At 44.7% G+C, this 69,058-nt stretch overlaps 6 protein-coding genes and 1 long non-coding RNA gene across 8 annotated transcripts; 1 reads left to right on the plus strand and 6 right to left on the minus strand.

The window, feature by feature from the left end:
• Window positions 1-19,852: 19,852 nt before the first annotated feature.
• LOC127307127 (temperature-induced lipocalin-1) lies at window positions 19,853-20,944 on the minus strand. The gene is made up of 2 exons (XM_051337832.1): window positions 20,382-20,944; window positions 19,853-20,276 (listed from the first exon to the last, which is right to left on the minus strand). The coding sequence occupies exons 1-2, from the start codon at window positions 20,769-20,771 to the stop codon at window positions 20,091-20,093; spliced, it is 576 nt and encodes a 191-aa protein (XP_051193792.1). The 5' UTR covers window positions 20,772-20,944; the 3' UTR covers window positions 19,853-20,090.
• A 1,138-nt stretch (window positions 20,945-22,082) lies between these two features.
• On the minus strand, window positions 22,083-24,692 carry LOC127307128 (small ribosomal subunit protein uS17). Its single transcript, XM_051337833.2, has 6 exons — window positions 24,536-24,692; window positions 23,952-23,992; window positions 23,762-23,865; window positions 22,762-22,906; window positions 22,597-22,686; window positions 22,083-22,373 (listed from the first exon to the last, which is right to left on the minus strand). The coding sequence occupies exons 1-6, from the start codon at window positions 24,545-24,547 to the stop codon at window positions 22,280-22,282; spliced, it is 486 nt and encodes a 161-aa protein (XP_051193793.1). The 5' UTR covers window positions 24,548-24,692; the 3' UTR covers window positions 22,083-22,279.
• Window positions 24,693-26,371: 1,679 nt separating this feature from the next.
• LOC127307125 (uncharacterized) lies at window positions 26,372-28,797 on the minus strand. The gene is made up of 3 exons (XR_007855176.2): window positions 28,255-28,797; window positions 27,948-28,022; window positions 26,372-27,103 (listed from the first exon to the last, which is right to left on the minus strand). It is a non-coding gene; the product is annotated as an uncharacterized lncRNA (long non-coding RNA).
• A 3,237-nt stretch (window positions 28,798-32,034) lies between these two features.
• On the minus strand, window positions 32,035-34,307 carry LOC127307126 (zinc finger BED domain-containing protein RICESLEEPER 2-like). Of its 2 annotated transcripts, none has more exons than XM_071822781.1 (3): window positions 33,151-34,307; window positions 33,002-33,051; window positions 32,035-32,336 (listed from the first exon to the last, which is right to left on the minus strand). In XM_071822781.1, the coding sequence occupies exons 1-2, from the start codon at window positions 34,271-34,273 to the stop codon at window positions 33,029-33,031; spliced, it is 1,146 nt and encodes a 381-aa protein (XP_071678882.1). In that variant the 5' UTR covers window positions 34,274-34,307; the 3' UTR covers window positions 32,035-32,336; window positions 33,002-33,028. The 2 variants fall into 2 exon arrangements, with proteins under 2 accessions (XP_071678882.1, XP_071678881.1); XM_071822780.1 differs by having other exon boundaries at window positions 32,035-32,339.
• A 447-nt stretch (window positions 34,308-34,754) lies between these two features.
• On the plus strand, window positions 34,755-39,838 carry LOC127307124 (calcium uptake protein, mitochondrial). The gene is made up of 9 exons (XM_051337831.2): window positions 34,755-35,184; window positions 35,847-35,914; window positions 36,003-36,226; window positions 36,574-36,657; window positions 37,705-37,918; window positions 38,521-38,697; window positions 38,787-38,906; window positions 39,238-39,513; window positions 39,623-39,838. The coding sequence occupies exons 1-8, from the start codon at window positions 34,905-34,907 to the stop codon at window positions 39,451-39,453; spliced, it is 1,383 nt and encodes a 460-aa protein (XP_051193791.1). The 5' UTR covers window positions 34,755-34,904; the 3' UTR covers window positions 39,454-39,513; window positions 39,623-39,838.
• Window positions 39,839-43,312: 3,474 nt separating this feature from the next.
• Window positions 43,313-45,038, minus strand: LOC127309494 (probable glycosyltransferase At5g20260). The gene is made up of 2 exons (XM_051340334.2): window positions 44,475-45,038; window positions 43,313-44,357 (listed from the first exon to the last, which is right to left on the minus strand). Exons 1-2 carry the CDS (start codon window positions 44,840-44,842, stop codon window positions 43,340-43,342), a joined length of 1,386 nt encoding a protein of 461 aa, XP_051196294.1. The 5' UTR covers window positions 44,843-45,038; the 3' UTR covers window positions 43,313-43,339.
• Window positions 45,039-56,881: 11,843 nt separating this feature from the next.
• On the minus strand, window positions 56,882-65,297 carry LOC127307123 (uncharacterized). The gene is made up of 16 exons (XM_051337830.2): window positions 65,139-65,297; window positions 64,204-64,587; window positions 63,992-64,120; window positions 63,359-63,566; window positions 62,925-63,071; window positions 62,653-62,727; window positions 62,411-62,482; window positions 62,149-62,220; window positions 60,933-61,004; window positions 60,348-60,419; window positions 59,696-59,767; window positions 59,345-59,416; window positions 58,924-59,067; window positions 57,787-57,858; window positions 57,434-57,580; window positions 56,882-57,360 (listed from the first exon to the last, which is right to left on the minus strand). Exons 2-16 carry the CDS (start codon window positions 64,411-64,413, stop codon window positions 57,176-57,178), a joined length of 1,749 nt encoding a protein of 582 aa, XP_051193790.1. The 5' UTR covers window positions 64,414-64,587; window positions 65,139-65,297; the 3' UTR covers window positions 56,882-57,175.
• Between the last annotated feature and the right edge of the window lie 3,761 nt (window positions 65,298-69,058).

Genomic DNA, 69,058 nt, shown 5'->3' on the forward strand with positions numbered 1-69,058 from the left:
TTCAAAACCAAAGCTCTAGCACAAATATAGCAATCGATGCTTTCATATTTGAAGGACCTTTCTTTTACTTTTATTGTTGAGTCAGTTCACCTATTTCTCTCCACCTCAAGAAGCAAACACTTGTGTGAACTGTGCATTGATTCCTACATACTTGCATATTGCACTTGTTATATTACTTTACATTGACAACTATCCATGAGATATACATGTTATAAGTTGAAAGCAACCGCTGAAACTTCATCTTACTTTGTGTTGCTTCAATGCCTTTACTATGAATTATTGCTTTATGAGTTAACTCTTATGCAAGACTTATTGATGCTTGTCTTGAAGTACTATTCATGAAAAGTCTTTGCTTTATGATTAATTTGTTTACTCATGTCATTTACATTGTTTTGATCGCTGCATTCATTACATATGCTTACAATAGTATGATCAAGGTTATGATGGCATGTCACTCCAGAAATTATCTTTGTTATCGTTTACCTGCTCGGGACGAGCAGAAACTAAGCTTGGGGATGCTGATACGTCTCCGATGTATCGATAATTTCTTATGTTCCATGCCACATTATTGATGATATCTACATGTTTTATGCATACTTTATGTCATATTTATGCATTTTCTGGAACTAACCTATTAATGAGATGCCGAAGAGCCAGTTGTTGTTTTCTGCTGTTTTTGGTTTCAGAAATCCTAGTAAGGAAATATTCTCAGAATTGGACGAAATCAACGCCCAGGGGCCTATTTTCACACGAAGCTTCCAGAAGACCGGAGAGCTAATGAAGTGGGGCCACGAGGCGGCCAGATGATAGGGCGGCGCGGCCCAAGCCCTGGCCGCGCCACCCTATGGTGTGGGCCCCTCGTGACGCCCCTTGACCTGCCCTTCCGCCTACAAATAGCCTTCATCACGAAACCACCAGTACCGAGAGCCACGATACGGAAAATCTTCCAGAGACGCCGCCGCCGCCAATCCCATCTCGGGGGATTCAGGAGATCGCCTCCGGCACCCTGCCGGAGAGGGGATTCATCTCCCGGAGGACTCTACACCGCCATGGTCGCCTCCGGAGTGATGAGTGAGTAGTCTACCCCTGGACTATGGGTCCATAGCAGTAGCTAGATGGTTGTCTTCTCCTTATGTGCTTCATTGTCGGATCTTGTGAGCTGCCTAACATGATCAAGATCATCTATATGTAATGCTATATGTTGTGTTTGTTGGGATCCGATGAATAGAGAATACTATGTTATGTTGATTATCAATTCATATCTATGTGTTGTTTATGATCTTGCATGCTCTCCGTTATTAGTAGAGGCTCTGGCCAAGTTGATGCTAGTAACTCCAAGAGGGAGTATTTATGCTCGATAGTGGGTTCATGTCTCCGTGAATCTGGGGGAGTGAGAGAAACCTCTAAGATTATGGATGTGCTGTTGCCACTAGGGATAAAACATTGATGCTATGTACGAGGATGTAGTTATTGATTACATTACGCACCATACTTAATGCAATTGTCTGTTGTTTGCAACTTAATACTGGAAGGGGTTCGGATGATAACCTGAAGGTGGACTTTTTAGGCATAGATGCATGCTGGATAGCGGTCTATGTACTTTGTCGTAATGCTCAATTAAATCTCACTATACTCATCATATCATGTATGTGCATGGTCATGCCCTCTCTATTTGTCAATTGCCCAACTGTAATTTGTTCACCCAACATGCTATTTATCTTATGGGAGAGACACCACTAGTGAACTGTGGACCCCGGTCCTATTCTTTACATCTGAAATACAATCTGCTGCAATTGTGCTACTGTTCTCTGCAAACAATCATCATCCATACTATACATCTAATCCTTTGTTACAGCAAGCCGGTGAGATTGACAACCTCACTGTTTCGTTGGGGCAAAGTACTTTGGTTGTGTTGTGCAGGTTCCACGTTGGCGCCGGAATCCCTGGTGTTGCGCCGCAATATATCTCGCCGCCATCAACCTTCAACGTGCTTCTTGGCTCCTACTGGTTCGATAAACCTTGGTTTCATACTGAGGGAAAACTTGCCGCTGTACGCATCACACCTTCCTCTTGGGGTTCCCAACGGTCGCGTGCTGTACGCGTATCAACCTCCTACTAATAATGGTAAAAGAATTGGTGTTGGCAATGTTTCCACTTCTAATGCAAAGCGTGAAAAACTGCCTGAAACTGCTAAAACTGCTGAAACTGCCTGTGATAAAACTGCTGAAATTTTTTCCAACATTGGGGATAATGATCCCATTGCTTTAGATTATAATAATTTGGATTTTGATGATCGCCATATCTCTGAAGTTATAAAGTTCTTACAAAAACTTGCTAAGAGTCCTAATGCTAGTGCTATAAATTTGGCTTTCACGAAACATATTACAAATGCTCTCATAAAAGCTAGAGAAGAGAAACTAGAACGCGAAACTTCTATTCCTAGGAAGCTAGAGGATGGTTGGGAGCCCATAATTAAGATGAAGGTCAATGACTTTGATTGTAATGCTTTATGTGATCTTGGTGCAAGTATTTCCGTTATGCCTAAGAAAATCTATAATATGCTTGACTTGCCACCATTGAAAAATTGTTATTTGGATGTTAATCTTGCTGATAACTCTACAAAGAGACCTTTGGGGAGAGTTGATAATGTTCGCATTACCGTTAACAATAACCTTGTCCCCGTTGATTTTGTTGTCTTGGATATTGAATGCAATGCATCTTGTCCCATTATATTGGGAAGACCTTTTCTTCGAACTGTTGGTGCTATCATTGATATGAAGGAAGGTAATATTAAATATCAATTTCCTCTCAAGAAAGGTATGGAACACTTCCCTAGAAAGAGATTGAAGTTACCTTTTGATTCTATTATTAGAACAAGTTATGATGTTGATGCTTCGTCTCTTGATAATACTTGATACACACTTTCTGCGCCTAACTGAAAGGCGTTAAAGAAAAGCGCTTATGGGAGACAACCCATGTTTTTACTACTGCACCTTTATTTTATTTTTGAGTCTTGGAAGTTGTTACTACTGTAGCAACCTCTCCTTATCTTAGTTTTGTGCATTGTTGCGCCAAGTAAAGTCATTGATAGTAAGGTTCATACTAGATTTGGATTACTGCGCAGAAACAGATTTCTTTGCTGTCACGAATCTGGGTCTAATTCTCTGTAGGTAACTCATAAAATTATGCCAATTTACGTGAGTGATCCTCAGATATGTACGCAACTTTCATTCAATTTGAGGATTTTCATTTGAGCAAGTATGGTGCCTCTTAGAAATTCGTCTTTACGAACTGTTCTGTTTTGACAGATTCTGCCTTTTATTTCGCATTGCCTGTTTTGCTATGCTTGATGGATTTTTCGATTCCATTGACTTTCAGTAGCTTTGTGCAATGTCCAGAAGTGTTAAGAATGATTGTGTCACCTCTGAACATGTAAATTTTAATTGTGCACTAACCCTCTAATGAGTTGTTTTGAGTTTGGTGTGGAGGAAGTTTTCAAGGATCAAGAGAGGGAGATGATACGATATGATCAAGGAGAGTAAAAGCTCTAAGCTTGGGGATGCCCCAGTGGTTCACCCCTGCATATTTCAAGAAGACTCAAGTGTCTAAGCTTGGGGATGCCCAAGGCATCCCCTTCTTCATCGACAACATTATCAGGTTCCTCTAGTGAAACTACATTTTTATTCCATCACATCTTATGCACTTTGCTTGGAGCGTCGGTTTGTTTTTGTTTTTGTTTTGTTTGAATAAAATGGATCCTAGCATTCATTGTGTGGGAGAGAGACACGCTCCGCTGTTGCATATGGACAAATATGTCCTTAGGCTTTACTCATAATATTCATGGCGAAGGTTGAATCTTCTTCGTTAAATTGTTATATGGTTGGAAACGGGAAATGCTACATGTAGTAATTGCTAAAATGTCTTGGATAATGTGATACTTGGCAATTGTTGTGCTCATGATTAAGCTCTTGCATCATATACTTTGCACCTATTAATGAAGAAATACATAGAGCTTGCTAAAATTTGGTTTGCATAATTGGTCTCTCTAAGGTCTAGATAATTTCTAGTAGAGTGTTTGAACAACAAGGAAGACGGTGTAGAGTCTTATAATGTTTACAATATGTCTTATATGTGAGTTTTGCTGCACCGGTTCATCCTTGTGTTTGTTTCAAATAGCCTTGCTAGCCTAAACCTTGTATCGAGAGGGAATACTTCTCATGCATCCAAAATCCTTGAGCCAACCACTATGCCATTTGTGTCCACCATACCTACCTACTACATGGTATTTCTCCGCCATTCCAAAGTAAATTGCTTGAGTGCTACCTTTAAATTTCTATCCTCTATCTTTGCAATATATAGCTCATGGGACAAATAGCCTAAAAACTATTGTGGTATTGAATATGTACTTATGCACTTTATCTCTTATTAAGTTGCTTGTTGTGCGATAACCATGTTCCTGGGGACGCCATCAACTACTCTTTGTTGAATATCATGTGAGTTGCTATGCATGTTCGTCTTGTCTGAAGTAAGGGAGATTTACCGCTAGAATGGTTAGAGCATGCACAATGTTAGAGAAGAACATTGGGCCGCTAACTAAAGCCATGATCCATGGTGGAAGTTTCAGTTTTGGACAAATATCCTCAATCTCATATGAGAAAATTGATAATTGTTGAATGCTTATGCATAAAAGAGGAGTCCATTATCTGTTGTCTATGTTGTCCCGGTATGGATGTCTAAGTTGAGAATAATCAATAGCGAGAAATCCAATGCGAGCTTTCTCCTTAGACCTTTGTACAGGCGGCATATAGGTACCCCTTTGTGACACTTGGTTAAAACATATGCATTGCGATGATAATCCAGGTAATCCGAGCTAATTAGGACAAGGTGCGGGCACTATTAGTATACTATGCATGAGGCTTGCAACTTGTAGGATATAATTTACATAACACATATGCTTTATTAATACCGTTGACAAAATTGTTTCTTGTTTTCAAAATCAAAGCTCTAGCACAAATATAGCAATCAATGCTTCCCTCTGCGAAGGGCCTTTGTTTTACTTTTATTGTTGAGTCAGTTCACCTATTTCTCTCCACCTCAAGAAGCAAACACTTGTGTGAACTGTGCATTGATTCCTACATACTTGCATATTGCACTTGTTATATTACTTTGCATTGTCAATTATCCATGAGATATACGTGTTACAAGTTGAAAGCAACCGCTGAAACTTAATCTTCCTTTGTGTTGCTTCAATACCTCTACTATGAAATTATTGCTTTATGAGTTAACTCTTATGCAAGACTTATTGATGCTTGTCTTGAAGTACTATCCATGAAAAGTCTTTTCTATATGATTCATTTGTTTACTCATGTCATTTACATTGTTTTGATCGCTGCATTCATTACATATGCTTACAATAGTATGATCAAGGTTATGATGGCATGTCACTCCAGAAATTATCTTTGTTATCGTTTACCGCTTGACGAGCAGAAACTAAGCTTGGGGATGCTGATACGTCTCCGACGTATCGATAATTTCTTATGTTCCATGCCACATTATTGATGATATCTACATGTTTTATGCACACTTTATGTCATATTTATGCATTTTTCGGCACTAACCTATTAACGAGATGCCGAAGAGCCAGTTGTTGTTTTCTGCTGTTTTTGGTTTCAGAAATCCTAGTAAGGAAATATTCTCGGAATTGGACGAAATCAACGCCCAGGGGCTTATTTTGCCACGAAGCTTCCATAAGACCGAAGGAGAGACGAAGTGGGGCCACGGGGCGCCGCCACACTAGGGCGGCGCGGCCCAGGGGGGCCGCGCGGCCCTAGCGTGTGGGGCCCCCGTGACGCCTCCTGACCTGCCCTTCCGCCTACATATAGTCTTCGTCGCGAAACCCCCGGCATCGAGAGCCACGATACGTAAAACCTTCCGGAGACGCCGCCGCCGCCAATCCCATCTCGGGGGATTCAGGAGATCGCCTCCGGCACCCTGCCGGAGAGGGGAATCATCTCCCGGAGGACTCTTCACCGCCATGGTCGCCTCCGGAGTGATGAGTGAGTAGTTCACCCCTGGACTATTGGTCCATAGCAGTAGCTAGATGGTCGTCTTCTCCTAATTGTGCTTCATTGTCGGGTCTTGTGAGCTGCCTAACATGATCAAGATCATCTATCTGTAATGCTATATGTTGTGTTTGTTGGGATCCGATGGATAGAGAATACTATGCTATGTTGATTATCAATCTATTATCTATGTGTTGTTTATGATCTTGCATGCTCTCCGTTATTAGTAGAGGCTCTGGCCAAGTTTTTACTCTTAACTCCAAGAGGGAGTATTTATGCTCGATAGTGGGTTCATGCCTCCATTAAATCTGGGACAGTGACAGAAAGTTCTAAGGTTGTGGATGTGCTGTTGCCACTAGGGATAAAACATTGATGCTATGTCCGAGGATGTAGTTATTGATTACATTACGCACCATACTTAATGCAATTGTCTGTTGTTTTCAACTTAATACTGGAAGGGATACGGATGATAACCTGAAGGTGGACTTTTTAGGCATAGATGCATGCTGGATAGCGGTCTATGTACTTTGTCGTAATGCCCAATTAAATCTCACTATACTCATCATATCATGTATGTGCATTGTCATGCCCTCTCTATTTGTCAATTGCCCAACTGTAATTTGTTCACCCAACATGCTATTTATCTTATGGGAGAGACACCTCTAGTGAACTGTGGACCCCGGTCCATTCTTTTACATCGATACAATCTACTGCAATACTTGTTCTACTGTTCTCTGCAAACAATCATCATCCACACTATACATCTAATCCTTTGTTACAGCAAGCCGGTGAGATTGACAACCTCACTGTTTCGTTGGGGCAAAGTACTTTGGTTGTGTTGTGCAGGTTCCACGTTGGCGCCGGAATCCCTGGTGTTGCGCCGCACTACATCTCGCCTCCATCAACCTTCAACGTGCTTCTTGGCTCCTACTGGTTCGATAAACCTTGGTTTCTTACTGAGGGAAAACTTGCCGCTGTACGCATCACACCTTCCTCTTGGGGTTCCCAACGGACGCGTGTTGTACGCGTATCAAGGGACAGTTCCTCATTGGCCTTTACGTGTTGATGGGTGAGTTTAGGAGACACGTCGGACCTGCCATACATCTCTCGCTTACGTGTGGGCACCTTTATTTCCCGATTGTGTAGCTGATGGCAAACAATGACAAATGGAGCTGCTTTGTGGGAGCCGTCGCTGCCAATGACCGATGGGGCCATGATGTGGGACCAGAGCAGCTACTCCCCAAACATTGACAGGTCGGGTTGTGTATAATAGGTGGGGTCATCCTCTCCCAGCACCTAGCCCCCAACCCCGAGCAGCTCATACCCCACCTGCGGACAGAGCAGCAATCACCGGCGCCTCATCGCATCGCTGGCTCCGTCCTCCGGCGGTGTCGAACGGACTGTGGCACTGCACCTCAACCACAGCTCCAGTACTTGTTTCGTCCGCACACATTGTACATCGAGGCAGTACCCACCCCACGTAGATCCTCCGCCCACGATGATATGTGCATTTTACATCATCAATATAGTGATTTATATGATCTTTTTTAAAAGATATTTGCCATGATCTATCATTATTTATGCCTTTTTAGTTGTTTTATGGGACTTTCCTACAAAGTCCATTTTGTTGATATTTATCTTCTGGGAGGCGGCAGAAACCCTCCTTTTTCGTATTTTGCTATTTCAGGGACCTTCTGGACGCCTAAAAATCAAAGGAAAAATACTTGATCAATTTTTCACCAAGAGATGGATCGTGGGACATAGAAGCACAAGAGGGGAGCCACGAGACCCGAAAGAGTCTAGGTGGCGCCCCTCCTCAACTAGGAGCGCCACCCAGGCCCATTTTAGCCTCGAGCGCCATTTAGGATCCTCCTTTTTACAAATGCCTCCGCCTCGCTAGAGAACCTACGCCATATTTTTCCCATGATTTGCAGAGTCGGCGGCGGAGGTGAAAGTCCTCTCCTACTTCGGGAGAGGGCAGATCCTGCAGCACCGGAGCCTCTGGTGACGGGGAAATTGATGCCATTGTCATCACCACTCCTCCTTGGCGTAGGGGGAGGCCTCTCTCCATCAACATCTCCATCAGCACCATCATCATCACCATCTCCATCTCCAAGATCCACCTCGTCCCCCAAATAGTTTGTGATTGATTGAACCCCGGATATTGTTTAAGTGTTATTTGCATGTGTGTGATAGGCAACTTGTCTTTATTTGGTGGAGATGTTATATTTTCAGATTGTGTTGTGACCCATATGCCACTGATCCATTTTATGTTTTACACTTGTGAGTAGATACACATGTTCTTGAGGGCATGGGATGAATTGGCTATGATTTACATGAAGGAGATATGCCCTAGAGGCAATAATAAAGTGGTTATTATATATCTTTATGTTTATGATAAATGTTTATATACCATGCTATAATTGTATTAACCGAAACATTGATACATGTGTGATATGTAAACAACAAAGAGTCCCTAGTATGCCTCTTAACTAGCTTGTTGATTAATGGATGATTAGTTTCATAATCATGAACATTGGATGTTATTAATAACAAGGTTATGTCATTATATGAATGATGTAATGGACACACCCAATTAAGCATAGCATAAGATCACGTCATTAAGTTATTTGCTATAAGCTTTCTATACATAGTTACCTAGTCCTTATGACCATGAGATCATGTAAATCACTTATACCGGAAATGTACTTTGATTACACCAAACGCCACTGCGTAAATGGGTGGTTATAAAGGTGGGATTAAGTATCCGGAAAGTATGAGTTGAGGCATATGGATCAACAGTGGGATTTGTCCATCCCGATGACGGATAGATATACTCTGGGCCCTCTCGGTGGAATGTCGTCTAATGTCTTGCAAGCATATGAATAAGTTCATAAGAGACCACATACCACGGTACGAGTAAAGAGTACTTGTCAGAAGACGAGGTTGAACAAGGTATGAAGTGATACCGATGATCAAACCTCGGACAAGTAAAATATCGCGTGACAAAGGGAATTGGTATCGTATGTGAATGGTTCATTCGATCACTAAAGTCATCGTTGAATATGTGGGAGCCATTATGGATCTCCAGATCCCGCTATTGGTTATTGGTCGGAGTGAGTACTCAACCATGTCCGCATAGTTCGCGAACCGTATGGTGACACACTTAAAGTTGGATGTTGAAATGGTAGAACTTGAATATGGAATGGAGTTCGAATATTTGTTCGGAGTCCCGGATGAGATCCCGGACATCACGAGGAGTTTTGGAATGGTCCGGAGAATAAGATTCATATATAGGAAGTCATTTTATGAGATTTAAAATGATCCGGAAGGTTCTATGGAAGGTTCTAGAAGGTTCTAGAAAAGTCCGGAAGAAACCACTATGGAAGGCGAAGTCCCAAAGGGACTCCACCTCCATGGCCGGCCAACCCTAGAGGGGGAGGAGTCCCAAGTGGACTCCCCCTATGGGGGCCGGCCACCCCCCACATGGAAGGGGGGAATCCCACCCCAAGTGGGATTCCCACCTTGGGTAGGTTTCCCTATCACATGGAAGGTTTTGGGTTCGAGTCTTATTCGGAGACTTGTAGTCCAACACTTGGGGCTTCCACCTATATAATGAGGGACAAGGGGAGGGGGCCGGCCACCCCAACAACCACCAAGGTGGCCGCACCCCTTGAGGCCGGCACCCCCCTCTCCCAAACCCTAGCGGCTCTCTCTCTCCTCCACTACATCCCGCACGCTTAGCGAAGCTCCGCCGGATTTCTCCACCACCACCGACACCACGCCGTCGTGCTGTCGGATTCAAGAGGAGCTACTACTTCCGCTGCCCGCTGGAACGGGAGGTGGACGTCGTCTTCATCAACAACCGAACGTGTGACCGAGTACGGAGGTGCTGCCCATTCGTGGCGCCGTGATCAAGATCTTCTACGCGCTTTTGCAAGCGGCAAGTGAACGTCTACCGCAGCAACAAGAGCCTCATCTTGTAGGCTTTGGAATCTCTTCAAGGGTGAGACTCGATAATCCCCTCGTTGCTACCGTCTTCTAGATTGCATCTTGGCTTGGATTGCGTGTTCGCGGTAGGAAATTTTTTGTTTTCTATGCAACGTTATCCTACAGTGGTATCAGAGCCGTATCTATGCATAGATGGTTGCACGAGTAGAACACAATGGTTTTGTGGGCGTTGATGCTCTTGTTATCTTTAGTTGAGTACTTTGCATCTTTGTGGCATAGTGGGATGAACCGGCTCGGACTAACTTTACATGACCGCGTTCATGAGACTTGTTCCTCGTTCGACATGCAACTTGTATTGCATAAGAGGCTTTGCGGGTGTCTGTCTCTCCTACTATAGTGAAGATTCAATTTACTCTTCTATTGACAACATTAGTATCAACGTTGTGGTTCATGTTCGTAGGTAGATTAGATCTCTATCGAAAACCCTAAACCACGTAAAATATGCAAACCAAATTAGAGACGTCTAACTTGTTTTTGCAGGGTTTGGTGATGTGATATGGCCATAATGTGATGATGAATATGTATGAGATGATCATTATTGTATTGTGGCAACCGGCAGGAGCCTTATGGTTGTCTTTAAATTTCATGTTGAGTAGTATTTCAAAGTAGTTGTAATAGTTGCTACATGGAGGACAATCATGAAGACGGCGCCATTGACCTTGACGCTACGCCGACGATGATGGAGATCATGCCCGAAGATGATGGAGATCATGTCCGTGCTTTGGAGATGAAGATCAAAGGCGCAAAGACAAAAGGGCCATATCATATCACATATGAACTGCATGTGATGTTAATCCTTTTATGCATCTTATTTTGCTTAGATCGCGACGGTAGCATTATAAGATGATCCCTCACTAAAATCTCAAGATAATAAAGTGTTCATCCTTAGTAGCACCGTTGCCAAGACTTGTCGTTTCGAAGCATCTCGTGATGATCGGTGTGATAGAATCAACAAGTGCATACAACGGGTGCAAGACAGTTTTGCACATGCGGATACTAAGGTGGCCTTGACGAGCCTAGCATGTACATACATGGTCTCGGAACACGTGATACCGAAAGGTAGAGCATGAATCATATGGTTGATATGATGAACACTTTGAGTGTTCGCCATTGAAATCACACCTTGTCTCGTGATGATCGGACTTAGGTGCGGTGGATTTGGTTCGTGTGATCACTAAGATAATGTGAGGGATATTATTTTGAGTGGGAGTTCACCTAGATTTTTAATTATGATGAATTAAAATTTGAACTCAATTTGTCATAAACTTAGTCTAAACTTTTGCAAATATATGTTGTAGAGATGGCGTCCCCAATCAATTTTAACCAGTTCCTAGAAAAAGAAAAACTTAAGAGCAACGGTAGCAACTTCACCGACTGGTTCCGTCATGTGAGGATCTTCCTCTCTGGCGGAAATCTGCAATATGTGCTTGATGCACCGCTAGGTGACCCTCCTGCAGAAACTGAAACCGATGAAGTAAAAGCAGTTTACGAGACTCGGAAAACTCGGTACTCTCAAGTTCAGTGTGCCATCCTGTGCAGTCTGGAATCTGATCTTCAAAAACGTTTTGAGCACCACGATCCTCATGAGTTGATGAAAGAGCTGAAAGCTATTTTTGAGACTCATGCGGCCGTGGAATGCTATGAAGCATCGAAACACTTCTTCAGCTGCATGATGGAAGAAGGCAGCTCCGTTAGTGAGCACATGCTCGCCATGACCTGGCATGCGAAGAAACTCAGTGACTTGGGAATAGTGATTCCTAACAGACTGGGGATTAATCGTGTCCTTCAATCACTGCCACCAAGTTACAAGAACTTTGTGATGAACTACAATATGCAGAACATGAACAAGGAGTTACCTGAACTCTTTGGCATGCTAAAAGTTGCTGAGATTGAGATTAAGAAAGAGCACCAAGTGTTGATGGTCAACAAGACCACCAGTTTCAAGAAACAGGGCAAGTCTAAGGGAAAATTCAAGAAGGGTGGCAAGAAAGCTGCCACGCCTCCTGTGAAACCTAAGAACGGCCCTAAGCCTGATGTTGAGTGCTATTACTGCAAGGAGAAGGGACACTGGAAGCGTAATTGCTCCAAGTATCTGGCTGATCTGAAGAGCGGCCTTGTCAAGAAAAAGAAAGAAGGTATATCTGATATACATGTTATAGATGTTTATCTCACTGGTTCTCGTTCTAGTACCTGGGTATTTGATACTGGTTCGGTTGCTCATATTTGTAACTCGAAACAGGAACTAAAGAATAAACGAAGACTACTGAAAAATGAAGTGACCATGCGCGTTGGAAACGGATCCAAAGTCGATGTGATCGCTGTCGGCACACTTCCTCTACATCTACCTTCGGGATTAGTTTTAAGCCTAAATAATTGTTATTTTGTACCCGCGTTGAGCATGAACATTATATCTGGATCTTGTTTAATGCAAGACGGTTATTCATTCAAGTCTGAGAATAATGGTTGTTCTATTTTTATGAATAATATCTTTTATGGTCGAGCACCTGAAAAGAATGGCTTATTTCTGTTAGATCTCGATAGTAGTGATACGCATATACATAACATTGATGCCAAGCGAATTAAATTGAATGATAATTCTACTTATATGTGGCACTGTCGTCTTGGTCATATTGGAGTGAAACGCATGAAGAAACTCCATACTGATGGATTACTTGAATCACTTGACTTTGAGTCACTTGATAGATGCGAAGCATGTCTAATGGGAAAAATGACTAAGACTCCATTTTCTGGTATGATGGAGCGAGCTACTGACTTATTGGAAATCATACATACCGATGTGTGCGGACCAATGAGCGTAGCATCGCGCGGTGGTTATCGTTATGTTCTAACCTTCACAGATGATCTGAGTAGATATGGGTATATCTATTTCATGAAACATAAATCCGAAACTTTCGAGAAGTTTAAGGAATTCCAAAGTAAAGTAGAAAATCAACGTAACAAGAAGATTAAATTTCTACGATCTGATCGTGGAGGTGAATATCTGAGTTATGAGTTTGGCATGCATTTAAAGAAATGCGGAATACTTTCACAATTAACACCGCCGGGAACACCACAACGAAACGGTGTGTCCGAACGTCGTAATCGAACTCTCTTAGATATGGTTCGGTCTATGATGTCTCTTACTGATTTGTCGTTATCATTTTGGAGTTATGCATTAGAGACAGCCGCATTCACTTTAAATAGAGCACCATCAAAATCCGTAGAAACGACACCGTATGAATTATGGTTTAATAAGAAACCTAAGTCATTCGTTCCTTAAAGTTTGGGGTTGCGAAGCCTATGTAAAGAAGTTACAACCGGACAAGCTAGAACCCAAAGCGGAGAAATGCGTCTTCATAGGATACCCTAAGGAAACTATAGGGTACACTTTCTATCACTAATCCGAAGGCAAAATCTTTGTTGCTAAGAACGGAACCTTTCTTGAGAAAGAATTTCTCACTAAAGAAGTGACTGGAAGAAAAGTAGAACTCGATGAGATTGATGAATCTATACTCGTTGATCAGAGTAGCGCGATCGAAACTGTTCTGTACTCACTGTACGCAACGAGAGGAAGCTAATGATAATGATCATGAAACTTCGAACGAGGAAACTACTGAACCTCGCAGATCGATAAGGGAACGTGCCACTCCTGATTGGTATGATCCTTGTCTAAATTTCATGATTGTGGATAACAATGATGAGGACCCTGCGACGTATGAAGAAGCGATGATGAGCCCAGATTCCAACAAATGGCAATAAGCCATGAAATCCGAAATGGGATCCATGTATGATAACAAAGTATGGACTTTGGTAGACTTACCTGATAGCCGAAAGGCTGTCGAGAATAAATGGATCTTCAAAAGAAAAACAGATGTTGATGGTAATATTACTGTCTATAAAGCTCGACTTGTCGCAAAGGGTTTCCTACAAATTCAAGGAGTTGACTACGATGAGACTTTCTCACCTGTAGCGAAGCTAAAATCTGTGAGGATTTTGTTAGCAATAGCTGCATTTTTCGATTATGAGATTTGGCAGATGGATGTCAAAACGGCGTTCCTTAATGGAGACATTGAGGAAGAGTTGTATATGGTACAACCCAAAGGTTTTGTCGATCCTAAAAATGCTGACAAAGTATGCAAACTTCAGCGTTCAATATATGGACTGAAGCAAGGATCAAGAAGTTGGAACCGACGCTTTGATAAGGTGATCAAAGACTTCGGGTTTATACAGTGTCATGGAGAGGCCTGTATTTACAATAAAGTGAGTGGGAGCTCTGTAGCATTCCTGATATTATATGTAGATGATATATTATTGATTGGGAATGATATAGAACTATTAAGCAGTGTAAAAGGTTATTTGAATAATAGTTTTTCAATGAAAGACCTTGGTGAAGCATCGTATATATTAGGCATCAAGATTTATAGAGATAGATCAAGACGCCTAATAGGGCTATCACAGAGTACATATCTGGACAAGATTCTAAAGAAGTTTAGAATGGACGAAAGTAAGAAAGGGTTCTTACCTATGTTACCAGGAAAGGTCTTGAGTAAGACTCAAGGACCGGCTACGGCAGAAGAAAGAGAAAGGATGAGTAATATCCCCTATGCCTCGGCAGTAGGATCTATCATGTATGCCATGCTATGTACTAGACCGGATATAGCGCATGCTGTTAGTTTGACTAGCAGATATCAAAGTGATCCAGGAATGGAACACTGGACAGCGGTCAAGAATATCCTGAAGTACTTGAAAAGAACTAAGGATATGTTTCTTCGTTATGGAGGTGACCAAGAGCTCGTTGTAAGCGGTTACACCGATGCAAGTTGGAACACTGATCTTGATGACTCTAAGTCACAGTCTGGGTACGTGTTTATATTGAATGGTGCTGCAGTAAGCTGGGCAAGCTCGAAGCAGTGCACGGTGGCGAAGTCTTCAACAGAATCAGAGTACATAGCGGCTTCAGAGGCTTCATCAGAAGCGGTATGGATGAAGAGGTTCATTGTAGAGCTGGGTGTGGTTCCTAGTGCATTGGACCCATTAATCATTTACTGTGATAACATGGGTGCCATCGCCAATGCACAAGAACCAAGGTCACACAAGAGGCTGAAGCATATCAAGCTGCGTTACCACTCGATTCGCGAGTACATCGAAGATGGAGAAGTAAAGATTTGCAAAGTACACACTGATCTAAATGCAGCAGATCCGTTGACTAAAGCTCTCCCTAGGGCAAAGCATGACCAACACCAGAATGCCATGGGTGTTAGGTATATTACAATGTAATCTAGATTATTGACTCTAGTGCAAGTGGGAGACTGAAGGAGATATGCCCTAGAGGCAATAATAAAGTGGTTATTATATATCTTTATGTTTATGATAAATGTTTATATACCATGCTATAATTGTATTAACCGAAACATTGATACATGTGTGATATGTAAACAACAAAGAGTCCCTAGTATGCCTCTTAACTAGCTTGTTGATTAATGGATGATTAGTTTCATAATCATGAACATTGGATGTTATTAATAACAAGGTTATGTCATTATATGAATGATGTAATGGACACACCCAATTAAGCGTAGCATAAGATCACATCATTAAGTTATTTGCTATAAGCTTTCGATACATAGTTACCTAGTCCTTATGACCATGAGATCATGTAAATCACTTATACCGGAAAGGTACTTTGATTACACCAAATGCCACTGCGTAAATGGGTGGTTATAAAGGTGGGATTAAGTATCCGGAAAGTATGAGTTGAGGCATATGGATCAACAGTGGGATTTGTCCATCCCGATGACGGATAGATATACTCTGGGCCCTCTCGGTGGAATGTCGTCTAATGTCTTGCAAGCATATGAATAAGTTCATAAGAGACCACATACCACGGTACGAGTAAAGAGTACTTGTCAGAAGACGAGGTTGAACAAGGTATGAAGTGATACCGATGATCAAACCTCGGACAAGTAAAATATCGCGTGACAAAGGGAATTGGTATCGTATGTGAATGGTTCATTCGATCACTAAAGTCATCGTTGAATATGTGGGAGCCATTATGGATCTCCAGATCCCGCTATTGGTTATTGGTCGGAGTGAGTACTCAGCCATGTCCGCATAGTTCGCGAACCGTAGGGTGACACACTTAAAGTTGGATGTTGAAATGGTAGAACTTGAATATGGAATGGAGTTCGAATATTTGTTTGGAGTCCCGGATGAGATCCCGGACATCACGAGGAGTTTCGGAATGGTCCGGAGAATAAGATTCATATATAGGAAGTCATTTTATGAGATTTAAAATGATCTGGAAGGTTCTAGAAGGTTCTAGAAAAGTCCGGAAGAAACCACTATAAAGGCGGAGTCCCAAAGGGACTCCACCTCCATGGCCGGCCAACCCTAGAGGGGGAGGGGTCCCAAGTGGACTCCCCCTATGGGGGCCGGCCACCCCCCCACATGGAAGGGGGGAATCCCACCCCAAGTGGGATTCCCACCTTGGGTATGTTTCCCTATCACATGGAAGGTTTTGGGTTCGGGTCTTATTCGGAGACTTGTAGTCCAACACTTGGGGCTTCCACCTATACAATGAGGGACAAGGGGAGGGGGCCGGCCACCCCAACAACCACCAAGGTGGCCGCACCCCTTGAGGCCGGCGCCCCCCTCTCCCAAACCCTAGCGGCTCTCTCTCTCCTCCACTACATCCCGCACGCTTAGCGAAGCTCCGCCGGATTTCTCCACCACCACCGATACCATGCCGTCGTGCTGTTGGATTCAAGAGGAGATACTACTTCCGCTGCCCGCTGGAACGGGAGGTGGACGTCGTCTTCATCAACAACCGAACGTGTGACCGAGTACGGAGGTGCTGCCCGTTCGTGGCGCCATGATCAAGATCTTCTACGCGCTTTTGCAAGCGGCAAGTGAACGTCTACCGCAGCAACAAGAGCCTCATCTTGTAGGCTTTGGAATCTCTTCAAGGGTGAGACTCGATAATCCCCTCGTTGCTACCGTCTTCTAGATTGCATCTTGGTTTGGATTGCGTGTTCGCGGTAGGAAAATTTTTGTTTTCTATGCAACGTTATCCTACATTACATATAATATGCAATTAGTATTTGGTCAAGATTTTATATTTTATGTCATTCTATAATGGTTTTATGCGGACGTCGACGACATATTACTTCACATATATGAGCTCATAGGGCTACACTTTGATGCAATGATGAGGATTGAAAGGGACGGAATGATAGAAATCGTTTTCAATACTTTGAGTTACATTAGAGAGATTTATGTCAGGGACGAATGAACTAACTACTATGGTGGGATATTTATGTCTTAATGATCCCTACACTTTCTCATGAAAATGGCACTAGGACCTATCATAAGGGGTGTATTTTCTCATATCTATGGCTGCACCTATTCTAGACTCCGCCCTAAAGAAATGAAACTTGACAATATATTCACCATGTTGTGTAGAAATCTAAATCCTAAGTAAATACATGCCGCCTTCGGGAACTCTTGTCACATATATGTTCACACACACTTGTGAAAGAACATTGCCCTACCATTATGATTTTGTGTGCTAGATGACAACATTATGATGGTTTAACGATGTGTTAAGTGGTTGATACGATTCAAGTGTATCTATAATTTTTGATGCTCCATGCTTGTTTTACACCGATTTATATATGTTTTGTTTACACTTCATGGCATTTTTATGCCTTTTTCTGGAACTAACCTATTGACAAGATGCCACTATGCTAGTTCATGTTTTCTACTATTTTTGTATTTCAGAAAAGTTATACAGAAAATATTCTTGGAATTGGACGAAACGAAAGCCGAAGTTCCTATTTTACCGTCACGAAGATGGAGTCCAGAGCAGAGACAGAGAGGATCCAGGAGGTGTCTGCACCATGCTTAGGAGCAGGCCACCCCCTGGCCACGGCTAGGGGTGGTGTGGGCCCCTCGGGCACCCACCGACCTTGCCCTTCCGCCTATATATTCATTTGGTCGGGAAAAACCTAAATACCCGAGCCTTCATCCACGAAAAGTTCCGTCGCCGCCACCATTGTCGATCCTAGCTCGGGAGGGTTCTGAAGCTCTTCCCGGCACCTTGCCGGAGAGGGAGATCATCATCGGAGGCCTCTACATCGCCATGCCCACCTCCGAAGCGATGCGTGAGTAGTTCATCTCTGGACTACGGGTCCATAGCAATAGCTAGATGGTTGTCTTCTCCTCATTATACTTCATGTTTAGGTTTTGTGAGCTGCCTATCATGAACAAGATCATCTTTATGTAATGCTACATGTTGTGTTTGCTGGGATCCGATGAATATTAAATATTATGGTTGAGATTGATTATATACTTGTTATATGCTATTTGTGATCTTGCATGCTCTCCGTTGCTAGTAGATGCTCTGGCCAAGTATGTGCTTGTTACTCCAAGAGGAAGTATTTATGCTCGATTGTGGGTTCATGCCTCTAGTTATCTGGGAGAGTGACAATAACTTCCAAGATTGTAGATGTGCTATTGCTACTAGGGAGAAAACAACAATGGTTTATCCAAGCATAATTCTATTGTTTACTTTACACACTTTACTTAATGCAATAATCTGTTGCTTGCAACTTAATACCGAAAGGGATGCGGATACTAACCTGCAGGTGTATTATTAGTCATAGATGCAGTTGGATTACAATCTATGAATCTTGTAATGCCCAAATGAATCTCATAGTAATCATCTTGTCATGTATGGTCTTTATTCTGTCAATTGCCCACCTGTAATTTGTTACCCAGCATGTTATCTATCTTTATGGAGAGATGCCTCTAGTGAACTGTGAACCCCGGTCCTTTCTTTTACACTGATAAAACCATCTACTGCAAAGTAATGTTCTCTTTATTTCACTGCAAACAAACATCTCTTTCCAGACTATACGTCTAATCCTTTGTTTTCAGCAAAATCGGTGAAATTGACAACCTCACTATATCTCTCTGCTTATCACGAACCTTGGGGAGGTTTCTTATTTCATTTAGAGCACTATATCTCTCTTATCATGATATCTTTGTTTGTCCAATTGGATCTTTGATTGCTTGCTTTATTTGTTAAAGCTTTCTTCACCATGTTATCCTTTTGCTACCGAGGATATGAAACATTGGAGGAGGCACAACAAGAGTACCTCACCTTCCTGGAAGACGAGTTCATGGCAGATCAGACCATCGATGAGTCAGTGCCATTAGCACAGCTACCGCTGGAGGAAGTGCATGCTATACAAGGAGCACCACCGAAGGTACGTTCGAGTCGGGTCAAAGATTACATCATCATCATCTTCATTGTGGTGATCGTGGGGATCTTGTTCTTCTAAATGGTGTCCGATCGTATGTAACATGCTATGGTATGGTATTTTCATCCTATTTGAATTGTTGTAAGGATATGAAACTGTGATTTGAGCAACCAAACAGCTGATTCATGTTTTCATGTGTGCAAGTTGAGCTGAAAACGGGCAACCAAACAATGAGGCATGGGTTCCCTCTCCGGTACAGAAAAAGGCCGCCCAGCCTACCAAACGACCCGCGTTTCATGCCCCATGGCTGATCGCGAAACGCAGATGAGCCCATCTCACTGGCGCAGTGAGCCACAAAAGGGATGCAGGCTACCAAACGCGTGCCCTAAGGGACCGGTGTGCTTGGAGTTTTGGACACATCATCCAAACAACTGGCGTAACTTAAACAAGACTAATTGGTACAATGTTGAGAACACATAACAGATAATCACGAACTGAACCAAGCACTGAAATATATAAGTATAAGTAGATCACTAGCTCCATTTCTATCGACATATATATACCAGCTACATCATACAGAACAGAAACACCTGAATAATCAAGAAACACACACGGATTGATGTTCTATAACAAGAGACTACTACTGGCCTTTGAATCCCATTTATTCGCCACGGTAAAGATAGATAGATGAACTAATACTGCTACGGTAAAGATAAACACTTGCATCGTTCTGTTCCAGTACCGGCCGATTCGATCATTTACCGAAGAGTGACTTGAACCACCATGTCCCTTTGGTGTCGGTGGGCGCGGCGTCGCTCTCCGGCGGCGGGTCGCTCTGCGGCGTCTTGTGCAGCTTGGAGACGTCGTAGCCTTCCTCCTTGGCCTTATCCAGCAGCTGGCTGTAGACCTCGTCGTCTATGTGCGTCTTCCTGCACAGGATCTACATGCCACACAAGCAGATTAAGCACAGCAGCAACGTTGTAAGTATATATGTGCTGTTAAGAGTGTTATACTGCTGGATGAGTTAATTCAATTGGGTGCTTACCCATAGGCTCTTCCGGCGGGGCTCGCCGACGAGCGCGTACTGGTAGTCGTCGTCGACGTAGAGGACCCAGTAGTCGCCGACGACGGGGATGATGGGGAGGAAGGGCGGGACGTAGAACTTGACCTTGAGCTTGGCCTCGTCGCTGGCCGGGTCGGCCTTGTAGGCTGTGCCCTCGATGTAGTCGCGCTTCCCTTTGCTCCAGGTCTCATTCAGCACGTGCACCGTGGCGCCGTCCTCCATCAGCTCGTAGGTCGCCCGTGTGTCCTGGCCGTCGCGCGGCTGGAAGAAGTTGGGGAAGGAGGCGATCTCGTACCACCGCCCCATGTACCGCGCAACGTCCAGCCCCAGCACCACCCCCATCTCGCTCCCGCTCTTCACCTTCGCCGCCATTATATATGCTGTATCTTCTTCTTCTAGCTGGATGTTTGGTCTTGATCGGTTGCTTTGCTTGGATGCAGCTGTAGTGAGCTCTGGTTGAGATGGGTGGATTTATAGGAGTCGTGGGAGGGTTTCAGTTCCAGGGGCTCTGGCTAGCTAGTTCCTAGGGAAGCAGGGGAAGGAAGAAGGCTGAGGAGGAGGATAAGGTGGTCGGAATTCGAAAAGACGTGGATGGCTCTGGAACGCTGAGAGACACTTTGTTTGCTTGCCCGGCGTCGGGCTCTATACGTGGAGACTTGCACGTGAAGGTTATTGACAGCATCATTTGGGGGCTACTTCGAAAAATCAGGCTTATGGACCAGGGGAAATGCCGACATGTTCCCGATGGATGAGCCATTATTGATCTGTGAATCCGATTTCTCAACGAGCATTTGAGCGGTTTATTGATCTGCGAATGGATTGTTAGCTCAGTTAGTTCCCAGTGAGCAGTTTATTGATCCGTCAATCTGATTTTGTTCTCATCCTTTGTGCTAACTGTCAAATTACCTGGTTCTTTGACATGTTTTGATTGTATTTCGACATCATGCATGTCCACATACTCATACTCCAGAACATTCCTCTTCGACAAGCCTTGTTTCGTGTTTTGGCACAACTCCTACAGATAAAAATATATAATATGGTTATTGGACGCAGATTAATCTGCAGTTCTGAACCACATAATTGCTCCAAGACCCAGGGACTGCGTTCACATGAGGCACTTTTCACACGCTACCCGAGAGCACTCAAGAACGTCCATGAACACCACTTGCCCTGGATGATTGCTTGCTCCCCAAGGTTGAAATTGTACCCAAGCACAAATGACAAAACAAGAAACTTGCAGCATACACAAGTATTGGTGTAACCGTACGAGACCTGGAGCAGTGCAGCTTCCCGGGCATAATCTACAAGCTACAAGCGTACAAGTCACTGTACCATCTACTTGGGCAGAGTTTAGTTACGTGTTCTCTCTTTGGCCCGAATGCATGTCTCTGCACGCTTGCGTACGACTCAATTCTTCAGGATGCACGGCTCCCTCTCCACTGAAAAACCACTGCCACAACTGTGTGCTGCGACTCCCAGGCCCCAAGGTCTCGGAGTGCCGTGCTTCCGGCTTGGATTACTGACTAGACATTGGTATCGGTGTGCGTGACGAAACAGCACTTGCTACTACAAATTACAGTATGTTCTCGCATTTAATAATCGCTACTTCGCCAGCATTTTACTTGTGCACAGTGGCAAAGAAATTCTATCGACTCAATCCAGATAACATTAGCCAGAAAATGATTGGTGTAAAATTTCCGGTAGCTAGGGTAACAGGATAAATAATTATCAAGCATTCTGAACATAACTTCACTGAACTCGACACTATTATATCTTTAAGTTTGGAGAATTCTCGAGTAAAAAAGCCTACTACACACAGATGGAGCAATATAGGTGGGGCATCAAAAGTGATCAAGGTTCAGGATCCTGGCATGCCTTGCTCAGGCACTGGTAAATGCTTTTTTCACCACACCACTCTTGGACCCTGCCGGGACAACCTTTAACACGTTGAACCTCACCGTCTTGGACAGTGGCCTACAGATTGATTTAATTCAATTATTACAAGCAAGGCTGAGCAGATATCACAAACAAAAAAGCATATACTTGATGTATGAAACCTCAGTTGGTGTAGTAATAAGGTGATATTATGTCACATTAAACAAAAAACCGTGAAATCGTGTTCAAGTTTTCAACCATCCAGCTACCTAGATAATGTGCTTCTACGTGCAGGTGCATCAGAAAGGTAAAATATTTTTACCTGCATTGGCCAATGATCACGTGATCTCCTTCCCTCACACGAAAGCAAGGGGAAATATGGGCAGGGATGTTGGAGTGCCTCTTCTCATACCTATTCATGAATGCCAATATATTGGTTATGATGCAACAACCCAAAAAAAAATTAAGCCAGTGAAGATTAGCTTGCCTCTGATATTTTTTAACAAAGTGAAGGTAGTTCCGACGAACAACGATAGTCCTGTTCATTTTAGCACTATGGCATGTTCCAGCAATGATGCGGCCTCTAATTGACACAGTGCCAGTAAATGGGCATTTCTTATCAATGTAGGTTCCTGCAACACAAGCCATATTAAATACAGATAAAACCCGAATTTCAACGGAAGTATTAAGCTGTGCAATGTACAGCACAACTGGACAAACAAAATGTTGACTAAACACATGTGACAAAACAAAAATAAACAAATATCATATTTCAAACAAAGTTCTGCTACAATGGGTATTTTAGAATGACATGAAGAAACTAACTAATTATACAAGCTTCGCTTACTTAATCTGACTACTGAACGAAACTTGAACAATCGCTAATGCTGAATGTATCAACGTATTACATTCGGTACACAAAGAAGAAGCTAGACCAAAGACAACTTCAACATGTATCGACGTTGGTATATCACCAACAACTAAAAGCCATTCAGATTCAAAAGCAAATTGCATAGCATGTAAGACATAAATCATCAGACAGCCAAGTAGAAGTTCAAACTCTCTACCCAGGTACACAAAATCAGCAGCAGTAAGTCATCACCAGAAAAAGCATTAAGAAATTTTAGATTAGGAACCAAATGTATGGTAACAATTTTGTCCAAATACAGTAAAGCATTGTCAAAAAGAATCAATTGATGAACAAATATTGATCACCCGAGCACCATAGACTTCACATACCATATTTAGCAACAACTATAATTATATGCTTATGCAGACCATTATCATAATATTTAATTTGCTCAAGTTGAAGGGTATACTTAGATTATATGGAGTAGATGAACTAAAGATGTATATCCAGCCAAACAGTACATGAACACAAGAAGAAAAATACTGAACAACTATCAAATGCCGCAATAAGATAATGACTATGTTAAGACAAGACAAAATGGAAAAGGCAATACGGGATCTAAGCTACTGAAACATACCCTCAATGGCTTCCTTAGGAGTCTTGAAACCAAGGCCAACGCTCTTCCAAAACCTGTTACCCCCCTTGCCTGGCTTATAACTCCCCTTTGAGGTCTTCTTTGGGCTGAAATTGGAAACAAGTCAGGATTGTCTTCAGGACACATTATTAACATCTACTGGTATAATAAAATGAACACCAGTTCCTCATACCAGAGGAACACTTTAGGCTGCTTCAGGAAAGCCTTCTCAGTCTGCAAAAGCCAGTAAAATAGTTTAGGGCAAGTTTTACTAAAGCTTGGGAATGCCTAGGCATCTAAAATTCTCCTAATATGGCTAAACTGCGGCCAAGAAAAAAAATAGCTAGTGTGACGAGCTTGGCTAAGAAAATTGAGAGTATTGACGCAATGGCCATGACGTTAGAGAGTGACAGTGAACTGAACACTAGCCTAACTTACACTACTCCCTCCGTTCCGTATTACTTGCCGGCTGATTTACTAATCAGCGACAACTAATATGGAACGGAAGGAGTACTTCATAGAGTCCCACTGCCATTTACCACAGTCATGATTGTCAATTCAGAACACATATTAACATCTACCGTCGATGAATACCTCAGCAAGCATACGAATAACTGCTCGATCCGACGATCCAAGTCTTTTATCAGACAAACCAATGGAAAAATACAGTAAATTGAGTCAAACAAATGTCCCCGACAGCTCGACCCGCATCGTCTCTGATTTTGCAAAGAAGAGAAAGCGGAAATGTACCGAAGTGGTAGAAGGAGGATAACTGACCTGCTCCGCCATGGCTGATACTCGAAGGAGATGCGACCGACGGCGGCACGCACTAGGCGGCGGCGACGTCGGCGGCAGGAGAAGAAAGAAGGCCTGCTCGATGCCAAAACCCTACTCGTAACGCATTATTATCTATGCGAGTTAGGTGGGCTCTGGTGGACCTGGATCTCAAGCTGGCTTCTTCCATCACACTTACGGCCGAAATAGGAGCTGTTACTGGATGGGCTTGATTCCATGGACGAGTTGCAGATTCGGGAGCGGACGACGCATCGCCTGAAGTTTACTCCTTTCCCTCTTCACATGAGGCCGGCCCAGTAACAGGTTAGCATTCTCCCTTTTCAAGGAGAGCGCGCTGGAAAGGACATTCGATAAGGTTCCTCCCCATTCCCTAAAAATAGATAAGGTTAATCCTTTTTTAGAGATTTCGTTTTTTCTGATATTTTTAGTACATCTTATGTTATATACCTTGATTTCTAAAAATAGCTATTTAATTAGTCGGTGTTTCCATCTCATTTTTCACCCGTGGACTCGTGGTAAATACTGCAATTGTTAGGTACTTAATTTCTTTTAACTTTTGAATATGATTTTGAACATTTTTTCTTGAAAGACATGGGCTTCTCTTATTGGAGGGTATTTCTAGAAAAGATGAGCTGAGAAAGTGTGAGTAGAAAAGAGAAGATGAGAACGGACTACTAATTTACACTTGTATATTCTGGAGATATCTATTTAGTTACACCTCAGTTTCATAGTCTTGAGCCTATATCTATGTCAATTTATAATCTAAAAACATTCTATCAAATTCTATATATATTTATGGATACCATAGAAAATGATACATATGGAAATGTATTTAACTATATCAACGACATAATTAAATTGATAGAATGGCCTAAAATGACGGTTTTCTCGTATTTGCATATACAATTTGGGTTTAGCATTAGGAATGTACCTGTGATGAAAAGTATGGGAACTATATGGCAATTTTGTACCTTGATGTAAATGAGCTAGTTTTACAAAATGAGAGTGGATTCTGTGACCGGGTGTATACGTGAGCACGCGTCCGTTGCTTGACACGTGGCACACCTAATGATTCCCTGTTACAATCATTGTTCGCTAAACAAAGCCCATCAGCCCTAACATCACTCCAAAAACACGTAGGACCCACTTGTTTGAATTCAAAAAAGTGGGCCAGGTTAAAAAAAAAATCCCTGGACCCTACACTCCGGAATTCAAATTTGTGGGACCCAAACCACTTATGGCCCCACTATTTTGAATTCAAATGTTGGGCCCCACCGGACTGGACCCTACATTTCGAATTTAAATTTTGGTGGGTCACACTTCCTTCGACCAGTTTTTTTTTGCTTCTTTCACTTTCCTAACTCTAACTCTAGTGCAGCCATTACTCGCCATTGCAGAAAGCTAACATTTCCAAACTCCATTTTTTCTCCACCATAAATTAGCGTGGTTTCGTGCAGCCATTACTCACCATTGCAAACAGCTAACATTTCCAACTCCAAAATTCGTACACCATCCAGTACCGTGGTTGCGATCAGTTCGGTCGTCCATAACGGCGGCAACGGCCCACTGAACTTAATATATCTCGTCAACTACCTAGTCATAGATTACACTTAATATATCTTCTTACTTTTCTTTGCAGGTTAGAGGAATGGACCATCTTTTTTTCATGAGCATAGCACTTTGCTCACCTTTACTTAGCACTAGAGGTAGGAGAAGATGAGCAGTACCACTAGTTCTGTTGATACAGGAAATTTGGACAACATGCACCCATTATTTTTGAAAGTACCCTGACCCATAGTCAAAGAAAACACACAACGCTGCAGGAAGGTGACTAGAATTGGTAGTCACGGGTGCTACAGTTTGTTGAACTCACAACTTTCATCTTATCCTCTTACGCTCTATTATTGATAGGCAGATTTGCACACCCGTGAACATGTGCAATTATTGAGTTTGTCCATAACAGCATGCAGCAAGCAGCTTACACGCAAAACAGTAAACACACATCTATGCCTGGACATGAAAACGTACAGCAACCAGCTCACACGCAAAACAGCAAACGCATAGCAAAATAGGCCGGTGTCGATGTTGACTAAAGACGATTATCTAGCTATTAGGTTTTTTTATAGACATCTTAATCTTGTACTCCCTCCATCCCAGGGAAAATGTTGGAGCAGCAGTACAAAGTATTTTTTGCAAAAAATCCCGAAACTCCTATTTTTTTTCAAAATAGGACTTCGGATATGAATTTTGAACATCGATCTTCTCCGACCTCTATGTCAGTCTCTGTCCTCGTCCTCGACCTCCGCCTTCCGCCATGGAGGTATCAGCTCGTCGTCGACCGATCTATAAGCAATTACGACGGGGGCGAGGTCAGCAAACATAATCCAATTTAGAAGGAGAAGAGAAACAAATCAAAGACTTGAAGAAAGAAACGGACTGAATTACTTAGCTGATTAGTCAACTGTATTGGATCGACCACCATTCTTCTCTGCCCTCAGGCAAGTTGGATGTCAAGTGCATATGTTCCTCTGCATACTTCCACTCCGTCCTCTTCAGAATTACTTAGCTGATTAGTAACTTCTTTATTGACTGTAACAGTAAATGCACAAAATGCAAAAAATAGTAAAACTGTAGAACGGAGGTATGCTTTTAAATGATTATTTTCACTGGAATCGTATTACTGCAAAAGAAAAAGTATGGCAAAGGAAAATATCAGCGGCATTCATGTGCAGCAACTTGTCAAGTTCAGGTGCCCTGTACTACGATCATTTATGTGCTTGCTTGCTGCTACTGGACAAATTACTCATGCTTTCCCTTGCATTTCCTGATACTACTGTAAAAATCTCTTCCAGTCTTTAGGCAACACATCTGCCAATACTATCAGCGAAGAAATGTTACTCCTATACAGAATTGGTGTTAGTGACAAGCAAAACTGGTCCTGTATAGAACTGGAAGTATCATTAAGAAGCAGTGTTGATCCTAGTGACTCCCTCCGTCCCCTAAAGCTAGCTATGTGGTTTCTAATTCCTTTCCTATAGGTGCCAGAGTACAGCTATTACTCTGAGTACTATCATGACTGCTTTTCACTGTAGTTTCTTGTTGTATATGTGCAAATAACTGGTTCAATCAATCATGAAGTATTTAGGTGCATCAGAAAGTAGTGCACTTAGGAGATAATATTTTTTACGGTCAAAGAAAATCGGTTCAAAACAGTAGTAGTCATCGGCAACATATGACATAACTGTTCTTCCAATCCATGAACTGGATGAATTGAGTAAGAGATAATCTAAAGAAAAATGCAACATCCTAAACATGTGAATGGATCAGATACAACTAACAACAATAATGAATCATGATCTAAAGGAAAGCAAAGATAGATTCATCAGCTGGTTACCTTCATCTCTAATAGTGGTTGTCTGAATGAACAAGAACACATGCCAGGGTCTTGTTTTTGTCAAGTCGTTCTTGCCTGAAAAAGGTAATTGGCGCACAAGAATTTCAACAGCAGTAACAACACAAACCCATATGTGCGTTTTGGTTTAGAGATTCATAAACACAATTAGTGATGCACTATGTTAATTTATTCCCAGATCATCCAAACCGAATGACCACACTAACTCACCAATTTTTCACATCGCAGATTAGAACTACATACATGATATACATAATATGCAAAAGAAAAAAAGATGTGAATCGCTCACCTGCAGCTGCCGGCATGCCCTCTCCCAGTCTCACACCACATCATCCTCACCATCTACACCGTGAGGGAGGTTGGTCGGAGATGGACGGAGCCGGAGAGGAGGTGAGCAGCATCAGCGGAGGACAGAGAAAGACGGCGCCAGGGAGGAGCCGGGCGGCATCAGCGGAGGTCGGAGCAGGAGACTTGGCCGGCGGCATCAGGGGAGGACGGAGTCGGAGAGGAAGCGAGCGGCATCAACGGAGAACGGAACCAGCGTGGAGGCGTGCGGCATCAGCGGAGGATGGAGCCAGCGTGGAGGCGCGCGACATCAGCGGAGGCCGGTGGCCTGCCTGCGTTAACCCTAACCCTAGCGCCGCCACTATGCTTGTGAGTGAGGAGAGAACCAAAAAGGGGAAATCGCGTGAGGGGAGAGAGACCGTGAGAGTTTTCTTTGGCTTTCTAGACCCACCTAGCAGAGAAAGGGATGATGGCCGCACCGAGCTCGAAGAAGGCTTCTATCACACCAGCAAAATAAATGGTTACCCATGCTGTAGGAGTCACGGGAGGAACAGATCGGCTGGAAAGATTCCTCCATAGCCCGCGCGTTTTTTCACTCGGCGCCAAAAATAGCTCGCCAAAAGAGTTCCCGCGCATGCACCGCTAAAGCTGGTGCCAATGGGGGCGGGAGTGGAGGCGGTAGCGCCCGGTTTGGGGCGAGAGGCAGGCGGGAGTGGGGCGGGACGCCAGCGCCGGGCGCTGGGGCTGGCGCCATCGCTACCGCCGCTCGCTACCGCCCGCGTTGGGGCGACAGCGAGGCGTGAGAGGGGCGATAGTGGTGCTAGTGGGGGCGGTAGGGAGGCGAGAGTGGGGTGAGAGATGGCACTATAGCCCGTGCACTGGCACCGTGGGGTGAGAGTGGGGTGAGAGTGGGGGCGAGAGCTGACGTGGCGAGGCTATAGTGTGGTGATGCATTGGCACCAGCCTAATGATTCCCGGGCGCAATCATTGAAACGCGGCATATGTAGCAGACGTCAGGTTGGCATTAGCGACGCATAAGCTCACGACTAGTCAACAACCATTTTGACAGTAACCGAATCTCAACAGACAATGAACGGCAGCCAGAGCGTGCTCACGTATACACCCGGTCACCAGGCTTCTTTTGTTTACAAAATATAGTTTTCTATATAATATATCAAATATGTATCAATAAAAACAATAGGATGATGTAAACGGGTTTAGTATAAAACTAAATATGGTGTTACCGGTGGGTAGTATCCCCCCTCTCCCAGACGTTTGATTAATTATATAGATTCAAGTCGTCTATCTCCTGACACACCTGCAAACCCCCCCTGGCGGAGCAGTCCCAGCAGCATATCTACCCTTTAGTACTACTCTTGATGCCTCATCAATTCTCACAGAAAGTAACACAAGTTGGGGCATGTTGTTATTCCGTTACGCGTGCTATCATGTGTGTGAAGGAGAGATAAATTTCCACATCAATTTATTTGTCAGTAAGCCCACATGCTTGTAGCAGATGCAACTAGGTAGTATAGATGTGCTTCCTTCCACTTTATCAAGGAGAGAAAAAAAGAGAACCATGGATAGCCACTGTGCATGCGGTTAAAAATACATCGTTGCACAACAACGAAAAATACGTGTGCCAAGTATTGGAAACGCAGCTCAAAGGCGTGTTTTGGTTTCGATGAACTTTGTGTGTGATTGAAGAACACTATGTTGTAATAATAATGTACCATTTTATTTTACTCATTTTAAATTTATTTTGGAAGAATTCAGATGCTAAGTAAATGTGAAAGAACTAGAACCTCACATCATGACTATAGTGTTTTGGGTATCCAGCTTCGGCTAAACTATAAAAACAAGAAAAAAAATGCTGCTGAATGCCCAAAACCTTTCTCATGTACCTGTTGTTATCGACTGTTATCAAAATTCCAGAAGTGTTTCCGACGCACACGTATCGTAAGCCCATTGCACGAGCATCTTAGTCCACCAACCTAGCTCAACCAGAAAGTAGCACGAACTTATAAGAAACTAGAAGCATACCCGTGCGTTGCAGTGGGAATTTCTTCGACAACTCTATTTTGTAAAAAATAAAAGGATATAAGTTGATTGGAATATGATGTTATTTGTAGCTACATGCAGGATTCAATTGACGTAAATAGTCAAGAGGATATACGTGTTGCACTTATTTGGCCTATTGTATATGCTATTGGGATGGTCTCACACTCTCGCTACTGGCGATCTAGCATGGACATGGGTAGGTCTTACGTCCGCTGACCAGACTCCATGGAGACATAGTCGGCATTATCAGGTACATGGCAGGCCTCCGCGTTATGTATCACAAGTGCTTTAAAGAACCTCCGGGCTAGACCCTCTTAATCCCCTCTGCTGGCTGTGGTATGGTTCTGAGGGACGAGAATGGACATGTTATCTTTTCGGCTTGTCGATATCTACCTCGCTGTGTTGAAGCTGTGGAAGCCGAACTTTGGGCATGCTATGAGGGTCTGGAGCGCAGCCAGCTGCCGATCATCGTGGAATCAGATTGCAATCAAGTTATAGCTGCAGCGAAAGGAAGGACTATGGATCGCTCACAGTATTCAAATATAGTTTCAGAGATCAAATTTTTAGCATGTCTTGATAGGGTGTGTACCTTTGTAAAAGTGGACCGTTCGGAAGTTAGGGTTAGCCACTGCCTCGCAAACTTTGCGAGAGCAGAACATAGTACTGGTGTTTGGCTTAGATCTGGACCTGATGTTGTTCTTCAGGAGTTAGACCATGAGCTGCTTGTAGCCCTGTCTTCTTAATAAAGGTCTGTTTTACCCGCAAAAAAAAAAAAACACAACCGTGCTCCAATTTAATAGAAAAAACTCTACACGAAAAAAGATGTGCGTCGATGACATGATTCTATCATGACAAATGTGCAGGTTTTGTTAGCTGTAAATCTTAAGTTTCATGTTCATGTTTGGAGCTTTTTTGAGCGAACTACGTCAAATTTACCGCACACGGATGCTCGCTTGAATTTTCCTTTGAGGATTTGCTTCACCTCACTCTATCGCACAACTCTCGTGGTAGGCTTATGCTTGGCCTGGTGAATGGTGGCATGGTGTTTGTTATGGCCAAGTCACGTTCGGAAAAGCTTCATAATGACCGCATGCGTGCATCCACCAAACAGTCAAACCCGCTCCATGCGACTGCCGTGCCATACCGCCATGCGGTGCTCGGAGATGGAACCGGATTCCATGCCTGAGCACGCCACGTCCTAGCCAGTAGACCAACGGAGACTAGCCACGTGATATCCGTACTGGGAGAAGCGAAAATTAATGGGGATGCTGCAGTGCAGCGCACAGCTACAGGAGTTAGCTTTGGAAGAAGAACCGCACGCGCATTTCTTTTTCCTCCACAAGGAAATGTCTCATCTCATCTCGAGGCGATGGCAACTCCGCCTGTAAATGGACACGTCCGTGGCTATCCACCAAGTGCCGCTTGTGTCCTATTAAATTGAGCGGGACGTAGCAGCTGGTCCATCTAGGATAAGCGGCTGGCCGTTCGCCCGCTACGGTAGCTGACCAAAGCAAGCACGCAGCTGGCGATGCGAGAGGGTTGAGGAGCCGAGTAGAATACAGTACAAAGAAGCCGAGCTGCCGTTGCCGCTTCTCACTAGTGTAGAACCAAAGAAAAAAAAAGGCACGTAAGCACGCAACTGACCAATATGATGTTGCCTCGCATACATGCGGTTCAGGCTGTCGATAAAGCAGAGCAATACATTTCTAAGACAGAAAAGGACTAGTTAAACTAACTGCTCAACTGAACTTTATGTAATCAGCCAAAAACACTGGAAATTGTGTTTATAATCCATGGTCGAAATTGTGCTCAACTGAACTAACTGTTACTATTTTTCCGAGGCACTGAATAAAACCTCAACAACTGTGACATTTCAACACAAAATTCAGCTCAATGACATAACTGAGTCAGCAAACAACAGATATAAGGCAAAGTTTATAAGCCTACAACGCCTCAACTCTCTTTTGCTTGGACCATGAGATCTGCTTGCATTTTCTTCATCTCTGGCAACCTTTCCATCCTTTCCTGCTGAAACATAAGTATAAAAATATGAATTACTACAAGCCTTTAATCTGCAGTGACCCATGGGTCCGGGAATTTAAGTTGCAGGCAAGTATAAAATGATGCAATGATTTCTTGTAAAGTAACTGAATATAATAATGATGCTATATTACACAATGATGGAGGAATCTCAAGTGGGCATCAGGTATCTCAAGCAAAGCATCAACAAGGTTAAAAATCACCAAGGTCTGCTACCAAGGTTAAAACATCAACAAGGTTAAAAATCAACACTGGATATGATTAAGAAAACCAATGTCTTTCGTCAGACATGGATTTGCAACGTTTACTGCAGTAGCATATGGTGGATTGAAAATACAGTACTCGCAGTTACTATTAACTAAACAAGCAGGGGATGCAATAGATTAAGTGCTCTCATCTCAATTTCCATTGCATTAGACTAGTAGAGTAAAATATTCTCCCTGGGGATACCCAGTACAGTACATAGAGAACTCAGAGAATAACGAATACAGTACATCACCTTATATCTAGCAAAGGTAAACCATTAGAACTCAAACATCAAAAAGGACATTCATTAGTAATCTCTTTTTTAGGACACATGATGTGAATAATACCAAACACCTTCTCAGACAACTAAACATCAACTCAAGGATTCTAAGAAACATGTTTACCTGGAACAATCACGAAACCAGATGAGGTTAGCTTTCTTCGCAAGAAGGTTCTGCAACAGTTACATAATCAAAATAAGCCAGGTGATACATATTTACCAAATATATTAGCATATTTACGAAATATAGTAGACACTGAAAATGATGCTTACCACCACGCCTAATCCAATCCCCATAACACATCAATGCCTCAACACTATCAGCTCCAAGGCTAGTTCTGTGATCAGTTATAACTCTTCCGCACGTGCTAAACGCAGACTCAGATGCAACAGTCGAAGCTGGAACAGCCAGTACATCACGAGCAATACTGCCAAGTATTGGATACCTTGGAGCGTTCACAGCCCACCATTTTAGAATGTCGAAGTCTGGTGTACGGGGATGAAAGTCTTCCTCTAGGTAGCGGTGCAGCTCGTTGTGGCTTTTAGCTTTCTTAAGCTTCACATGCGCATCAAAATCTGAAAGGGCATCATCGGCCAAACCAGCTTCTTCACCATTTTGCTCTTGTAACTGAATATTAATATTCTCTTCAATTTTAGCCCCATATGCAAGAAATAAGGCCATGATAGCCTCCTTTACTTCTTGGATATGTTTATCCGCACTAACTCCAAAGTATTTTTTCAGTCGCAACTCAACAAGCTCCATTTTAAACCTTGGATCCAGAACCACCGGTATGCAGTTTGTCAAGTATGACTCCATGAAGTACTTATGAAATTTCTTCTTCATTTCTTTGACCATGATTCTGATTGTAGCATTGCTGCTCTTTTCCTGTTCATCTAGTACCACTTTCACGCTCCAGATTTCGAGGAAGTAGAGATTGGAGGTTGGGTAGTCTGAGCCTGAAATGACATTGGTCGCATGGCAGAATACTTTCAGAAGCTGACAAATGTCTAAAACCATTTCCCATTCCTTGTCTGACGGACAAAATGTGTAACTTGGCTCTTGTTTTTGCAAGGTCTCAAAGACTTTTCGGAATGGTAATGTGGAATCGAGCATAAGGAACGTGGAGTTCCATCTTGTAGACACATCTAGTGAAGGCTGATGCTTGCAGTTTATTCCAGCTTGCAGAACAAACTTGTCAAATTGTTCTATTCTATACTGAGAACTTCTGATGTACTTCACACTATTTCTGACGTTGTCCACAACAGAATCCATGGTTTTTAGTCCATCTTGCACTATTAGATTTAGCACATGCGCTGCACACCGAATGTGTAGAAGTTTTCCTTCATGATGGATAAGGTTTCGATCAACAAGATTTTTTCTGAGATGGCTAATCATCTTGGTGTTTACTTCCGCATTATCGAGTGTGATACAAAAATACAAAAAAGAGAATGAAAAAAAAAAGGTTATCTTTCCTTAGATAAGAGATGTTCTTCTGAATAAGGGAAGTCTATTAGCACACCGAATGTGTAGAAGTTTTCCTTCATGATGGATAAGGTTTCGATCAACAAGATTTTTTCTGAGATGGCTAATCATCTTGGTGTTTACTTCCGCATTATCGAGTGTGAAACTACAAATCTTATTCTCAATGTTCCAATCACGAATGCTCGTCAATACCACGTCAAACATATTCCAAGCATCATGGGGTGTTTCGACTAGACAAAATCTTATGATTCGATGCTTAACTTTCCATTTGCTATCAATCCAGTGACATGTGATACAAAAATACCCAAACCACCAAGCCGGGCGGCTTAACATTGGCAACTACAAAGCCGGGCGGGTCGTGGTCTGGCCACCGACCATAAAAACGGGCCCCAATAATGGCAGCTTTAGTTTAGCCGGCCCCACCCCTACGCTAATCGCCCGCTTCCTTGCCTCACATATCGGCCACCCCGTGCGCGCACCCGCACCGCCGCTTCCTCCCCTTCCTTCCCACCGTACGTCGGTTCATCGATCCCACCGCACCGCCATGGCCGCGCTGCGCCGCGCGTCGCTCCTCCGATCCGCGCTCGGGCGGCTCGGCTCCCTCCGGCCATTCTCCGCGGAGGCTGCCGCCACGCCGCGCCGCGACGCGGCCGCGGCGCTGGCGGCCGCGCTGGCTGCCGGGTCCGGGCTGGGGATCTGGCTGCTGCCCACGTCGCGCCCGCTCGCGGGATCCGGCCAGGCGGGCTTCGCCGTGGCGGAGGCCGGCTACGGGGGCGCGGCCGCGGCGGAGGAGCCAGAGGAGAAGGGCAGGTTCCTCTTCGGAGGTGCGTGCCCTTGTTTTTCTATTTTTGTGTATCATCGTGGTGAAACATTCATGCATGGTCCTCTCCCTCCTCGCCAAGTTTCTGGTTGGGAATTTTGCGGAGTAAGTTTCAGTGTTGGAACATCGTGGTCGTGGAGAGGGTTTCTTCTGTGTTGGAATTTTGTGAAGCAAGTGTCTGCCTCGAATTATTTTGTGAGGCCGGGCCAACAATTTTTGTTTTTGTTTTTGCATGGATCGACCATTCGATAAATTAAGCTCTTCGACCATACTATTCCGGACGAACATCCTACCCATTCACCGTCCTGAATCCTTTTACCCATATGACGGACGGATTCCTCGAGACGGCGAAATTGCTCACGGTCCTTTTACTGTCTTGGAATTTTGCGGACCAAGTTTCTATGTTGGAACTTCGTGGAGAGGGTTTCTGTGTTGGAATTTTGTGGAGCAAATTTCCGCTTCGAATTATTTTGTGAGGCCGGGGCAACATTTTTTTTGCTGTTGTTGCATGGATCTGCCATTCGATCAATTACACTCTTCGACCATACTATTCCGGACGAACATCCTACCCATTCACCGTCCTGAATCCTGATGCTCATTTGATCGATTCCTTCCTCGATACGGCAAAATTGCTCACGGTTCCTCTTCACTGTCTTCCTTCCGCAGACTCGTACCGCAGAAGGGTCTTCTTCAACTACGAGAAGCGGATTCGGACGCGCAGCCCTCCCGAGAAGGTAAACTTTGCCACGATGCACGCTAGCTGTATGATTTCGATAAGCTGCTACCGTTCTAATTGTCGTCTTGTGCTCTTCTCCACGCTAGATCTTCGAGTACTTCGCGTCCGCCCGGAACCCGGAGGGCGAGGTGTACATGTCACCTGCCGACCTGATGAGGGCGGTCGTTCCCGTTTTCCCTCCGTCCGAATCTAACGTTGTCAGGGAGGGGAGGCTCAGAGGGGAACGCAACCCAGGGGAGCTGGAGTGTGCACCTTCTGAGTTTTTCATGCTATTCGACACAAACGGCGATGGGCTCATCTCCTTTGCTGAGTAAGTGCTTCAGGCTCCAGCTGAAATGCCTAGCATGCTTGCCATTTGATGTGGTACCTAATTATTATCTACTCCGTATATCAAATAGAAGGGCTCTTGACAGTTTGTTCAATTATTTTCTTGCAATGGCCATACAGATGTTATATAGGCATTGCTCTTGAATCCTCCCAATTAACTAGCATGCATGCTTAGCAATGATTCATCTAGGTAACTAGGTGTCACCATGGCATTAGGCCATTAGCTTTGCACGCCTCTCCCTGTTACAAGAGTGGTTTCAAGCTTTCTATAACCATTATCGATAGCAACTCAATGCATATCTCTTTGACTGCTTATGTTGCCTTGTGCAGGTACATCTTTTTCGTGACATTGCTTAGCATTCCTGAGTCCAGCTTCAATATAGCTTTCAAGATGTTTGACCTTGACCACAGCGGGTAAGCTATCTTGCAGCTACTGGAACTGATTTAATCATCTCACTATGCTCTTGAGATTGATATGTCTCTGTTCTCTAATATTCTTTTATCAATAACTATCTTAACCATTTTCATTATGAAAAGAATCGTTCGGTTGCAAATTTTAGCTTGCAGCACGTTTCAATGGTTTCATTAGTTTATACTGTGATTTGGTTTTGATGTCAGATTAACTGTGAGGTTGATATGTATAGTCTTTGGAGGCTAGCTACATTTTAAGGAAATAAATATCATGTATTTTCTTTTCTATAGACGAGACTTGATCAGTTTCGGTGTTTACAATTTTGGATACGTTTTTAGTGACAATTCAATATAAGCACGTGACAACCGAAATAATACAGCATCCATGCGCTAACTATATACATGTGCCGAGCCAAACTGTTGTCTAATTTCTTTTTTTTAGAAAGAAATCTAGCTCATCTTTAAGAGATTTATCAAGCTAATGTATTATAGTTCTAGTTTAGTTTCCTTTTTCTAGACAACATAGGCCATAACTTGAGTGGAAGAGTCGCTCGAGTAAATTAATGACAATTCGAGATAGCGTGCCATTAAGGGGAAATCAATGTCTATAGAGAGTATACAGAACAAGTATCTCAGCTAGTCAGCTTATAGCTGTTTTGCGTACTTGAGAGTCAACTTGCAACATATTCTGATAGGGAAAAGAAAGATGTGAGTATGTGACACTCCTAAGTAGTAGTTCTTTCATTTGTGCTTTCTTTTGATTTCCGCTTTAATCCTAATTGTTTCTGAAGCCGTTAAAGGTATCGTTTTCCTACTTTGTATGGGATTTACACAAGGATCCGTTTTCCCTAAAAAAGATCCATTTAAATATTGTACTGTTTGTGCTTTATTGTTATTTACATGTCATTATTGGCGTGCAGAAAAACACCTGCTTTCTAAGCACCTTCAGTCACCTCACTTGTTATTTGAGGGTACAGAAGGGTATGAACCAAAATAGGCAGATATTTTCTCTGTTATTATGCATTCTAATATGTTATTTATTATTTTTAGGGAAATAGATAAAGAAGAGTTCAAGAAAGTGATGACATTGATGCGGTCCTATAATAGGCAAGGAGCTGCCCACAGGGATGGGTTACGTATTGGACTTAAGGTTGGTCCACCAGTGGAAGACGGTGGTCTGCTTGAGTACTTCTTTGGCAAGGATGGGAGTGAAACTTTACAATATGAAAAGTTCTCCAACTTTTTGAAGCAATTGCATGATGAGGTACTTTTTTTTCTTTTTAGTCTTTTGTTCTGTCGAATTATTTATTATTTGACATCTTGTTATTGATGCAACATTCTTAGTCCTATGTTGTTGATCAAGTAACCCAATTTGTGTGTCACAAATATTGTGCAGAGGCACTCAAACATCTGTCATATTTTGAACGGTTTACATGTCCTAAAATATTTTATCAGCTACGTGTATCTAGAGAGAACCTTGATAACCATAAGTTGGACATATCTGTAAACTGTGTGTCCTTAGTACAAACAGTCAAATACAAAATGTACTGAACTTCATTATGTCAATGTTGTTAGATTTGTTGTCTCGGAAGCATAAATCTGTGTCATTGATAAATTTCGACAACTGTGATATCCATCAATTTCATTTTATACTAGCTCTGTAATTAGTGAAGCATTGTCATTTTATTCTACTTCTTAATATCCCCACCCACCCCCAGACAGAGATAAAAATTTCAGATCTATAAATATTGTTAAAGGGTTGAGTAAAAGGATGAATTTTCTGCCTTTTTCTATAGCGTAGGTTTGTGGATACACATCTGCTCTGTTGTCACTATATATATATCACAGTTTTCTAATCATCTGCAGATTGTTCGTTTGGAGTTCAGTCACTATGATATAAAATCATCTAAGACAATATCTGCGAAGGACTTTGCATTATCCATGGTTGCTTCAGCTGACATGAATCACATAAATAAGCTACTTGACAGAGTTGATGATTTCGATGAATCTCCTGATATCAAGGATTTGCGCATTACCTTTGAGGTTTGATCATTTGCTATCCAGATATGCCGCTTATATTTCTTGGCCCAATCATGTTTTTTGTAAATCTTTGTTGTTTTTTGGAAATTCAGGAGTTCAAGGCTTTTGCTGATCTCCGGCGAAGATTGGAACCATTTACAATGGCTATCTTCAGTTATGGAAAAGTGAACGGTTTGCTGACAAAGCAGGATCTGAAACGTGCTGCAACTCATGTATGATCTTCCATAATTGTGCTTAAATCCTTTAGGTAGTAGATGTAGTCTGAAATACCTAATGTCAGTCGAAGTCTTTCCCCTTAATGACATGCTATCTTGAATTGTCATTAATTTACTCGAACGACTCTTCAACTCAAGTTATGGCCTATGTTGTCTAGAAAAAGGAAACAAAGCATGATTCTTCCATAATTGTGCTTATATCCTTTATTTGTTTCATTATGTTTTGTTCTTTGTTAGCTAGACAGTTAGCTGATAGCTGATATACTCCTAATTACCCAGTTGGTTATTAGCTCTGATTGCTGATTGCTTCCATAATTTTGTTTTATAGGTTTGTGGTGTGGACTTGACTGATAAGGTGGTGGACGTTATTTTCCATGTTTTTGATGCAAACTGTGATGGCAACCTAAGCTCAGAGGAGTTCTTGAGGGCATTACAAAGACGGGAAAGCAATATTCGCCAGCCAACCACTTCAGGTCTAATGGGTGTATTATCCTGCTGGCTGAACTGTACGAAGTGTTCTTTTCAACAGATGCAGCTCCAGTAGAATATCTTGGTACTAACAAGATTAGCCTTCTGTCGCCATGAGTCACTCTCTCTATTTGATGTATGTATGCCCAACTCACACCCTATCTGAAATTAGTTGCTTCTGTTGCGTTAGTGTCACTTAGGTCCTGCCTCAATACCTGTTGGTGATGTTTTTTCGTCATGTGCAGGAGCTGGAGAACGAAATACAACAACCACTAGATGTCAGCTGAGACGATCTTGTTGTAAATATTGTCCTGCTGATCAGAGTTGCCCAATTATGTAGCAGCTGTAAATAAAGTACTCTATTTCGTTCTGGCCCATGGGCAGTTGACAGATCTCTCGTTCACTGATGTAATGAACCTATGACTTTGGACCTCGTCTATTGTAGTGCTAAGCTCTATGTATCCGTGTGTTCCTATGCCAAGACATTAGACATGTTATATGCTTTAGAGCATCTCCAACAGGCGCGCTATATAGGCCGCGCGGCATAAAAATGTCCGATATAGCGCGCGCGGGAGGGAAAGTGGCGCTCCAGCAGGCGCGGTAAACGGCGCGGCGCTGTAAAAAATTTAGAGCGCGCGGCGTTTTGCACAAACCGGAGCGGCATATCTGGTGCGTCGGCTACAGCGCGCGGCAACGCTCGTCCAAGCGCGAAAAATCCCCCGCGCTGAAACTTCCTCTTCCGCGTCGCTACTCCGAGCGCCCAATCCGTGGTCTCCGCGCGCCGCCGGCGATCCCGACGATGGACGACCCCTCCGGCAACCCGCCGACCCCTCCCTACTCTGTCGCATCCTCCGCCGCCGCCACTTCCGCCGCGCCACCGCCAAACCCTAGCGGCGGCGCCGACGGCGGCAACCCAACGGCTGCTGCGCGCGCGCTCTTCGTCCCGCCGCGCGGGGCACTGCACGCAGGCGCTGCCGTGGCGCAGATGGCCGCGCAGGGCATCTCGCCGAGGAGGGGGAAGGTGCCGGCGAACAAACGGTCGCACCTCGGCCCCGCCGCCGTCGCGCCGCTGAAGAAAGCAAAGAAGCCCGTCGCCCGCCGGCAGCCTCCTCCTCCTCCTCCTCCTCCTCCTCCTCCGCCGCCGACCCAGCCGACCCAGCCGAACCAGGCGCCTCCTCCTCCTCCTCCTCCGCCGACCCAGCCGACGCCTCCGTCCGGCAACCGCGCGGGCGCACATATGGTGGATGATGAAATGCCCGAGAGGTAAAATACTAGTTTTTGTCGAATTCTAGTTTATTAGATGCATACCTAGCCGTATAGTAATGAATTTCATTGCAATGTAGAGTGGATGATGCGGTATTCATGGAGACAATGAATGTTGGATCCTCGTTCTTGCATGATGAAGCCGCCGATGGGGAGGAGGAATATGAGGATGTAGATGAGGAAGGAGAAGGGTTGATTGAACCTCGCCCTCCCGGCCGGTCCGCCAACTACACCATAGCGGAGGACAAGTTACTTTGCAAGACGTGGTTGACAATTAGAATGGATCCAACAACCGGTACCGACCAAACAAGAAAAACATATTGGATGACGGATTACTTCAACACACACAACACAAGTGGGATCGAGCGAACCATGCGCTCACTTCGGTCCCGTTGGTCCGGTATCAACACCGATTGCCAAAAATGGGCGGGCGTGCAAGCCAACATCGATGTTCTCAATCCAAGTGGCACTAATGAGAATGATAGGGTAAGTCATTCTACTATGTTCACCATATGGCTCATATGAGAAGAATACGGTTCTACTTCATATGGCTCATCTATTTTCTTTTTCGCATATGTGTAGAACTCCATGGCTCAAGGATTGTTTAGGGATGTGGAAAAGAAGAACAAGAAAGGCAACAAGATTCTTGGCAAGCCATTCACCTTGCATCATTGCTATGAAGTGCTAGGGAATGAAGAGAAGTGGAAGACGCGCGGCAAGATGGATGCGGCAACTATGGCGGCCAATGCTACCGGTGATGCAACAATCATCGATGATGATGATTCAAGTGATGAAGGGCGGATGAAGAGAAGCTCCACTCCTCACTCCGTCAACAATGGGCGGAGGAATGTGCATGGTAGGAAGACCGCCAAGGAAATGAAGGGAAAGAAGGCCGGAGATGATGACATTGTCATGGCTATGGAAAGGATTGCAAATGCAAGGTTGCAAGCAAATGAAGATAGAAAGATGCAACGAAACTTGGAGAAAGAGGCTATGGATGCTATTGAAGCTAGGAGAGCCGCTTTGGAGGAGAGGATTGCCGTCAACGAGGAGAGGAAGTTGGCTTTGGAGGAGAAGAGGCAAGCCACCGAGGAGCAAGCACGCCTAGCGGAGGAGGAGAGGAAGCTTTTCTTGATGGATACTTCCCATATGGATGAGAGGCAAAAGGAGTACATCAACCTTCTTCGCGATGAAGTGTTGGCCAAAAAGAGATTGTTGGTAGCCAACATGAACACTTCCACTACCGGCATGTTTGGAGGAGGCATACCGACGTTTGGAGGAGGCATGGGAGGCATGGCGGGCATGGGAAGCATGCCCATGCCCACCATGGGAGGCATGGCCGGCATGGGAAGCATACCCATGGCCGGCATGGGAGGCATGGCCGGCATGGGAGGCTATGGAGGCATGGCCGGCATGGGAGGACCAAGCTATGGAGGAGTGTTTGGAGGGACCATGGGAGGCTCGGTGAGTGGTGTGTATGGGAGTATGGGAGCACCACCGGGAGGCTTCGTGTCTTCAATGAATGCTACTATTCCTCCTTCAACCCAAGATGACGAGGAGGAAGAAGAAGGTGTTGAGTTGGAAAGTGCGGAAGTGTGATATGCATTTGTGATATGCATTATGTGTTCCACTTTATCCATTTGAACCATATGTCGTGTGTCATTGTTGAACTACGTCATTTTGTTGTGTCGTTTTTGAACTACGTGATGTTGTTGCACTTTGTGTCATTTGTTTCATGAATTATGTGTGTTTATTTGATCTTTGTGAATGCAAAATAGTGTAGAAATCTGTTTTCCGCGCCCGCGCGCGCTGTATTTTACCACGCCTGGCGGAGGACCATTTTTTCAGCCCGCGCACGCGCTGCATTTTACCGCGCCTAGCGGAGGAAAAATCGGCACCGCGCGCGCTATCAGTTTACAGCGCGCATAATCGGAGGTTTAGCGCGCCGCGATATAGCGCGCCTGTTGGAGATGCTCTTACAAAATAGAAGCCGAAAAGGCCCTTAACTAGACAAATATGCACGGTTTTTTCACTACCATTGATCTTGTTCTGCTAACATGTGAACGTTTTGAGTATTTTTTTTTCGGTTTTGCTATGTCTCAATTAACTGAGATTTTCGTAAGTCTAAGTCAATTATAAAAAAGTGCTTGAGTTGCACTTTTCTGTTAAAAAAGTGCAATTGCATTTTTCTGTCAGAAATGTGCAACTGAACCGAGTTGCACTTTTTTTAAACTACAGTTGCACTTTTCTGAGTTGATTGAGATTTAAGAAAATCTCAGTCACCTCAGAAAAGTGTAACTGCAGTTAAAAAAAAGTGCAACTTGGATCAGTAGAAAAGTGCAATTGCACTTTTCTGACAGAAAAGTGCAACTCAAGTACATTTTTGTGGGTAACTGAGCTCAGTTGACTGAGACATAGCAAAACCGTTGTTTGCACGAACCACTTTTGGATTGTTTCTGTTCTACGTCCTGCACTCGAACGTATCGCATCGCATTGCATTTTTGTACTCATCACCGTAACTGTAGTATTCTCACCTTTTGGGTGTCGATTTTCTAGATCTGTGGTTTCTAGGAACCAGCGCGTGTGTACTTCACTGTAAAATTCAGTTCGATTTCCTACAATATATAGCACTTTGACTAAACTCTCAAGATTTGGCAAAATTAAACGCACATGACACATGTACATACAGACAACACATATCAGTACGGGAGCCTGACGTTGAGCCTCCTGAGCCAGATGGAGTGCAGCACCATGTGGATCATGTCGAATCGCCTCGCCGGCCGGTGGAGCACGAAGTGGCGCTGCGCCATCAGCACCCTGGCTCGCAGCACACGGTACCTCCGCTCCGACACCCCCCGCAGGATGGTCTTGAGCTCCGGTATCCTCGCCGCCGGCACGGTCACCGACATCTTGCCCCAGTCGAGAACGTCGCTGAACGGCAGCGGGTACCCCTCCGAGATGATCACCGGCACGCAGCCGGCGAAGATGGACTCGACCACCCTCGGGCTGGCCACCTCGAAGCCGCTGGGGCAGAGGCAGAACCGTGCCGTGGCCATGAGCTCGTGGTAGTTCTGCCCCGCGGGGAGGTACTCGTGGACGCGCACGTCCGGGTCCCTGCCGACCCAGTGCTCCAGGAGCGCCCTGCGTATGTGGCCGTGCATGCCGCCGGCGAAGAAGGCGAGCGTGGTCCTGTTCTCGGGCGGCAGGCCGAACGTGGGCCGGCGGAGGACGCCGTCGGCGAGGTTCACCTCCGGCAGCGTCGCGTCCTTCCGTGGCCGGAACCCTTCCGAAACGTTGGCGTTGCACAGCACCCGGATCGCGTTGCCGTAGAGCTGCGCGTTGCCCTCGGAGACCAGCGGCGCCCAGTCGTGGCACGACAGCAGGACGTGGTCGGCGCCGCGGGAGCGGTTCCAGTACGGGTGCCTCTCGGCGACGACGCGGACGTAGTCGGCGACCAGGCGGCGCAGCGGCGCGAGGTAGGCGGTGGTGTTGAGGCGGTAGACGTAGTGGACGAGGTTGCAGACGCTGATGGGGAGGAGGAAGACATTGGCCTCGTCGGGGTGGCGCGCGGCGAAGCGGTTCCGCGGGTCGTCCATCTCGTACATGAACTGGCCCTCGATGGAGTAGATGTCCGTGCCCGGGGCAAGGTGCGCCAGCGGCGGCTCCCCTTCCGAGTACGTCCATATCTTCAACCTCCTCTCCATCTCCAGGTAGCTCCTGATTTATAAAATTACCACATCGGAAGAACATCAAAAACTGCGGAGCCAGCTCGATCCTGCAGTGAAATGCTCGTAGCAGATCGTGATTGAACGTGCGCATTATGTGTACGTATACCTGTGGAAGGCCCGCGCGTTCCGGTAGATGGCGCCCCGCGGCACAAAGGCGTCGCCGACGTTCCTGAAGCTCCGGATCCGGCGGACGCTCTCGTCCGTCGGCGCCGCGCGCGCTGCCAGGCGAATGGCCGCCCGCGACCGAGCCAGGCCTTCCTCGATCACGCCTCCGACCACCTTCTTGCCGATGGCTTGAGTACTCGCCGGCAGCAGCGCCGCTTTCTGGGGCTCTCCCGGAACGTGCCGCAGGAAGTGCTCACGGTGGCTATGGCTCCCGGTTCTTCCACCGCCGCCGGAGACAACTGCGGCGACGAGGACGAAGGCGACAAACGGCAGCACGATGGCGGCGGCGCGTCCGCATTTCATCTCCATGCAGGGTTGTAGCGATCAGGGACCTTCCGTGGCCAGCTGCAAGCTCCTCTCGCCTCCTCCTCCCTGTCCCCGGTGTGACCAACCGTCCGCCGCTAGCTCCGTGCCTCTTGACTCTGCGCTGCGCTAGCTGGGTCAGTTCAGCTGGATCAGCCGCAAAAGGCTGCCGGGTTTGACTCCGTAATTCGGCAGGTTTGTTACAGCGCGCGGGAGGACTGGGCTGCACTCGCACGCATGCCGCGTTTGAAGTTTGAATCCAGTGTTCCAGACGCGCGCCGCGAGCAACCGATCTCTAGAGATCTACGCACTGGCTACTGTCGCCGCCGGCTCGCCGCCATGCGCGGGTCACTGCGGGTCCGTGACACGGTGGCAGAGTACATGGCGTAGCTAACCACGGTTTTGATGGTACGTTAAATTTTTATACAAGAGCTTGGATTTTCAGCAGTGAAACGTGCATTAAAACAACACTGAAACGTAGTGACATAGCTCGAAATTGATTGCGTCAATGCCCCGCCGACAGTCAAGGAAGTAGATCTCAAGCACAAGAAAATATATCTCAAGCAACTCACTGAATAGGCCTGGATTATGACTACCGACCTGAGCATCGGACCCTGTGCCAAGGGTTTGGTTTGAAACGAAGAAGAAGATCTCGGACCGAGATGGTTGATCACTCTATATTTGTCACACCATATCGTGTGTTTGTATGAACTATGTGCCACTGCGATCCTTTTGATACTTTGATGTATGCTGGAGCGGCTTAACTGAATTGCCAAGTTTTGGTAATTTATTTGATGCCATTAATTTATTTGGCTATTCATATACAAATAGAATAAAATTAGAAAAATGTTTCAAAAAACAGACATGCACGGTCCAAATGGAGGACACCATTGGGTGAGCAGGCAGACATGGGCCAGACGCATGTCCATCGTGCAGACCAAATGGAGGGCAGCATTGGGTGACCGAGGATACATGGCTCGGATGCCTCCCCTCCTCCCTCACACACACACAAATTTTGCCCGAAATGGGGGCCGCATAGGAGTTTCTCTAACGTCCCACGTCAGAGTCAAGAGCCATTTGGGAGCCAACTACACCAGGGCGTCCACAACCACTCAGACATCAATGCAAACCATCTTTTGAAATCTGACTCTGTTATCTTATATCCCATTGTTTATGTATTGCCACAGTAGATTTAGAATTTCTACATTTTGTATAGTTGCATGTGCAATTTGGGTAAATTTGAACTTTTTAAGACGATGGTAAATAGATTGAGGATTCTCTCTACTTGGTGATCTAGGATTAGATCGTCAAGGAGAGTGTGTTGTCGTCAGAAACCCACCGGCGGGCAGCGACGGGCAACACCGTAGAGCCGGGAACAACCTAGAGCTGCGGCTGGCTGAGGTCCCTCCGAGCGACGGCCCGCAAAGCCTTTCTGGTCACACGTCCGATGCTGATTGCAAGGGCGTGCCACCTGACCTATACCTGGTCAGGAAGGTGATGGAGATGCCTCGCTTAGTTTCCTGCATGGCATACACGTAAACATTAAATACGAGCCTCGATCGGCTCTCAGGTTGTCCTGTGAATCGGCTCAAGGAGCCGATCCACCCATGATTCGTACGGGGTGCACGAATATATGGTGGTCCTGCTTGATCAAGATAAAGCTAATGAGATCTACGACGATTTAGGGTTTTCACCGCATAATCGGATCATCCTACTCCAGGTTGGGCCTCGCGGCCACGCACGGTGATCGTAGTTTCCATCCTAAACAAGGCCTAAAAACCAACACGAAGTTGATCCCCGGAACATCCTGTTTAGGACTAGCGAACGACACCCTACGTGCCGCTGGATCCTCCCCCCCTTTGTAAGGCCTAACTATTGCAGATATTAAACTAATCCTTGTAGAACAAGGAGCAACCGTAACGGATCAGATCTACTAAATAAAGATCAAGCGGGGTGCCGCCCCCACACCTAAGATAGGTGTGAGGGCGGCTAGACATGCAAGGGTTGCACTACGATAGCATGTTACGCGAAGAACTATGCTAACCCTAACACATCTATGATAACTACGTTGCTCGCCATCAACAAGGCTTCCGCACGCGCACCGCATGAACCACGTGGAGCTTGTGCTGCCTAGATCGCAAGATGCGATCTAGGCAGCATGTCGCTTACCGATAGAAACCCTCGAGACGAAGGAGTTGGCGATGCGCCGAGATTGATTTGTTTGGTTGAACGTTGGTTGTTGTTTATTCCATAAACCCTAGATACATATTTATAGTCCAGCGGACATTCTAATTTAGGCGTGCACCTAACCGTGCACGGGTAAAACTCTATCTAAGATACGATCTACTATATTACAGATATAAGGGCAATCTAGCCCAACTTTGCATATAAGGCCGATCTACGTATTTTCTCCGTATATAATCTCCAAGCCCATCTTGATCGTGGCCCACCTCTGACTTGGTCAAATTCTGGTGATAACACATGCCCCCCTGGTTTTGGAATTATCAATTCCAAAATCACTCCGTTTTTTCTTCGTCGGGTCATGTCATGGCAGAGCAGAACCGTCGCAGCATTCTTCATCATGATGCCCTGTCTTCTCAACTATTCCGCGTGATTTGACCGTTGTCTTTGGGCACCGCCTCCTCGGAAACTCTTTGTGGCATTGAATTTTTCACCATAGCCCCTTTATTTAACCGCTCCGAGCAGTTTGCCACTCCATCATCCTGCTCCGTTCTCGCCATCGGCACCCAAAACCCCCCCAATCTCCCATAGCCATGTCTTCCTCTTCCTCCTCTTCCTCGTCGGTCTTTTATGACTCCTCCCCCTCCCGCGAGCCGACGCCAGAGTGGGGCTCGTTGGCGGCGCACGACATTCTCGCCCCGACGACGTGGGACAAGGAGGAACACGATTCCTCCATCTGGTCTGAGGATGACAAATCCCTGACCGACGGTAAGGGCGACCTTCAATTCCTCGTCGAAGGGGAAGAGGAGACGGAGAGCGAAGACGACCGCTTCTCCTGGGATGATTTCACCTCTTCCGAGGAAGAGGCGGAGGAAGACGAGGACGACGACGACTCCCTTGAAGGCTACCCACCAGCGAAGCGCCTCCGCACCTGGTGGGATGACGACAGCGAGGACGACGACGAAGAAGATGAGGCTCCCGTAGAAGGCTACGGAAGCTCCGATGAGGAGCCTCTCAGCAGCTGCGCCGGAGGCAGCGACGATGAGGGCAGCAACGGCCCCTAGATTAGGGACCAGTAGTAGTAGCTGGCTTTTGCCCTCTTCTCCCTTGAGCAATCGGCTTTTTCCTTGTAAGGAATCCCCCTATTAATGAAGAAAAATCCCTTAATTAATTTCTTTTCCTTGTTAACCTTGCCGATTATCGAATGGCGCTGTCGTACAGGGAGCCGATAGCAGAACATCGGCTCATATTGCTATCCGAGGCCAAGCTGTTACCTAAACACCTCAACAGGCCTAATTCTCGTCCAAACCATCAAATTGAATCCCTCAGCAACCATTAGGAGATTCGTCTCTCATATCATGATTTCTGGCTTGAACCGATTCCATTAACTTGTTAATTTGATCTTATTCCTCTAGAGTCGATATCAGTGTATCGGCTCTGTTTTTCGGAAGTCGATGCCCGTGCATCGGCTGCAATTGCATACTGTTATCTCCATACGTTTTCTCAAGTCGATGTCTGCGCATCGGCTGTGATTTTTTGTTTTTACTGGCCGATTCTTAATTCGGCCCCCACATCTTACTGCCCATCGTCCCACATGCTTGGGAAATATTTCTTGAGGTGTTGACCATTGACAGCCACCGGGAACTTTTCACCGCTCAACTCTTCCAGCATGTATGCATTACCCTTCAAGGCCTGGACAACTTTGTACGGACCGTGCCAATTAGGAGACCATTTGCCATATGCCTTGTCCCTGGTTCCTAATGGCAACACAGCTTCCCATACTAGATCACCAACTTGGAACTCCTTTGGCCTAACCTTTTTATTGTAAGCACGAGCCACCCTGGCTTTGTTTTCCTTAATCTTCTCCAACGACCAAAGCCTAAGTTCTGTTGCGTCCTCAATAGTATCGCTCATCAAAGCTGCATATTCTTCAGCTGTCAAATCATTCTGAAACGTGACACGTCTTGATCCAGCCGTAATTTCCCAAGGCAATACGGCTTCCTGTCCATAGACGAGCTGGTATGGCGAAGTCTTTATAGCTCCATGGTACGACATGCGGTAGGCCCATAATGCTTCTAACAACTTCTCATGCCAATCCCTAGGGTTCTCGTCAATTTTCCTCTTGATCAGTTTGATCAGACTTTGATTGGACGCCTCAGCCTGCCCATTAGCTTGAGCGTAGTACGGGGATGATCGGATCAGTTTAATCCCCATGTCATCGCAGAACTTCCTGAATTCCTTAGAAATAAAGACCGAACCTCCATCGGTCGTGATAGTTTGGGGAATCCCGAACCTATGAATGACGTGTTCTTTCACAAACTTGATCACATCTTCTGATTTAACCTTTTTCATAGGGACGGCTTCCACCCACTTGGTGAAGTAATCTGTGATAACCAAAATCCATTCATGTTTTTTGCTCGACGCCGGATGGATTTTGCCGATCATATCCATGCCCCACCCCCGAAACGGCCAAGGCTTGATGATGGGGTTCATCGCTGATGCTGGTACCATCTGAATCTTCCCGAACATCTGACACGCTTGGCACCCCTTGTAATAATTGAAGCAATCTTCAAGCATGGTGGGCCAATAAAACCCTGATCGCCTGATTAACCACTTCATCTTATGAGCCGATTGATGAGTTCCACAGGCGCCTTCATGCACCTCATGTAAGAGCCGATTAGACTCAGTTGGCCCCAGGCACTTAAGTAGTAACCCTTCCAACGTCCTGTAGAACATATCGTCTCCTATGAGGACATACTTCATGGCTTTGTACCTTATCCGTTTAGGTGCCCCCCGAGCCGAATCTTTTAAATAGTTGAAGATTTCGGCTCTCCAATCATCCTGTTCCAGGAATTGTACCTGAACCTCTGATCCGTCAGATATATCCATATAGCCTGACGCCATTTGTGCGAGATTGTTGGCGTCGGTATTTTGGGATCTTGGGACCCAATTAAAGTTGATGTACCGAAACTGTGTCATCAACTCACGGCATTCCACCCAATATGGGAAAAGCGATTCACTTTCGCACTTATACTCCTCCGTGAGCTGGTTAATCACCAACTTTGAGTCTCCAAAAAGCTCTACTGCTTCAGCTCCGGCTTCCAGTAGCAACTCCATTCCCTTACGTATTGCCTCATATTCTGCTACGTTGTTGGTGCAAGGGGTAGATAATCTTATGGAGAAGGAGTACTCTGCCCCCCGAGGCGACACGAGCAGAATGCCGATTCCACAACCATCGTCACAAACCGATCCATCTAAGAACATAGCCCATGCACGTATAGATAGTGCTGCTATATTGGTGCTGATCCGTTCAGCGATAAGATCGGCCAGCGCTTGTCCCTTGACTGCTTTCGCAGCCGATACCGGAGATCGAATTCTGACAACGCAAACATCCACTTACCAAGTCGGCCTTTCAAAACAGGGGCCGACAACATGTGCTTGACAACGTCTGATTTGCATATGACGATGATCTCTGCCGTCAAAAGGATGTGATGAAGCTTGGTGCAGGTAAAGAACAGGCAGAGGCAAAGTTTCTCGACCTCAGGATATCTTGTCTCCGCGTCCAGCATCCTTCTGCTGAGGTAGAAAACGACTTTCTCAACGCCATCGTAGAGTTGCACCACCACCGAAGCGATGGACGTGTCGCCCATCGACAGTAGATGTAGAACGGCCTGTCTTGCCGGGGCGGAACTAGCACAAAGTGCGGCGTCGTCAGATATCGCTTAATCTCATCAAACGCCTCGTTGTCGTTCTCGCCCCCTGCTGAAACTCGTCATCAGATTTAGTCTTCACCAGCGCCATGAACGGCTCGATTCGTCCTGACAGATTAGAGATGAATCGCCGGACAAAATTGATCTTGCCGATGAGGCGTTGGAGCTCCTTTTTCGTGGTCGGCGGCTGCATGGTACGCACCGCCTCCTGACTTTTCAGGCCGATCTCAATTCCCCGTTCATGAACCAGAAAACCTAGGAATTAACCAGCCGTCACGCCAAAGGCACACTTCTTCGGATTCATTCTCAGCCCGAATTTCCGAGTTCGGTCTAGGACGCGCCGTAGATCGTCCAAGTGTCCCTCCATGGAGACTGATTTGACGACCACGTCGTCGATATATATCTCCACCAACTTGCCGATCAGATCATGAAATATATAATTCATGGCTCGTTGGTGCGTTGCACCAGCATTCTTCAACCCAAAGGTCATGACCACGTACTCGAACAAGCCTACTGCCCCTGGTACTCTGAATGCGGTCTTGTGTATATCTTCCGGAGCCATGAAAATCTGGTTATAACCGGCGTTGCCATCCATGAAGCTCAACACCTTGTGGCCAGCAGCGGCGTTTATCAATGTTTCGCCACGGGCATTGGATATTCGTCCTTTGGAGTGGCTCGTTAAGATCTCGGAAATCGATGGCCACGCGCCATCGGCCGTCCTTCTTTTCCACAGAACGATATCGAGATCCACTCAGCATACCTGCATGGCCTGATGAATCCGGCGGCCAACATTTTCTCGATCTCTTTCTTGACTTCTTCGATAATTTCGGCCCTCATCTGACGTGCTCGTTGTTGGAACGGCCGAAATCCTTTCTTAAGGGGGAGCCGATGTTCAATGATGCTCCTGTCCAACCCAGGCATCTCCGTGTAATCCCATGCAAAGCAATCTGGGTATTCTTTTAACAGGGCTATCATCTGTCCCCTGAGCTGTGGATCTAGCTTCTTGCTGATAAAAGTCGGTCGCGGCTTATCCCCAGGACCAATGTCGACTTCCTCCAGCTCGTTAGCCGATGTAAACCCATACCCTAGCTTTCCGTCCCCTGTGAGGTCGACGCCATATACCGGGAGAGCAGGTGGTACGGATGATACAGGCCGATCGCTGGAATCGGCTTCCATCTTGATCATCACCAGGATCTTTCGGCAGTGTCGGAGCCGATCGCGTGGAGCAGCTTCTTCCTTATCTTCGTTATGAGAGCAGTTGCCCTCGCCTCTATCCTCATCAGGGGGGTGCCCCAGTTCTATCATGTTGATGTTGAACGAGTATGCTGGTTGGCACCTCCCAGGGTAAGTGTCGTTAACCCTGTCAACGGCGCACGACGGTGAATTAGGCACTTCTGGTGCCGCCGATGTGAATGACGACGGTGGACGGGACTGAAGTGGCACTTTTCCTCGGTAGGTCCCGAGAGCTGGTCCTAATAGAGAGCGCTGATTCTTCATGACCTCCTTGATCATCTGAACGGCGACATGCTCCAGAGTATTCACCAGGCTCTCAGAATGGCGATGCAACGAGTGAGTCACCATGCCACTAATCTCCTGGCGCACGGCCCTGGTGCGTTCCTCCGACGGGACAGATAGGTCCACTCCATCGAGTGCGCCTTCCGGTGAGAACCCCTTCCACCTGATGCCATGTGAACGGGTTCTGTGATATGAGCCGATGAGGTCGGCTTCGAGGATGACTTTGATCTCGTCATACTTCTTCTTGAGCTCGTCCGTCAGATCCTCGTACGTGACTGGCGTGCCGTCCGCCATCTCAGATGTAGATGGCGATGTGGTTGATGTAGATGCTCGTCCCACCGGGCGTGCCAGAATGTGTTGTCGTCAGAAACCCACCGGCGGGCAGCGACGGGCAACACCGTAGAGCCGGGAACAACCTAGAGCTGCGGCTGGCTGAGGTCCCTCCGAGCGACGGCCCGCAAAGCCTTTCTGGTCACACGTCCGATGCTGATTGCAAGGGCGTGCCACCTGACCTATACCTGGTCAGGAAGGTGATGGAGATGCCTCGCTTAGTTTCCTGCATGGCATACACGTAAACATTAAATACGAGCCTCGATCGGCTCTCAGGTTGTCTCGTGAATCGGCTCAAGGAGCCGATCCACCCATGATTCGTACGGGGTGCACGAATATATGGTGGTCCTGCTTGATCAAGATAAAGCTAATGAGATCTACGACGATTTAGGGTTTTCACCGCATAATCGGATCATCCTACTCCAGGTTGGGCCTCGCGGCCACGCACGGTGATCGTAAGCCGATCCTAAACAAGGCCTAAAAACCAACACGAAGTTGATCCCCGGAACATCCTGTTTAGGACTAGCGAACGACACCCTACGTGCCGCTGGATCCTCCCCCCCTTTGTAAGGCCTAACTATTGCAGATATTAAACTAATCCTTGTAGAACAAGGAGCAACCGTAACGGATCAGATCTACTAAATAAAGATCAAGCGGGGTGCCGCCCCCACACCTAAGATAGGTGTGAGGGCGGCTAGACATGCAAGGGTTGCACTACGATAGCATGTTACGCGAAGAACTATGCTAACCCTAACACATCTATGATAACTACGTTGCTCGCCATCAACAAGGCTTCAGTACGAGCAACGCATGAACAACGTGGAGCTTGTGCTGCCTAGATCGCAAGATGCGATCTAGGCAGCATGTCGCTTACCGATAGAAACCCTCGAGACGAAGGAGTTGGCGATGCGCCGAGATTGATTTGTTTGGTTGAACGTTGGTTGTTGTTTATTCCATAAACCCTAGATACATATTTATAGTCCAGCGGACTTTCTAATTTAGGCGTGCACCTAACTGTGCACGGGTAAAACTCTATCTAAGATACGATCTACTATATTACAGATATAAGGGCAATCTAGCCCAACTTTGCATATAAGGCCGATCTACGTATTTTCTCCGTATATAATCTCCAAGCCCATCTTGATCGTGGCCCACCTCTGACTTGGTCAAATTCTGGTGATAACAGAGTGTTATAGATTTCGACATGATCTCTGCTCATTTTGAGGTTTTGGACACAATTAATAATATGCCAAAGGAGCCATTTACTCAACTAGAATCACAACACACTATTATTTGATCAAATTCAAAATATTTGTACTGAACTAAAAGATGATGTTAATTTCAAATGGACTCATATATTACATAAGTATCTCAAATACACAAAGTAAAAATAAGTAGAAATATGAATTCAATAGAACATGATATTCTTACAAGATTTACTACATGTTAAAAAGGAGAATAAAATTAATTAAAGGAAGATAAAATCCCTAAACTATCTTGATCGTGATCTTTTTTATCCTTATACCTGCAAAACAAACATAGAAATAGAAAGAGAACATTTTGGTTATATTAAAATGTTTGTCTCACAATTGGTGAGACATTTTAATTTGTTGTTGGAAACTAGCTAATGTGAATCAAATATTGTTTTTGATCCTCACCTGCTGATTAAAGGGAAGTTATATAATTCTTAGGCATCACTTGGAACTGTTGGACAATTAAAGGAAATAATTGGACCATTTGAATCAAGAGGTAACAATATGAAGGCAACCAGGGACAAGAAGGGACAAAGACAACACTGATTTGACCCATGTTTCAAAGGTAGAAGAAAAAAAATAAGAGATCCATAGGGGCAGAGGCAACATTTATATCCAATTCAAATAGGAAACCATTTCCTTTCCTCTAATCTAGATACTAAGCTTTTGGAAGAAAAGCCTACAAAGTAAATTAAATGAATCTCAATTAGCATTAAAAGGCTAACAAGATTTTAAGCAACCATTTGAATTAAGAAGAAGTCGATAGAGATCAAGAAGACCGTGATGGAGGAGGGGAGATCCACCAGATGCGATTCTGGCGGTGTTTCCCCCTCGAGTCATCTCTTGTGGTTACGTACGCAACTCATGTTTTCTTCTCTGACTTTAAGTGGCGCCATGCATCGCGATAAATTCCCATGAGACTATATATATAGAGAGAGTGATTTAGACAAAAGTGATGGCGAAGAAATCAGCGACATACGATTAATGAGAGGAAGTATATGCCTCTCGGTGCACCTAGGGCCATGCTTGGGCTTCCCAGAGACATCGAGTGCTTGGCCCCCTTCATGCTCTAAAAATAGGAAGCCAACTTTTTCGACTTAATTAGGTTCTAGAAGGTCTGGAAACATGGAAATACAAAAGAGGAGTTTCCTGCATTTCAAAGTCAAATACCAAATTAACATATTTCCATGGAAAATCATTTAGATCATTGAAAACATTAAAATAAATACAATTATTATTGCATGTAATAGAAGTATTACTATAGTAAATTATAAAAGGTATACATTCACACAACCACAACTACACTCTCTTGATCTTCACTATCTCAAAAATATAATCAGCTCGGCCCTAGTGGCATGGCAAAAACTTGAATGCAATTCAGACCCTAGGAATTGCGGAACTTGTGTTAAAAAGGCCCGTGAATTTTGGGACTAACAGGGTATTGCCGCAAATTTGTATGGGACTTCAATATCCTTATCTGGATAGAACAACATGACCACACATTCAACTCCATGAAGCAGACATTGCTCACAACCCTTTGAAGGCTTTACTTGTCATAGGATATGTGTTAGGGTCCTCTTGTGAGTGAAGACAATCTTAGTTCTACTTTGTTGCCTAACTCCACCTACCACTTCTAAATATAAATAATCATCCGTCGATGTAGAGGTGGAGTGCATTAATTTGATTCCTAGGTTCATCATAGCGCTTTATTTTAAACATTCAAAAAAACATATTTAAATTGTAAATATAGGCAATAATATAATATATAATTAAAGTTTGAAAAGTCTTAGAAATATATTGGACTGAACTCTACGTAAAATTAACAAAATTATAGACCTGCGTGTGTGAACAATGCAGCTTATAAACCTTTTGTTGGAAAAGGAGAATAGGTCCTGGTCTCTACATTGACCGATGCATACAACTTTTGTTAATACTAACCATGCAAATGTGTAGCTATACATAAAGTAAAACAAGAAACAAACCTGAGCCACCAGACTACCACTAGCCATATGGCAAACGTAAAAAAAAAAATACAACTCCTAGTCAAAGCCTAAAGAATCTTCGAACACGGACAGGATGATGATGAGTTCAACTATAGGTCAATCTCGGGAATTTTTCCTCAAAGCTAAGCTTCGAGCCATCACGTTCAATGCGCGTCGACATCGTAACATCATAATCAAGTGGTTCTGCCAGAGTGTGTAATCTCGTTGTTCTGCTTCTACCAACATCACTTGTCCGGATAATGATTCCTCACTAGTGGGATGCTACTGGAGGAGAAACTACAAGTCAATAACGTCCCATATCACCACGCCTCTAGCAATTGTCGCACCTCCTTCGAGCTTAGCACATACGAGGATCAGGCACGCCTTGACGCCTCATCATGAGACGTCGTGCATAGCCAGGGTCGGCCAATCATAACTTGACACCTCCACGGCGGAAGTCACGCATAGTACACGTTGAGTCAAAACGAACCCGATCTTGATGTGAGGGGCCTATTTGATCTATATAGAAATTTGTAGGATTGAATTCTATAGAAAAATTTCCTCTCGGACGGTTTATAGGATTGATTTCCATGAGAATTTTTCCTAGCACTAGATCTCATAGAAAATGTGACATCTATTCATATTCTTTTTTTAAAATCCTTTGATTTTTTATTGGTAAAATTAGTGTAATGAATTGAACTTTGGTTCATATGATTTTTTTTAAAAAAATTATAGCGAGCATACCATTGCAATCCTACGTATTCCTACGTTTTTTCTATATGAAAATCTTACATGTACATTTTTTTAGAACTTAATATACTCCCTCTGATCCATAATAAGTGTAAAAAATTTAAATTAAATTTAAACTAAAACCATAATAATTATTATGGATATAAGAGGGAATATCATTTTTATTTTTATTAAAAATGTAGGCTCTAGTGATCTCCCTCCAATAGCATTTTCCAGAGTATTTCCCTCCTTCAAGAAAAAGGAAATCGGTGCAGCTATTTTGACTTTCATCTCTCCATTTTTTTTTGTATGGACACAGGAGTAAACAAGAGCAAGCTAAACCCATCAGGCAAAGATTAAAATTTTATACACGATGGACAATGTACCATAATATCCATATCAGACACTAATAAGTAATAACCCCACATGGCGAGGAAGCGTGGTACTCACAATCTGTCCCTTCCCATAGTGCCTTGGAGGTTGCTCGGGCCTCACGAGCAAAACAAGAATCCATAGTAGTACTGGCAGTAGCTGTTTGGCTGTTTTCTAACAACCTATGTTACACATAATTATGTTCACTCCAGGTCCTTGCAATCTAGCGCTCCAGTCAGATAACTATTTACAGGTCTTGGGTGCCAACTACTCAGGACGAACGCTTATCAGATTGGGAAGCGCCGTCGCCTTCAGCTTCTGTACCTCGCTTGCTGTTACTCTGCAGGAATCCAATGTCAGCGAAAGCAGGTTCTGCAGCGCCCTCAAGTGACGGAGACCAGCGTTGGATACCCGAGAGTTGGAGACATTCAAGGATATTAAAGCAGTCAACCCTGCAAACCAGATCCATCAGATAATGAGCACATACAGGCATATATCATTTTGACAGAGAAGAGTAGTACACACCAGAAATCAGCTCCAGAGTTTTGTCTGTTAGGTTAGCATTTTGAGAAAGGTTGAGAAGCGTCAGAGCTTTGAGGTCCTTGATATTCTTCACTCCAGCATCAGTGATTGACCCACCGCATAGTTCAAGTGACTCGAGATTCTTAAAATCTGAAATAGCATAGATCATGTCAGAGAGAGGAAATGTCGCATGTGAAAGTATAGGAGGTCACACTAAAATACTTTGAAATGCAATATACGTTATATAACCTCAGCTAGCCAGGTACAGGGGAACAGCAAATGATAACACAAGAACCGGCAGAGTTATGTCACTGAAACTAACATTAAGCTAATGGGAAAGGCGGACAATGCCTTACATCTGAGGCAGTTTGTCCCATAGTCCGTTATCCGAGCTCCAAAAAGGTCAAGATGAGTCAACCCAGTAAGACCTGCATTACCTCCAGGAATCAAACTTCAGTAGATATTAAGTAACAATGAAATCACGATTCACAAAAACATTCGGCTGAATTGCATAACTATGGAGAATGTATAACGAGTATATTCTGGGAGTGATGTTTTGGCACATGGGAGCATATGCTCCCTTTATTTTGAAATACATGTTAGACACATTTTAAAATGTCAAAAAATTGAAACAAAAATTTCGCACGTACATCTTCATGTACTATGCGCTCACAAAGTCGTTTCATGAAAAATCGACATGTCATGTGGCGTGTGTAAAAATGACAAAATTCGGTGCTGAAATAAAGACTTGTCACAAGATAAATTTTCTCTTTTTCGCTTAGACTACAAAAAATATTATTTTTTCGTGAAACTTGACGAATACACATATATTATGGAGATGTACATGTAAACTTTTTTGTCAAAAAATTTTAACACTTGGAAATATGTTTTTATGGTAGAGGGATCATACGCACTCGGGAGCCGAATGGAGTTTCTGGTATATTCTTTACATTACAAACCCTATCCTAAGTAACCTTAGAAAATGTGATCACCAATATGAAATACCGAGAACAAAATAAGATCACATAATAAAACATACTCTCTCCATTCCAATGAAGTGCACACTTTTTAAGATTTGTCTTTGACCAATAATTAATCCATGTATACAAGAAATATTTGATATCGAGTTGGTGTCATTAGAAAGTGTTTTTCAATACGAATCTAATAATACCGATTGTGTACTATATAATCGAGATGTTGTTGCTTAAATCTTTCGGTTTGCCTTGAAATGCGCGCGCATCTTATTTGTATGAACAGAGGTACTACCGAACACCACACGAGATCCATATGAAACTAAGAGAGAATACCCCAACAAGCATGCCAATAGCGAAAAATGTAACTGACAACTTTACCCACACAAATTAGCAGCAACTGCAACCAACAGTTAGAAAAGGACTATGGATCAACTGTGTCTAGCACCAATATTATTATTACTATTTTAATTCAATCAGTTAGAACATGATTATGAATCAATTGTAGCGTGTAATACATACCTGTAAGTGCTGCTAAGCCAACATCAGTTATCAGGCGATTGTCAAGATTAACTGACTTCAGTGTATTCAACGCAGAGATCTTCTTCATGCCAGTGTCTGTGACCAATGTAAATGAGAGATTGATGCTTTGCAAATTCCGAAGGCCTGCAGCGATGGAACAGCTCTCTAATCAAGATGTTTCCAGTGCCCGTGCACTAACTGTGAACAATAGGCAACAAAAAACCAGCACATGACTTCTTATTCAACTTCTCTTGGTGACTACTAAACATTAGCATCGCCTAAAGTGAGGTAACGATACAGGACCTCTACTCTGTAAGTCTGTAACTAGAGCACAAATTTTATCCAGTGTTATGATATGAATGGAATCAAACTTCACTGCTACAGAAAATGAGAACTGAAAACATCAAGAGTCAAGACAAACCAGAAAGATGCCGGAGCCCATTGCTTCCAATTTGAGTGTCAGAAAGCTCCAAGCTTTTCATTAACACGAGACCTACATGTAACACAGGGACAGACCATCAACTAATACTCCAACACAGGCGCATGTACAAGCTGACATAACAGTATAGTTAAATAAAGTGTTCGTAACAACATGCAGCCAACAGCAACTAATGTAGACGCCGTCAAAAGGAATAAACAAATGCAAAACTAACTTACCAGATACAAATTAATTTTGAAAACAAACATCTAGTGATAACTGTGACAGAAATTTTTAGCACAATGGTACTTCATAAATGCTGTAAATCTCAAGACTGGCGGAAAAATAACCCACCCTTCAGGTGTAGTAGACCTTCATCTCCAACCCTGCATGAATCTAAGTTCAAGGACTCCAAATTGATTAACCCTAGAAGGAAAAATATTAACAGTTAGGTTTATATACCCCATAATAGAATTGCAACTCTGGAAAGATAGTCTAGTTTTGATGTGTCTCTTCCGGCACCAAACAGAAGAGGGGTATCCTCAGTCTAATAGCAACTAGCCCTGATGTACATGGGAGTCCCATGCCTTATCTTTTATCTTCTCTTTTCAGCCTGTGACGCACAACTAATTTATAGATATATAAATTACCACGCTCAGTATGTTGCCCTTTCTAACTGGCAAATATCTTCACATTTTAGCTATACAACCACCAACAATTTGTCAATTTCACCATTACCAACACTATCAAGTTCTCCCAGGCATCTTCATCATTCTAAAATCACCATAAATAGTACCAAGCCCATTTCTCTTTCCAAACACATCTACTTGAGCCCATACAAGCAAGAAGCACTATAGGATACAAGACGAGGCAATAGTGGTGTGTAAAATCAAACTAGAAGTGTTGCTTAGATAAATCTCCAGATGCAACTCCGATATTTACATTCTATATGTCAGCATTGGAAACTGTAGAAGTAAGATCAATTAAAACAATAATATAATTATACCTCTCAAATGCACCAAACAAGCATCTGTAATATGGTTAAACCCCAAATTTAGGACCTTCAATTTTTTAAGATCTGCAAAACAACAGCATTTTAATGAATAAAAAACAACATGACACAAATTTGCAGTGTTCTATGGAGTTATCATGACAATACATATATATCAAGTGCTAACTAAGCAAAGAACACTGTGACTTCCTCGACTTAACAGTTAAGGTAGACATCTTACAGAGCAGGGGGAACCTGAGTCTTCTTTGTCTAGCACAAAAATTGAGCAGATTCAGACTACATTCAATTAAATGTAAGAGTTTCTTTTAACTTTCAAGAACTTAATCACCCAGTTCCGCATGCACTGTACTTTTCCTAGGAGGACCTAAACTTTTCACGCATCAGAAACAAGAAGGGGGCACACAAATAATTTACTGAAACAACCATCACAAGGTCTCAGTGACAAGTATATCTTCAACCAAAAAACAGGCTCATAACCGTTTTACCAGCCTTGATGCAAGCGGACAGCGCTAGTCCTATGTTTGGTTCAACGGCCAACATATATTACTCCACAATAGTTAGCAAGCACACAGCAATTACCTTCAAAACTTTCACAGCCTTCATCATATATGCCACACCGATTTAAATTCAACAACATCAATGAAGCCAATCCTACAGAAGCAAATGATGAATGAGGTTATATCTTTAGGCGTTGATATTTGGAAGATAAAAACTTAATTGCCTTGCATAATTTTAAGCAATTATGGTTTTATCTTACAGTTAAAAATACACTAGCACTGATGACTCATATAAACTACTGAGAACTGGCTGGCCTATCGGGGCCAGAGGCACACTTGTTTTCCACAATGGGGCTGGTTGAGCCAATCAACGACACCAACTATGGTCTCCATTTTAGGTAGAATAGATATTATTATTTGTTGCATTTAACACAAACATGAGAATTTCAAAATAATAAATATTTTTGTTTGTGAAAACAAAATCTTCTTTTTTTGCAAACCTCCCAGAAAACCAGAACATCCAAGTAGCGGTATTTTGGGCAGTTGGCTAGTTCCGGTCCTCCAAATATTGATAAGCCTCATCAGGGGGAGATAAATACTAAACGAAGTCATTACGTATGCGCTATCAGGAGACCTTATGTACAATGAATAAATCAAATGAGACACAGTTGTGAGCTGCTTGGAAGAACAGTTTTCTTGGTAAAGTTTTGGTGATTAATTCAAATCTGAACTCCCAAACAGGCTCTTAAGGCCACCCCCACAGCTAAGAATGATATAAATCACCCTTCAAGTAGCAGAATCAGACAACTGGCGAGAAGCTTGGGAGTGTAGATTACTTTGTGATAATACACACTACTATCCACATGTACATTACTGAGCTTTGTAGTATAGTAGTATACTAAATATAAACAGTGGCCTTGAATGAGAAGGAGAAAAGAAATGGGTTTTACAACATCAAACTGTTTAACTTCTCAGGAGTCAGCTGTTGTGTGATTACTGCGCTGTAATTACCACCATGAGAATCTTACACCTTGTCTCAGAGTTCAGCAAACATTATTTTGGAAGAAACTGTACATAACTGGACATTTTTCAATACAATTTCATGTGATCATTCTTCTTCTTACATTAGTCTAACAAAAGCACATTTTACGTGAGTGCGGAAATTTAGTGTAACATTCCAAAAAAAATTTAGAAAATATTTGACAAGTTAACAAACCAAAAGACCACAAGTCTCAGCAAATGAACCGAGCAAGCTTAGTTGCTCAAGATAGAAAATATTATTAGGTAAGTTGCCGGACCTGAAATAGCCTCCAAACAAGCAGCAGTCACTGGACAGCTCTCCAAGTTTAGCTGAGTTAACTTGGACAAGCCTACAGAAAACAGATGATTAATACAAATTATAAGAAGCTTTGGACCAGATCTACATCAAGCAGTCAAATGGAGATCATGAGTAGACCCATAAAACAGCAAAAAGAAGGACTCTTCCTTGGATCATTCAACCACTCAAAATTAAAGCACGAAATTCTAACTAGAAAGAGGCATGTTATAGTCATTGTTTACCTCTAAGGTAAGAAACACCCAGATCTGTAATTCTACAAGAAGACAATTGCAGTTCCCTCAAATTTGTGAGATCTGCAAAAATACAAGTACAAGTCAGATTTGCAGGGACGATATGTAGTATGGGTTCCTTAAATCTTGGCTGTTCAAATTCATATCTATTCAGAGAATGGGTCTAAGTTTGACACGCACCATCTGACATACCAAGGCAGAGAATATCATGAAACAAACAGTTGTGCTCCTACCTGATAAATACTTGATATCTGAATCCGCGATGTAGTTACAATATCTCATATTAAGCGACTCCAGTTTTTTGAGGCCTGAAAATGATAATTGCAGCTCAAATACCAAATATCAATAACGCAAAAGGCTATCAGAGTTAAGATGGCACCAGAGCAGTAGTGGTATAAAGACCATCACGACATTCCAACATTAAAGGAATCCAGAGGGTCGCATTAGAATTTCAGGTACCCACAGCAGTAACTGAATAAATGGTGTTCAAATGTGTAGGGGGTACCTTTCACATGAACAAGGCCACCATGAATCTTCAGGCATCGCTCCAGGTCAAGATTTACCAAATTAACTAAATTTGCAAACACTCTCATTCCTTCAGCAGTAACACCATCACTTCTCTTGAAACTTAGAGATGTCAGGTTTGAGAAACCTGCAAATCCAATATAACCAAAATATGTAACAAGTTAAATGAAGTAAAGTTAGGATACTGTTCTTCCCACCGAAGTGAAAGCTTAGGCCTGCATAAGCCCATGCGACATGGGAGATTTAGGCTTATCAAGACAAGGGGAGTTCAACTTAACAGCAAATTTGAAAACCTGCTCGAATAATTCGGTAGGCTCACAGAATTTGTAACAGGTATAAGCCCCCATGCTTAAACTTAACCGTTTAATCCTACTTAAAAGACATAGATAAACATAACTCCAGTGCGTTACCCACCTGACAAAACTCCAAGGCCATTTTCCGAGATTTGGTCACAGTAATTACATCCCAAGGTTTGCATGTTTGAGCAATCTCTAAGAAAATTTAAGCCACTATCAGTAACTTCAGAGCAAGAAATGTCAACGGATAATAATGACTGCCTTTGTGAAGCCACTACTTCCATCCAGGCATCATTAACTCCAGGATACTCCCCAAAACATATGTCCTGATAGTGAAAATACAATAATCAGTTATCCCACAAGAGAAAGCTCCGCCTAATTTTTTTGTTTTGTTTGTTGGTTGTGGTTACTTATCGAGCATACCGTTCAATGGCCTAATATTATTGTATACAAAATATTTTGTAAGGTTTGAGAAGTTGTCCTTTCAGTTATCAATATATAGGTCAGTGTCAGATGACCTCAATACAAGCTGATGACAATTATATGTGCTTAACTAATCATTCCATTCCAGAAGGGAAGAGCGATTAAATTTACAATAATTTTAATCTTACATATAAATCTTCAGTTTGATGGAATCATATCTGTTTTACTACTTTGTTTGTATAGACTGGCATCTTATTGTGTGGATAAAATCCCAAAATTTATTGTTTTGTGTCTTATAAGGCTGAATTGAACATCACAGAAAGCTTACATGAAGCGCGCAATCCCGAAACCTTTCAAGCAATGCCTCGGTGAGACAGTTTGAGTCCACCAGCTCATTGAAAATCTGCTGGCTCAGATCACTCGGCAGCATAGCAAAAGTAGAATACTTACTGATATCCTGCAAACATTCAGCGGCGTTAAACAACAAGGCGACATTCCTTATGGCGAAGGAAAAACACACATGTCCACAGACAGAACTACCTTACAGACTTTGGCCACACAGAGCTCCATGAGCGACGGGCACCGGCCGGGGCCCTTCCCCTGTCCCTTACGGGAGACATCAGAGCTGCTGCGGGGCAGCGTAAGCAGCAGCCATTTCAAGCTGCTGGTCTTTGAGAACCCTGTGGGTGTCTGGATAGAGTCGCCCTCGTCCACCAATTGGCTACTCTTCCTTGAACAGACGCCGCCCATGGTCAGGGTGAACTGAAAGTGCCACTCCTGTGTGGGCTTGAAGGGAGCTATGCGCCCGCACAATTCTGGTTCTGAATGACTAGCAGCTGCCTCTCGTCAACCATTTGCGGGCGTGTGCTTTAGTTAATCAGGAGACCGAGAGAACCTCAGTCAGCTTCCGCTCAATTCTGCAGCCTGAAGATATCATACAGTTTGATTAAGAACTTTACCATTACAGTTCATCTCTGAAAAATGGCAATCATGCATGACGCATCCACTATATCCTTGATGGCAAAAACCAAATCGAATAAAATCGGTCAATCGAAACTGAAGTACTCCTATATCAAGCGCCCCATTCTTTTGCGCGATACTGCCGTAAATAAGATGCTGCTGATCAAACACCAGTCCTACAGCTACTGGAACAACAGAACCTCAGGTCCCCAGCTGAAGTAAAACAAAAAACAAAACAAAAAAACAAAAAAATAGAAACAAAATAACAGGCTGATGGCAGTCCAATCCAAACTCGAAAAAACCTCACCGATCAATCACTCCGTCTCGGGTAAAAAAAAAAGCAGTGCCGGTGATTGATTAACCCCCGCCAAAAGCGGATAAAAGTGAACCTAGATATTTGGGGGGAAAGGAACAGTAGTCGACCGACCAACCACCCCCCGCACCACCCCAGAAAGTCCCCACAGAAGCTTCGAATGAAACAACAGCAGCACCATCATCGGGCACCGAATTCTCACCCGCCCCACCGCCGCAGAGCCGCCACGGAAGCCACCAGCCAGCCCAAACCCGCGGCGCTAGGGTTTAGCTCCGCGGTGTCAGTCCCGCCACTTCGACGGCGGATCAACGAACGCCGGTGAATTATTGTCTGGCGAGTTCTCGGGTGGGAAGTGGAGAAAGGAAGGCAGGAAATGGAAGTGGGGGAAAAGAAAACTATTATTGTAGCGAGAACCGGAGCGGCGCGCGAGCTCCACGTGTCGCTGGTCTCGTGGGCCCACGGTGTGGGTCTTGGGCTGCGGGAAGCAGGGAAAGGGATAAGGGCATCTCCAACACGGAGACCCAAACCCAAAAACGGACCCTCCCAGCGTCCGGTTGGGTCAAAACTGCATCCAACGGGGCAACCCATCTTAAAAATGGACCCTCCCAGCGTCCGGTTTGACCCAAAACTGATGCAAATATTGGAGCGATTTGGGTCGAGGCGGACACGAGCGCGCGTCCATTCTGTCCGGCCGGACACGCGTTCTGGCCCATTTGACAGAGAGACAAAACCAACCCAATAGACCCCACATCATTCTCTCTCCTCTGTCCTCCTTTCCCCCATGAAAATTGTTGGTACAGCCGCCGCAGATTGGCTCGCCTCGTGGACTGCCGACGTCGCCTACTCATGGAGCAACCGTCGCCGCCGTCTCCCTTTTTTTCACACCTGCCGAAAGTCGTCGGACGTCGAACGGCGGCGGACGGGGCCGCGCGCCCGCGGCGAGCTTGGAGCCGCGCCGGCGACGTCGAACGACGGCGGACGGGGCCGCGCGCCCACGGCGAGGGCGGAGCTCCTCCGCCGCGCGGCCACGGCGGGCGGGCACGGCGTGCACGGGCGAGGCGGGCGTGCGTGGGCGGGGCGGCGCCGGCCGCGCGCCACGGGCGGGGCGAGCGAGGCGGAGCTCTCGGCGGCGCCGGCCACGGCGGGGACGTGCGCGAGCGGGAGGGGCGTGCGCGGCGAAGCGGGCGGGCGGCGCCGGCCGCGCCCCACGGGTGGGGAAGGCGGAGGCGTGCGCGGGCGGGGGCGGGGCGCCGCCGGGCGGGCCGGTCACGGGCGGGGACGGAGCTGTGGCATGGCGGGGCAGGGTCGCTGGCCTGGTTTTGCCAACTAGTAGTAGTATCTGGAGAAGAGGAATAGGGATGCGTCTCACTGCGTGTTGGGGAAAAAATAAAGCCACGGACGTCCTCATCTGTCCGCGTCTCCGGAAGGCGACCCAAACAGCCAAAATCGGACGCAAAAACGCGTCCGTTTGGGTCGGCGGTTGGAGATGCCCTAAGGCATGTACAATGGTTGATAAGACGATCTTATCTTATGTCTTTTGATATGACAACAAAACATGGTATACAATGGGTTATTTTTTAGTCTTATTTTTAGGCTCATGTATTTCTAAAAATATGGTGAGACATATTGTGCTAAGAGAAGGCTTCTTTTGTTTCTCTCTCCTCCAAATCAGCAATTATCTTATGTGGTATTCCTAAGATAAGAGTAAGATAAGACCATTGTACATGCCCTAAGGGCATCTCCAACAGGGCGACGTATTTCGGTCGCCTGACGGACGCGAAAATGTCTACGACGAAATGTCCGTTTGCGTCAAGGGTCACCCCCGGTCCGACGCATTTTTGACATACAGCTGTTATGTTTTCCTGCTCCTTCTTTTCATTTTTGTTGAAGGACTCACCAATTTGTATGAATGACCAAGTTTAAACGCGAAAACAAGTACTACAGAATGATCTTGTTGCTGCCATAAATAGTTCACCGGATAGATTACTCGAGTCGAATAAGTTAAAATTTAACATACAAACAATAACAAATTTAAAAAGAAAAAATTAAAAACTAATTTTTGGCCTTCTTGTTAGAAGGCCCTGCCTCTTCGTCCTCACTCCTGCGCCTCTTGCTTGTCACCTCCTCGTCGGAAGAGGAACTGGCGGGCGACGCGTCCGTGGAGGAGTTGGAGTCAGATGTAGTGTCGTCTTCGTCATCGTCGTCGGTGAACGGATGACGACGACACGCGGCCCGCGCCCTTGCCCGGGCCCTGGCCTCCTTCCTTGCCACCGCCTTGTCGTCTGCCGCCTCGTGCGCCTTCAACCGAGCGAACTTGGCGTCGGAGTCCTCCTCCTCCTCGCTGTCCTCGCCGTCGCTGCCAACGGCGCCTCCGTCTTCCTCCTGGCCGTCGCTGGCATCGGTGCCTCCGTCCTCCTTCTCCTCACTTGGCGTGGAGGCAGGGTCGTTGGCCGTGGAGCCCGGATCGCTTGGCGTCGCAGGCGATTCCCACCAATGCAGCCATCCGAGCGGCTTGCCCTCGCTCTCCGAGTCCGACGGCAGGGTGTAGTCGCTCATGGCGTCTGGCTAGCCGGTGTTGGAGAAGAAGAAGAAGCAGGCGGTTCGACGTGAATTACAGTAGATGCAGGGGTTATATTCTGCAGGGATTAATGGCGGCGCGTATAACGAAGAGGCCTGCGGTTGCTCTTCCGCGGCGGTTCGGCGCTCCATTCCGGCGGTTGGCAGGTTAATCGGCGCGGTTGACATTGGTGCGCTTGGTGTGCTTTAATTCGAAGCCGATCGAACCAGGGTCGCTACCAGGCGGGCCCGTGGGGAAGCGAGCGGATGCTAGACGTGACCGCGCACCGTCCGCGAAGACGCAAACGTGCCGCATATTTACGCCGCGTTTGCATCGCGACGGCCCTGGACACGATGCGGACGCAAACGGTCGCACAACATCCGTTTGTCGCCCGGTTGGATATGCCCAAAGGCCATGGTCAGGGACGGGGCCGGCCGAAATGTGCGGCCGGGTACCTCGTCCGTATTCGGCCCTTCCGTGACGTACACATGGGCCCGGTGATCAAACTCCAGGGAAAAAAATGAAATTCGAAAAACAGAATAAACGTCTTCTCGTCGTTTTGTACGTCCGTATTGGCCGCCTGCTGTGGAGTATCTGTTGTGCTCTGTTAAGTTTCAAACTCTACCGATTTTCAATTTTCATGTTTATACTATCGTTTCCGTCAGTCAGTGCATCGTCATCAAGCATCATCCGACGGCGCGTGTAGTCATGCGTCCGGTGGATCTGGCCGGATCCGATTAATTTTTGTGTTTCAGGTCAGTCTCTTCCGATCTACGATTGTCATCTTTGGCGACGGTTGCTGTGGTGCGCTGATTCTTTGGTACCTTAGCACGATGACTTTCGACAACAAGCTCTACTACGATAAGTTTTGTCCAGCGGAGCCAATGCATGAATAATGGGTGTACAAAGCACACTAAAGTCATAGTTTTACTCATATTTTTATAATTTATTTAATGCATATTGCTCTGAATGTAAGTTGGACATAGATATACAAGCTTTTGCCCAAAATAATAGGTGTACAATTGTACACCCAAGTACTGATATCCCTCCGCCCATGGGCTCCAGTGATGGAGGGGCGAGGACGGCGGCGCGCCTTTCGCTCTGTTTCTAGTCGCTAGGTGGTCAAAAGATCTATTTATATTTTTTATTACTTTTAGACCTGCTTTTGATGATTATAATAGATCGACAGAATTTTCGTAAAAAAAAATTAAAACAACACTTCCATTTCTCAGTGCTCGAACCGAAGAAACTGGTACGCCAGGTGCTGGACATGACCCGCCTTTTACCGCCTATCTGTCTGTGTCTCTCCTCTAACTTCAGGCAATGATAAATCAATTAGTACTATCGGCCGTAAGGAAGAAGCTAGGTAGTGCTCGTTTTGGTAGAGCGCGCGTACAGGGAGTTGTTTTCTACTCCCTCCGTTCTTTTTTAATTGACTCGAATTTAGTACAACTTTATACTAAATTTGAGTTAATTAAAAAGGATCGGAGGGAGTAGCTATAGCTGCTTTTCATCGTGGTTGCTGCTCACCCGAGCTTCTGATTTGACCTTTCTTTCGAGTTTCG

This window comes from Lolium perenne, chromosome 6, assembly GCF_019359855.2.
Source record: "Lolium perenne isolate Kyuss_39 chromosome 6, Kyuss_2.0, whole genome shotgun sequence".
Taxonomy (NCBI): Eukaryota; Viridiplantae; Streptophyta; class Magnoliopsida; order Poales; family Poaceae; genus Lolium; species Lolium perenne.

What these genes read in the sequence shown, in the direction of transcription:
- LOC127307127 (XM_051337832.1), bottom strand. Translation starts at nt 20,771, where the DNA reads ATGGCGGCGAAGGTGAAGAGCGGGAGCGAGATGGGGGTGGTGCTGGGG. An exon ending in CCCGCCGGAAGAGCCTATGG is followed by an intron (nt 20,277 to 20,381) that starts GTAAGCACCCAA and finishes TGTGGCATGTAG; the next exon opens with ATCCTGTGCAGGAAGACGCA.
- LOC127307128 (XM_051337833.2), bottom strand. An exon ending in CAGCCTAAAGTGTTCCTCTG is followed by an intron (nt 23,866 to 23,951) that starts GTATGAGGAACT and finishes TTCCAATTTCAG; the next exon opens with CCCAAAGAAGACCTCAAAGG. An exon ending in GTGATCATTGGCCAATGCAG is followed by an intron (nt 22,374 to 22,596) that starts GTAAAAATATTT and finishes ATCAATCTGTAG; the next exon opens with GCCACTGTCCAAGACGGTGA.
- LOC127307126 (XM_071822781.1), bottom strand. Translation starts at nt 34,273, where the DNA reads ATGATTAGCCATCTCAGAAAAAATCTTGTTGATCGAAACCTTATCCAT. An exon ending in GGATTGGATTAGGCGTGGTG is followed by an intron (nt 33,052 to 33,150) that starts GTAAGCATCATT and finishes TAACTGTTGCAG; the next exon opens with AACCTTCTTGCGAAGAAAGC.
- LOC127307124 (XM_051337831.2), top strand. Translation starts at nt 34,905, where the DNA reads ATGGCCGCGCTGCGCCGCGCGTCGCTCCTCCGATCCGCGCTCGGGCGG. An exon ending in CGCGCAGCCCTCCCGAGAAG is followed by an intron (nt 35,915 to 36,002) that starts GTAAACTTTGCC and finishes TCTCCACGCTAG; the next exon opens with ATCTTCGAGTACTTCGCGTC. An exon ending in GGGCTCATCTCCTTTGCTGA is followed by an intron (nt 36,227 to 36,573) that starts GTAAGTGCTTCA and finishes TGCCTTGTGCAG; the next exon opens with GTACATCTTTTTCGTGACAT.
- LOC127309494 (XM_051340334.2), bottom strand. Translation starts at nt 44,842, where the DNA reads ATGGAGATGAAATGCGGACGCGCCGCCGCCATCGTGCTGCCGTTTGTC. An exon ending in AACGCGCGGGCCTTCCACAG is followed by an intron (nt 44,358 to 44,474) that starts GTATACGTACAC and finishes TTTATAAATCAG; the next exon opens with GAGCTACCTGGAGATGGAGA.
- LOC127307123 (XM_051337830.2), bottom strand. Translation starts at nt 64,413, where the DNA reads ATGGGCGGCGTCTGTTCAAGGAAGAGTAGCCAATTGGTGGACGAGGGC. An exon ending in TGGCCTTGGAGTTTTGTCAG is followed by an intron (nt 63,072 to 63,358) that starts GTGGGTAACGCA and finishes TTGGATTTGCAG; the next exon opens with GTTTCTCAAACCTGACATCT. An exon ending in TTGTTTGGAGGCTATTTCAG is followed by an intron (nt 61,005 to 62,148) that starts GTCCGGCAACTT and finishes TTGCTTCTGTAG; the next exon opens with GATTGGCTTCATTGATGTTG.